The following is a 72089-nucleotide window of genomic DNA, read 5'->3' as shown; positions in this document are numbered from 1 at the left end:
TCTATTGCACCATTTTCAGACGTGCAAATGGAGAACATCAGGGTTATGCTGTCGAAATTTTGCTTGAACTTATGCCTTGTCATAAATACAGACTCTATTGATCACTCCTATGTGGGTTTAGTACATATCCTTTCCTATAAATGTAGGGGCATGATTTCTTCTTCATATCTGATGGTCCGTGCGTTGCTTAACTAAGTTAACGTTTCATATCTATTATGACAGAGGATCGTCGATGGATATTGTCGGTACCCTAAAACTAGGGTAGCCCTTACTGCTATATAAAAGCACAGTACCCACGCGACTAGTAAAAGAGCTGTATGTGGGACCAGGCCATGACTCGCCCCAGCCTCGGGCGACTACTCTGGGCCAGCAACAGCGCCTGACCCCACCACATGGGCGGGTCCGGTGCCGCCATGTGTCCAGAAAGAGTGACATACTCTGAGGCATCAACAGTGAGTCTGGACCCCATGGGAAAGTGTCGGACCCCTGTATATACGGTCCAGGCCTCCAAGTTTGGACCAGGACCCCCCACGTGTACGAACCGGACCCCTAGAATGGGATCCGGACCCCCGTATGGGGTCTAGGCCGCCCAAAGTGGGGTCCCAGGGTTATAGGATAGAACATACCCGGGCCTTAATCAGGACCCAGGCGGGGGTCCGGAGCCGACACGTGTCCAGACCCGATCTGGTGGGATCCGCACCTTGTCACATATACTCCTGCTCCCCGCCCAGGCGGAGACCCGATGCTGCCATGTGGCCTACTACGCGCGGCGTAAGCCAACGGGCGGAGCCTGGCATAAAGCCTCTGGGCTACGCGCATCTTTGCATTTATTACGGATAAGACGTGCGTCTGTCCATTCCAGTGACAGGCGACGCGCCCAGTCCATGTTGCGTGGGCCGTGCAGTTACTCACACGTTACCATAGCGAGGGCAATGACTCACCATTACTCGTGCGTTTCCAAGAAAAGGGTTACTGCCTATCAATGCTGCATGGACTGCAGTCATCATGACTCCCGCTGATTACTCATGCGTTACTAAGACAGAGGAAGCAGCACAGCGTCCAGTAAAGATCTTGGTGCGTTGTCAGCATTAATTATTCACATAATGTATTCCTTCTATTATGCTCCTGGGCCCGCATGTCGGAGCTCAGCATCCTTGTATGTGACTCCCTTAAACTATAAAAGGGAAGGAACGCAGCGTTACAAGGGACACGTTCAACACAACTTACAGACAGTGGAGGTTGGGTATTACGCCCCGGCGGCCTGAACCACTATAAACCCTCGAGTGTTATTGTGTTCTTCTAGAATTCTCAAAACAGGCAACCACTTAGGCCCCCTCCTCATCTTAGGATTAGGACGGGTGCATTCCACCACCCGGCCGCAGGATTTCCCACCGACATTTGGCGCGCCAGGTAGGGGACGGCTTTAGGTTTTTTGCCTATTTTCTTGCTCGACATCATGGTTCAGATCGTCGAGCACCGTGACTTGTCTCCTGAGGACTTCCTGATGGAAGAAGGAGCAGTATCTTCCATGCCATGAGGCTCCAACCACCCTACACCTGGTGTTGCTGCTATGCACGCTGCGCAGCAGCACACGCCCGCGCAGACCTCCAGGACTCCGTTGAGGGCTGCTCATGGTGGGGCGTTGTCTGCAGCCAGGGAGTTGCTGCGTAACCCACCAAGTTCCATGGCCTCGCCAGGGGCCATGAGGTAGTGGCGCGAAGATGTCGACCGTCTCCTCGGCATGGCCCATCCTGGCTCGGCCAGGTCCAGGCCACGATCATTCCGGCGTCAACGCGAGGCATCGGTGTCTGTGCGCTCACCCTCAGTGAGGGGTGCATAGACTGATGACCTGCGGACAGAACTCAACCGCAGGCGTGTGGGCGAGGATGCTCGAGTCTCTCTGGAGAGGGCGCGTGAGCGCCAACAAAACTTTGAGGGTCACAACCTCGACCAAGACTTCACTGCAAGGGACACCCGAATCCAAGCGGGTGTCCCATTGGTCGGTGTGGGCTGTGCCGCACTAGCGGATCATCTCCGTGCAGCGACTTGGCCACCCAAGTTCTGGCCACACCTACCGGAGAAGTACGACGGTACGTCAAACCCGTCAGAATTTTGCAGGTCTATGTCACCGCCATTACGGCAGCTGGTGGGAACACTGCCGTAATGGCAAGCTACTTCCATGTAGCCTTGACTGGGCCGGCCCGAACCTGGCCCATGAACCTTACCCTGGGGTCGATCTACTCCTGGGAAGAACTCTATGCACGGTTCACAGCAAACTTCGCCAGTGCTTATCAGTAGCATGGCGTGGAGGCTCATCTCCATGAAGTGAGGCAGGAACCCGGGAGACTCTCCGGGCTTTCATCTCTCGCTTCACCAAGGTACAGGGGACTATACCTCGCATCTTCGATGCCTCCATTATCACTGCTTTCCGATAGGGGGTGCGTGATAAGAAGATGTTGGAGAAGTTGGCGACACATGACGTAGAAACCGTCACTACGCTCTTTGCTCTGGCCGACAAATGTGCTAGAGTTGCCGAGGGCCGTGCATGGCACTCGTCACTGCAGACCGGAGTTACCCAGACGGGCGGCTCAGGTGTCGCCACCTAGGGCGGTGGCAAGAAGAAGAACTGCGGCTACAATAAGCTGCAGTCTGCTGCTCTGGTCGCCGCAGCTGTGGCTGGGGGCCGGGACGAGCGTGGCAAGCGCCCACGGCAACAGGGAAGCGATAGTGGGTCATGCCCTGTCCACCCCAACAGTTGCCACAGCGCCTCGGAGTGCCGAGAGATCCTCAAGCTCGTGAAGCGCATCAGCGAGCGGCGCGAGCAGGCCTCCAAGGATGGCTCGCCGCCTTGTCATCGACCTGGCAAGGAGAAGGTCGACGAAGCTGACACAGCCGCGGGAGAACGGGACCTCGGTATCAGTCACCCGAGCAAGTCCTTAAGGACATCCTCATTGGAGACTCCGACTCCGGTGATGACAATGACCGCTGCAAGAAGCTGTATGTGATGTATGGTGGAAGCTAGGAGCTCACCTCCCGCAGGAACGTGAAGTTCCTGCGCCGTGAGGTTCTTTCGACGAACCCGAGGGTCCTGAAGGCAGCCCCACATCAGCATTGGCGGAGCACCACTATCTCCTTCGGGGCATCTGACTGCCTCGAAAACATGACAGGGCTGGCATACTACCACTCATCACCGCCCCTGTCATCGCCAACATGAAGCTGCATCATGTCCTAATTGATGGTGGGGCTGGCCTCAACGTCATCAGTCATGCTACGTTCAAGCAGCTGCAGATCCCAGGATCCCGACTGGGACCCTCTCGCCCATTCTCCGGAGTGGGCCCTCAATCGGTGTATCCCCTTGGGAGCATCGTACTCCTAGTTACATTCGGGACTGAGGAAAACTTCCGCACTGAGAACGTCCAGTTCGACGTTGTGGAGGTAAACCTCCCTTTCAATGCCATCATTGGCAGGCCGGCCCTGTACCGGTTCATGGCCATTGCCCATTACGGGTACTTGGTCCTCAAGATGTCGTCCCCTACTGAAAGGGAAATAGGGTCAAACCTTTTCCTAAATGATTTGGTGGTTGAAATGCCCAACGCAAATAATTGGACTAACTAGTTTGCTCTAGATTACATGTTCTACAGGTGCCAAAGGTTCAACACAAACCAATAAAAAGATCTAAGTTAGGGTTCAAAAGAAAGGAGCAAAAGAAACCAAAGAGAACCCTGGTCTGGCGCACCGGACTGTCCGGTGCACCACCGGACAGTGTCCGGTGCACTAGGGATCATACAGTCTGAACTCCTCAGCTTCGGGTTTCTTCAGGCGCACTCCGCTATAATTCACCGGACTGTCCGGTGCACCAAGCGGAGTAACGACTACCAGCGCAACGGTCAACTGTATAGTGCCCTAACAGAGCTATAGTTCACGGCGGAAGTCAGAGCAGGCGCTAGAGGCGCACCGGACAGTGAACAACGCCTGTCCGGTGCGGCACCGGACTGTCCGATGCCCCAAGATGTCAGAGCTCCAATGGTCGAAACCGTCAGAACCCTAATGGTTGGATGACGTGGTTGGCGCACCGGACAGTGTCCGGTGGCGAACCGGACTGTCCGGTGCGCCCATCGACAGATAGCCTCTCCAACGGTTGGTTTTGGTGGTTGGGGCTATAAATACCCCCAACCACCACCACTTCAAGTATCCAAGCATTCACTACTCCTCATTCAATACAAGAGCAATACACAACACTCCAAGACACAAATCAAAGCCTCCGATCAAATCAAAATCCACAATTCAACTCTAGTTTTTTGGACTTGTGAGAAGATCGACTTGTGTTCTTTTGTTGCTCTTGTTGCTTGGTTGGCTTTCTTCTTTCTCTCATTCTTACTCTCAAAGCGTTGTAAGCGAAGCAAGAGACACCAATTGTGTGGTGGTCCTTGCGGGGTCTAAGTGACCCGGGAAATCAAGGAAGGAAGCTCACTCGGTCTAGGTGACCGTTTGAGAGAGAGAAAGGGTTGAAAGAGACTCGGTCTTTGTGACCACCTCAACGGGGAGTAAGTTTGCAAGAACCGAACCTCGGTAAAACAAATCACCGTGTCATCCGCTTCTTTTGCTTGTGATTTGTTTTGGCCCTCTCTTTCGGACTCGGATTTAATTCTAACGCTAACCCTGGCTTGTAGTGTGTGCTTAAGTTTGTAAATTTCAGATTCTGCCTATCCACCACCCTTCTAGGCGACTTTCAATTGGTATCAGAGCTGGTGCTTCATTAGAGTCTAACAACTCGAAGTGATGTCGGGAGGATCCGCCAAGAGGGAGATGGAAACGACCACAAGCCATGAGAAGGCTCCATCAAAGGAGTCTGGCGCCAAAGGAAGGGAGGAATCACCTCCCCGCGTCAAGTCGCATCGGAGTGGCGACAAGAAAAAGAAGATGAAGAGAGTGGTCTACTATGAGACCGATTCTTCGTCGCCCTCCACCTCTGGCTCTGACACTCCGTCCGTCACTTCTAAGCGCCATGAGCGCAAGAAGTTTAGTAAGATCCCCTTACGCTATCCTCGCATTTTCAAACGCACTCCTTTACTTTCCGTCCCATTAGGTAAACCACCGGTTTTTTATGGTGAAGATTATTGTATGTGGAGTGACAAAATGAGGCATCATCTAACCTCACTCCATGCTAGCATTTGAGACATTGTTGAGTTTGGAGCGTAGGTACCATCCGTGGGGGATGAAGGCTACGACTCGGACGAGGTCGCCCAAATCCGGCACTTCAACTCCCAAGCCACTACTATACTCCTCGCCTCTATATGTCGAGAGGAGTATAATAAAGTGAAAGGATTGAAGAGTGCCAAGGAGATTTGGGACGTACTAAAAACCACGCACGAAGGAGATGAGGTGACCAAGATCACCAAGCGGGAGACGATCGAAGGGGAGCTCAGTCGATTCATCCTCAACCAAGGAGAGGAGCCACAAGCCATGTACAACCGGCTCAAGACCTTGGTCAACCAAGTGCGCAACCTCGGGAGCACCAAATGGGATGACCATGAAATGGTCAAGGTTATTCTAAGATCACTTGTTTTTCGTAATCCTACACAAGTTCAATTAATTCGTGGTGATCCTAGATATAAGCTAATGTCTCCCAAGGAGGTTATAGGAAAGTTTGTGAGCTTTGAGTTGATGATCAAAGGCTCCAAACAAATCGTCGAGCAAGGCGGCACCTCCATACCCGAGGTGCAACCCGTCGCATTCAAAGCAACGGAAGAAAACAAAGAAGAGTCTACATCAAGTAGGCTCCCCAACGATGCCTCCAAGCTCGACAATGAGGAAATGACACTCATCATTAGGAGCTTCCGCCAAATCCTCAAGCAAAGGAGGGGAAGGATTACAAACCCCGCTCCAAGAAGGTTTGCTACAAATGTGGTAAGCCCGATCATTTTATTGCTAAATGTCCTATGTCTAGTGATAGTGACAGGGGCGACGACAAGAAGGGAAAGAGGAAGGAAAAGAAGAGATATTACAAGAAGAAGGGCGGCGATGCCTACGTGTGTCGGGAATGAGACTCCAATGAGAGCTCCACCGACTCCTCCTCCGACGAGGACGCTGCCAACATCACTGTCAATAAGGGCCTCCTCTTCCTCAACGTCGGCCACAAGTGCCTCATGGCAAGGACGACAAAAAGAAGAAGGTAAAATCTAGAGCCTCTACTAAATATACAACATCTAGTGATGAGGGTAGCTCTAGTGATGATGAAGATGATTTGCTTGCCCTTTTTGCCAACTTAAACATGCAACAAAAAGAAAAATTGAATGAATTGATAGGTGCCATTCATGAGAAAGATGAACTCTTGGATAGCCAAGAGGAATTCCTTATTAAGGAAAACAAAAAGCATGTTAAAGTTAAAAATGCTTATGCTCAGGAAGTAGAGAAAAATGAAAACTTGTCTAAAGAGTTTAGCATTTGCCATGACACTGTCTCTAACCTTAGAACTGAGAATGCCAAATTACTTGCTAAGGTTGAAAAGAGGAATGCTTGTGATGATTCAATTGTCAATCTTAAGAATGATAATGCTAGTTTAATTGTTAAGATTGATAAGTTGAATGAATCACTTTCTGGCCTTAAAATTGAGAATGATAAATTAATTGCTAAGGCTAAGGAGTTAAATGTTTGTAATGATTCTATTTCCAATCTTAGAAATGAGAACGCCATTTTGCATGCTAGGATTGATGAATTAAAATCTTGCAAACCTTCTACATCTAGTGTTGATCATGTTTCTATTTGTACTAGATGTAGAGATATTAATGTTGATGCTATCCATGATCACCTAGCTTTAATTAAAGAATAAAATGATCACATAGCTCAACTAATTGCTAAAATTAATGAGCATGAGATAGAAAATGAAAAATTTAAATTTGCTAGGAGCATGCTCTATAATGGGAGACGTCCTGGCATTAAGGATGGCATTGGCTTCCAACATGGAGACAATGTCAAGCTTAATGCCCCTAAGAGATTGTTCAATTTTGTTAAGGGCAAGGCTCCCATGGCACAGGATAATGAGGGCTATATTTTATATCCTGCTGGTTATCCTGAGCACAAGATTAGGAGAATTCATGCTAAGAAGACTCATTCTGTCACCCATCATGCTTTTGTGTATAAGAATGAGGCATCTAGCTCTAGGCATTCTACCCATGTTAAAATGCCTAAAAATAAATCTCCTATTGCATCAAATGAACCTAATGTTTCATTTAAGACTTTTGATGCTTCATATGTGCTTACTAACAAATCAGGCAAAGTAGTTGCCAAATATGTTGGGGGCAAACACAAGGGCTCCAAGACTTGTGTTTGGGTACCCAAGGTGCTTGTTTCTAATGTGAAAGGACCCAAGACCGTTTGGGTACCTAAGAACAAGGCCTAAACTTGTTTTGTAGGTTTATGCATCCGGGGGCTCAAGTTTATCATTGATAGCGGATGCACAAACCACATGTCTAGGGAGAAAAGGATGTTCTCCTCCTACGAGAAAAACGAAGACCCCCAAAGAGTTATCACATTCGGGGATGGAAATCAAGGTTTGGTCAAAGGACTTGGTAAAATTGCTATATCTCCTGACCATTCTATTTCCAATGTTTTTCTTGTAGATTCTTTAGACTATAACTTGCTTTCAGTTTCTCAATTATGCAAAATGGGTTACAACTGTCTTTTTACGGATATAGGTGTTACTGTCTTTAAAAGAAGTGATGATTTAGTAGCATTTAAGGGAGTATTAGAGGGTCGGCTATACTTAGTTGATTTTAATAGAGTTGAACTCGATACTTGTTTAATTGCTAAAACTAATATGGGTTGGCTCTGGCATCGCCGACTAGCCCATGTTGGGATGAAGAATCTTCACAAGCTTCTAAAGGGAGAGCACATTTTGGGACTAACAAATGTTCATTTTGAGAAAGGCAGGGTTTGTAGCGCATGTCAAGCAGGGAAGAAAGTTGGAATCCACCATCCACATAAAAACATCATGACGACAGACATGCCACTGGAGTTACTCCACATGGATCTATTCGGCCCGATTGCTTACATAAGCATCGGCGAGAGTAAGTACTGTCTAGTAATTGTGGATTATTATTCTTGCTTCACTTGGGTGTTCTTTTTACAGGAAATATTACAAACCCAAGAGACCTTAAAGGGATTCTTGAAACGGGCTCAAAATGAGTTCGAATTAAGGATCAAGAAAATAAGAAGCGACAATGGGACGGAGTTCAAGAACTCACAAATCGAAGGCTTTCTTGAGGATGAGGGCATCAAGCATGAGTTCTCTTCTCCCTACACACCTCAGCAAAATGGTGTCGTGGAGAGGAAGAATCGAACTCTACTGGACATGGCAAGAACCATGCTTGATGAGTACAAGACACCGGACCGGTTTTGGGCTGAGGCGATTAACACCGCCTGCTACTCCATCAACCGGCTCTACCTTCACCGAATCCTCAAGAAGACATCATATGAACTCCTAACCGGTAAAAAGTCCAATGTTTCATATTTTAGAGTCTTTGGTAGCAAATGTTTTATTCTTGTTAAAAGAGGTAGAAAATCTAAATTTGCTCCTAAGGCAGTAGAAGGCTTTTTACTTGGTTATGACTCAAACACAAGGGCATATAGAGTCTTCAACAAATCCACTAGATTGGTTGAGGTTTCTTGTGACATTGTGTTTGATCAGACTAATGGCTCTCAAGTAGAGCAAGTTGATCTTGATGAGCTAGATGATGAAGAGGCTCCGTGCGTCGCGCTAAGGAACATGTCCATTGGAGATGTGTGTCCTAAGAAATCTGAAGAGCCTCCACAAGCACAAGATCAACCGTCATCTTCCATGCAAGCATCTCCACCAACCCAAGATGAGGATCAAGCTCAAGATGATGAAAATGAAGATCAAGACGATGAGCCACCTCAAGAGGAGGACAATGATTAAGGGGGAGATGATAAAGAGCAAGACAAGGAAGATGATCAGGAAGTACAGGGTCAAAGACCACCACACCCAAGAGTCCACCAAGTGATACAACAAGATCACCCCATGAACGCCATCCTCGGCGATATTCATAAGGGGGTAACCACTCGATCTCGTGTCGCACATTTTTGTGAACATTACTCTTTTGTGTCTTCTATTGAGCCATACAGGGTGGAAGATGCATTAAGAGATTCGGATTGGGTGTTGGCAATGCAAGAGGAACTCAACAACTTCACGAGGAATGAGGTATGGCATTTAGTTCCACGTCCTAATCAAAATGTTGTAGGAACCAAGTGGGTATTCCGCAACAAGCAAGCTGAGCATGGTGTGGAGACAAGGGACAAAGCCCGACTTGTGGCAAAGGGATATTCACAAGTCGAAGGTTTGGATTTCGGTGAAACCTATGCACCTGTAGCTAGGCTTGAGTCAATTCGCATATTACTTGCCTATGCTACTTACCATGGCTTTAAGCTTTACCAAATGGGCGTGAAAAGTGCCTTCCTCAATGGACCAATCAAGAAAGAGGTCTATGATGAGCAACCTCCCGGCTTTGAAGATAGTGAGTACCCTAATCATCTCTATAAATTCTCTAAGGCGCTTTATGGGCTCAAGCAAGCCCCAAGAGCATGGTATGAATGCCTTATCACTAATGGCTTCAAAGTCGGTAAAGCCGATCCTACACTCATTACTAAACCCATTGCAAATGATTTGTTTGTATGACAAATTTATGTTGATGATATCATATTTGGGTCTACTAACAAATCTACATGTGAAGAGTTTAGTAGGATTATGATTCAAAAATTTGAGATGTCAATGATGGGGGAGTTGAAGTATTTCCTAGGATTTCAAGTCAAGCAACTCTAAGAGGGCACCTTCATCAGCCAAACCAAGTACATTCAAGATATACTTACCAAGTTTGGAATGAAGGATGCCAAGCCCATCAAGACACCCATGGGAACCAATGGGCATCTCGACCTCGACATGGGAGGTAAATCCGTAGATCAAAAGGTATACCGGTCGATGATAGGATCTCTACTCTATTTATGTGCATCTCGACCGGATATTATGCTTTCCGTATGCATGTGTGCAAGGTTCCAAGCCGATCCTAAGGAATTTCACCTTAGGGCCGTGAAAAGAATCTTGAGATATTTAGTTCATACACCTAAGTTTGGTTCTGGTACCCCAAGGGATCCACTTTTGATTTAATAGGTTATTCAGATGCTGATTGGGCAGGGTGTAAAATTGATAGGAGGAGCACATCAGGGACTTGTCAGTTCTTAGGAAGATCCCTGGTATCTTGGGCTTCAAAGAAACAAAATTATGTAGCTCTTTCTACCACCGAAGCCGAGTATATTGCCGCAGGCCATTGTTGTGCGCAATTACTTTGGATGAGGCAAACCCTTAGGGACTATGGCTACAAATTGAGCAAAGTCCCTCTCCTATGTGACAATGAGAGTGCAATCCGCATGGCGGATAATCCCGTTGAACACGGCCGCACTAAGCACATAGTCATTCGGTGTCACTTTTTGAGGGATCACCAACAAAGGGGGGATATCGAGATTGCTTATGTTAGCACCAAAGAACAATTAGCCGATATCTTCACTAAGCCATTAGATGAGAAAACCTTTACCAAACTTAGGAATGAGCTAAACATTCTTGATTCTTGAAACTTTGATTGACACTTTGCACACATAGCTCACTTATATACCTTTGATCATATCTCTTTAATGCCTATGACTAATGTGTTTTCAAGAAAATTTATACTAAGTAAAAGATTGAAAGGGAAATGGAGTCTTCGGCGAAGACAAGGCTTCCACTCCACTCTATCGGTATTATTTACCCTTCGCCGTCACTCTGCACCGCTCTCCACTTTGGTATAATCTTCACTCATGTTTATATGTACCATTTGGGGAGAAAGTAAAAGGGCTCACAAAAGACTCTGTTTTTGGGGATTCATGCCAAAGGGGGAGAAAGTATGAGCCCAAAGCAAAAGGACCGCACCACCACCAATTTCAAAAACGTTTTTAAAGAAGTTTTCAATTGGTATCTTATTTTTGACATATTTCAAATTGGTATGACCACTTTGAAAAATTGGTATCTAAAACCCTCTTGAACACTAAGAGGAGAATTTCATTGAGGGGGAGTTTTGTTTAAGTCAAAGGAAAAGCATTTAAAACAGGGGGAGAAAATTTCAAATCAGAAAATGCTTCTCGCAATCTTATTCATATACCTTTGACTATTTGCAAAAAGGACTTTGAAAAGATTTTTGATAGTCGCCTAGAGGGGGGGTGAATAGGGCGAAACTGAAATTTACACATATAAACACAACTACAAGCCGGGGTTAGCGTTAGTAATAAGAAACGAGTCCGCAAGAGAGGGCGCAAAACAAATCCCAAGCAAATAAGCAAGTGAGACACTGAGATTTGTTTTACCGAGGTTCGGTTCTTGCAAACCTACTCCCCGTTGAGGAGGCCACAAAGGCCGGGTCTCTTTCAACCCTTCCCTCTCTCAAACGATCCACGGATCGAGTGAGCTTTCTCTTCTCAATCACTTGGAACACAAAGTTCCCACAAGGACCACCACAAGTTTGGTGTCTCTTGCCTCAAATTACAAGTGAGTTTGATTACAAAGAAAGGATCAAGAAAGAAGAATGCAATCCAAGCGCAAGAGCTCGAAAGAACACAAGCAAATCACTCTCTCTAATCACTATGGCGTTGTGTGGAGTTTGGAGAGGATTTGATCTCTTTGGTGTGTCTAGAATTGAATGCTAGAGCTCTTGTAGTAGTTGGGAAGTGGGAAACTTGGATACAATGAATGGTGGGGTGGTTGGGGTATTTATAGCCCCAACCACCAAATTTGACCGTTGGCTGGGCTGTCTGTTCGATGGCGCACCGGACAGTCCGGTGCACACCGGACAGTCCGGTGCCCCTGCCACGTCATCACTGCCGTTGGATTCTGACCGTTGGAGCTTCTGACTTGTGGGTCCGCCTGGGTGTCCGGTGCACACCGGACATCTACTGTTCCTTGTCCGGTGTGCCGGAATGGGCGCGCCTGACAACTGCGCGCGCAGAGCGCGCATTAAATGCGCAGCAGAGAGCCGTTGGCGCGAAGGTAGCCGTTGCTCCGGAGTCGCACCGGACAGTCCGGTGAATTATAGCGGACTAGCCGTTGGAGTTTCCCGAAGCTGGCGAGTTCCTGAGCCCGACCTCCCTTGGTGCACCGGACACTGTCCGGTGTACACCGGACAGTCCGGTGAATTATAGCGGAGTCGCCTCTGGAAATTCCCGAAGGTGGTGAGTTGGCGTTGGAGTCCTCTGGTGCACCGGACACTGTCCGGTGGTGCACCGGACACTGTCCGGTGTACACCGGACAGTCCGGTGCTCCCAGACCAGAGGGCCTTCGGCTCCCACTTTGCTCCTTTGTTGAATCCAAAACTTGGTCCTTTTATTGGCTGAGTGTGAACCTTTTACACCTGTGTAATCTATACACTTGGGCAAACTAGTTAGTCCAATTGTTTGTGTTGGGCAATTCAACCACCAAAATTATATAGGAACTAGGTGTAAGCCTAATTCCCTTTCAATCTCCCCCTTTTTGGTGATTGATGCCAACACAAACCAAAGCAAATATAGAAGTGCATAATTGAACTAGTTTGTATAATGTAAGTGTAAAGGTTGCTTGGAATTGAGCCAATATAACTACTTACGAGATATGCATGGAATGTTTCTTTCTTATAACATTTTGGACCACACTTGCACCACATGTTTTGTTTTTGCAAACTATTTTGTAAATTCATTTCAAAGTTCTTTTGCAAATAGTCAAAGGTAGTGAATAAGAATTTTGCAAAGCATTTTCAAGATTTGAAATTTTCTCCCCCTGTTTCAAATGCTTTTCCTTTGACTAAAACAAAACTCCCCCTAAAAGAGATTCTCCTCTTAGTGTTCAAGAGGGTTTTGATATGACTTTTGGAAATGCTACTTTCTTCCCCTTTTGAACACAATAGGATATCAATTGAAAATAATCAACACTAAGTTTTTGAATTTGGTGGTGGTGCGGTCCTTTTGCTTTGGGCTCATTTCTCCCCCTTTTTGGCATGAATCGCCAAAAACGGAATCATTAGAGCCCTTTAAGTGCTATCTTCCCCTTTGGTTATAAATAAATGAGTTAAGATTATACCAAAGACGAAGTCCGGTCCTTTTGCCTTGGGCTCATTTCTCCCCCAAAGACGAAGTCCGGTCCTTTTGCTTGATGCTCATGCTTGAAGTGACGGCGAAGTATGAGTTACGTAGTGGAAGCCTTTGTCTTCGCCGAAGACTCCAATTCCATTTCAATATGCCTATGACTTGGTTTGAAATAGACTTGAAAACACATTAGTCATAGCACATGAAGGAGATATGATCAAAGGTATATAAGTGAGCTATGTGTGCAATCTAACAAAAGAAATTGCGCGAATCAAGAATATTGAGCTCATGCCTAAGTTTGTTAAAAGATTGTTCATCAAGAGGCTTGGTAAAAATATCGGCTAATTGATCTTTGGTGTTAATATAAGAAATCTCGATATCTCCCTTTTGTTGGTGATCCCTAAGAAAATGATACCGAATGGCTATGTGCTTAGTGCGGCTATGCTCGACGGGATTGTCGGCCATTTTGATTGCACTCTCATTATCACATAGCAAAGGGACTTTGGTTAATTTGTAACCGTAGTCCCGCAGGGTTTGCCTCATCCAAAGTAATTGCGCGCAACAATGGCCTGCGGCAATGTACTCGGCTTCGGCGGTGGAAAGAGCGACCGAATTTTGCTTCTTTGAAGCCCAAGACACCAAGGATCTTCCCAAGAACTGGCAAGTCCCCGATGTGCTCTTTCTATTAATTTTACACCCCGCCCAATCGGCATCGGAATAACCAATTAAATCAAAAGTGGATCCTCTAGGATACCAAAGCCCAAACTTAGGAGTATGAGCCAAATATCTCAAGATTCGTTTTACGGCCGTAAGGTGAGCTTCCTTAGGGTCGGCTTGGAATCTTGCACACATGCATACGGAAAGCATAATATCCGGTCGAGATGCACATAAATAGAGTAATGATCCTATCATCGACCGGTATACCTTTTGATCCACGGACTTACCTCCCGTGTCGAGGTCGAGATGCCCATTAGTTCCCATGGGTGTCTTGATGGGTTTGGCATCCTTCATCCCAAACTTGGTTAGAATGTCTTGAGTGTACTTCGTTTGGCTGATGAAGGTGCCCTCTTGGAGTTGCTTCACTTGGAATCCTAAGAAATACTTCAACTCCCCCATCATAGACATCTCGAATTTCTGTGTCATGATCCTACTAAATTCCTCACAAGTAGATTCGTTAGTAGATCCAAATATGATATCATCAACATAAATTTGGCATACAAACAAATAATTTTCAAGAGTTTTAGTGAATAGAGTAGGATCGACTTTTCCGACTTTGAAGCCATTAGCAATAAGGAAATCTCTAAGGCATTCATACCATGCTCTTGGGGCTTGCTTGAGCCCATAAAGCGCCTTAGAGAGCTTATAGACATGGTTAGGATACTCACTGTCTTCAAAGCCGGGAGGTTGCTCAACATAGACCTCTTCCTTGATTGGTCCATTTAGGAAGGCACTTTTCATGTCCATTTGATAAAGCTTAAAGCCATGGTAAGTAGCATAGGCTAATAATATGTGAATTGACTCAAGCCTAGCTACGGGTGCATAGGTTTCACCGAAATCCAAACCTTCGACTTGGGAGTATCCCTTGGCCACAAGTCGAGCTTTGTTCCTTGTCACCACACCATGCTCGTCTTGCTTGTTGCGGAAGACCCATTTGGTTCCTACAACATTTTGGTTAGGACGTGGAACTAAATGCCATACCTTATTCCTAGTGAAGTTGTTGAGCTCCTCTTGCATCGCCACCACCCAATCCGAATCTTGAAGTGCTTCCTCCACCTTGTGTGGCTCAATAGAGGAAACAAACGAGTAATGTTCACAAAAATGTGCAACACGGGATCGAGTAGTTACCCCCTTATGAATATCGCCGAGGATGGTGTCGACGGGGTGATCTCGTTGAATTGCTTGGTGGACTCTTGGGTGTGGCGGCCTTTGCTCTTCATCCTCCTTGTCTTCCTCATTTGCATCTCCCCCTTGATCAATGTCGTCATCTTGAGGTGGCTCATTTGATTGATCTTCTTCTTCATCAACTTGAGCTTCATCCTCATTTTGAGTCGGTGGAGATGCTTGCATGGAGGAGGATGGTTGATCTTGTGCATTTGGAGGCACTTCGGATTCCTTAGGACACACATCCCCAATGGACATGTTCCTTAGCGCGATGCACGGAGCCTCTTCATCACCTATCTCATCAAGATCAACTTGCTCTACTTGAGAGCCGTTAGTTTCATCAAACACAACGTCACATGAGACTTCAACTAGTCCAGTGGACTTGTTAAAGACCCTATATGCCCTTGTGTTTGAGTCATAACCAAGTAAAAAGCCTTCTACAGTTTTAGGAGCAAATTTAGATTTTCTACCTCTTTTAACAAGAATAAAGCATTTGCTACCAAAAACTCTAAATTATGAAATGTTGGGCTTTTTACCGGTTAGGAGTTCGTATGATGTCTTCTTGAGGATTCGGTGTAGATATAACCGGTTGATGGCGTAGCAGGCGGTGTTGACCGCCTCGGCCCAAAACCGATCCGAAGTCTTGTACTCATCAAGCATGGTCCTTGCCATGTCCAATAGAGTTCTATTCTTCCTCTCCACTACACCATTTTGCTGTGGCGTGTAGGGAGAAGAGAACTCATGCTTGATGCCCTCCTCCTCAAGGAAGCCTTCGATTTGAGAGTTCTTGAACTCCGTCCCGTTTTCGCTTCTTATTTTCTTGATCCTTAAGCCAAACTCATTTTGGGCCCGTCTCAAGAATCCCTTTAAGGTCTCTTGGGTTTGAGATTTTTCCTGTAAAAAGATTACCCAAGTGAAGCGAGAATAATCATCCACAATAACTAGACAGTACTTACTCCCGCCGATGCTTATGTAAGCGATCGGGCCGAAAAGGTCCATGTGTAGGAGCTCCAGTGGCCTGTCGGTCGTCATTATGTTCTTATGCGGATGATGAGAGCCAACTTGCTTCCCTGCTTGGCATGCGCTACAAATCCTGTCTTTCTCAAAATGAACATTTGTTAGTCCTAAAATGTGTTCTCCCTTTAGAAGCTTATGAAGATTCTTCATCCCAACATGAGCTAGTCGGCGGTGCCAGAGCCAACCCATGTTAGTCTTAGCAATTAAGCAAGTGTCGAGTTCAGCTCTTTCAAAATCTACTAAGTATAGCTGACCCTCTAACACTCCCTTAAATGCTATTGAATCATCACTTCTTCTAAAGACAGTGACACCTATATCAGTGAATAGACAGTTGTAGCCCATTTGACATAATTGGGAAACGGAAAGCAAATTGTAATCTAAAGAGTCTACAAGAAAAACATTAGAAATGGAATGGTCAGGAGAAATAGCAATTTTACCAAGACCTTTGACCAAACCTTGATTTCCATCCCCGAATGTGATAGCTCGTTGGGGATCCTTGTTTTTCTCATATGAGGAGAACATCTTTTTCTCCCCTGTCATGTGGTTTGTGCACCCGCTGTCGAGTATCCAACTTGAGCCCCCGGATGCATAAACCTACAAAACAGTTTTAGTTCTTGACTTTAGGTACCCAAATGGTTTTGGGTCCTTTGGCATTAGACACAAGAACTTTGGGTACCCAAACACAAGTCTTTGACCCCTTGTGTTTGCCCCCAACATATTTGGCAACTACCTTGCCGGATTTGTTAGTCAAAACATAGGATGCATCAAAAGTTTTAAATGAAATATTATGATCATTTGATGCACTAGGAGTTTTCTTTCTAGGCAACTTAGCATGGGTTGGTTGCCTAGAGCTAGATGTCTCACCCTTATACATGAAAGCATGATTAGGGCCAGAGTGAGACTTCCTAGAATGAATTCTCCTAATTTTGCTCTCGGGATAGCCGGCAGGGTATAAAATGTAACCCTCGTTATCCTGAGGCATGGGAGCCTTGCCCTTAACAAAGTTGGACAATCTTTTAGGAGGGGCATTAAGTTTAACATTGTCTCCCATTTGGAAGCCAATGCCATCCTTGATGCCGGGGCGTCTCCCATTATAAAGCATGCTACGAGCAAATTTAAATTTCTCATTTTCTAAGTTATGCTCGGCAATTTTAGCATCTAGTTTTGCTATATGATCATTTTGTTGTTTAATTAAAGCCATATGATCATGAATAGCATCAACATCAATATCTCTACATCTAGTACAAATAGATACATGCTCAACAATAGATGTAGAGGGTTTGCATGAATTAAGTTCAACAATCTTAGCATGAAGAATATCATTTTTATCTCTAAGATTGGAAATGGTAGCATTGCAAACATCTAGTTCTTTAGCCTTAGCAATTACATTTTCATTTTCTACTCTAAGGCTAGCAAGAGAAATGTTTAATTCTTCAATCCTAGCAAGCAAATCATCATTATTATCTCTAGGATTAGGAATTGAAACATTACAAACATGTGAATCAACCTTAGCATTTAAACTAGCATTTTCATTCCTAAGGTTGTCAATCATCTCACGGCAAGTGCTTAGCTCACTAGATAATTTTTCACATTTCTCAATTTCTAGTGCATAAGCCTTTTTAACCTTAACATGTTTCTTGTTTTCTTTAATTAGACAATCCTCTTGGGAATCCAAAAGGTCATCCTTTTCATGAATAGCACTGACTAATTCATTTAATTTTTCCTTTTGAGCTATGTTAAGGTTGGCAAAAAGGGAACGCAAACTATCCTCCTCATCACTAGCATTATCATCACTAGAAGACTCATATTTAGTGGAGGAGTTAGATTTAACCTTCTTCCGCTTGCCGTCCTTTGCCATGAGGCACTTGTGGCCGACGTTGGGGAAGAGAAGTCCCTTGGTGACGGCGATGTTGGCGGCGTCCTCGTCGTCGGAGGAGTCGCTTGAGCTTTCATCGGAATCCCACTCCCGACAAACATGGGCATCGCCGCCCTTCTTCTTGTAGTACCTCTTCTCCTTTCTTCTCCCCTTCTTGTCGTCGCCCCTGTCACTGTCACTTGATAATGGACATTTAGCAATAAAGTGACCGGGCTTACCACACTTGTAGCAAACTTTCTTGGAGCGGGACTTGTAGTCTTTCCCTCTCCTTTGCTTGAGGATTTGGCGGAAGCTCTTGATGACGAGCGCCATTTCCTCATTGTCAAGCTTGGAGGCGTCTATTGGTTGACGACTTGATGTAGCCTCCTCCTTCTTTTCTTCTGTCGCCTTGAATGCGACGGGTTGAGCCTCGGATGTAGATGGATCATCAAGCTCGTTGATCTTCCTCGAGCCTTCGATCATGCACTCAAAACTTACAAAATGCCCGATAACTTCCTCGGGGGTCATTTTAGTATATCTAGGATTACCACGAATTAATTGAACTTGAGTAGGGTTAAGGAAAATAAGTGATCTTAGAATAACCTTAACCATCTCGTGGTCGTCCCACTTTACGCTCCCGAGGTTGCGCACTTGGTTCACCAAGGTCTTGAGCCGGTTGTACATGTGTTGTGGCTCCTCCCCTTTGCGAAGCCGGAACCGACCGAGCTCCCCCTCGATCGTTTCCCGCTTGGTGATCTTTGTGAGCTCGTCTCCCTCGTGCGCGGTTTTGAGCACATCCCAAACCTCTTTGGCGCTCTTCAACCCTTGAACTTTGTTATACTCCTCTCTACTTAAAGAGGCGAGGAGTATTGTTGTCACTTGAGAGTTGAAGTGCTCGATTTGGGCCACCTCATCCTCATCATAGTCCTTATCCCCTGCCGACGGTACCTGTGCACCAAACTCAACAACATCCCATATACTTTTGTGGAGTGAGGTTAGATGAAACCGCATTAAATCACTCCACCTAGCATAATCTTCACCATCAAAAGTTGGTGGTTTGCCTAATGGGACGGAAAGTAGAGGTGCATGTTTAGAAATGCGAGAGTAGTGTAGGGGAATCTTACTAAACTTCTTACGCTCTTGGCGTTTAGAAGTTACGGAGGGTGCGTCAGAGTCGGAGGTCGATGTTGATGAAGTGTCGGTCTCATAGTAGACCACTTTCCTCATCCTCTTTTGCTTGTCCTTACTCCGATGCGGCTTGTGGGAAGAAGATTTTTCCTTCTTCTCTTTGTGGTGAGAAGAAGATTTCTTCTCCTTCCCTTTGTTGGAGGAGATCTTCTTCTTCTCCCTCCTCTTGGTGCGGGACTCTTCCGATGAAGTACTCCCTTGGCTTGTAGTGGGCTTTTCGCCGGTCTCCATCTCCTTCTTGGCGTGATCTCCCGACATCACTTCGAGCGGTTAGGCTCTAATGAAGCACTAGCCTCTGATACCAATTGATAGTCGCCTAGAGGGGGGGTGAATAGGGCGAAACTGAAATTTACAAATATAAACACAACTACAAGCCGGGGTTAGCGTTAGTAATAAGAAACGAGTCCGCAAGAGAGGGCGCAAAACAAATCCCAAGCAAATAAGCAAGTGAGACACTGAGATTTGTTTTACCGAGGTTCGGTTCTTGCAAACCTACTCCCCGTTGAGGAGGCCACAAAGGCCGGGTCTCTTTCAACCCTTCCCTCTCTCAAACGATCCACGGATCGAGTGAGCTTTCTCTTCTCAATCACTTGGAACACAAAGTTCCCACAAGGACCACCACAAGTTTGGTGTCTCTTGCCTCAAATTACAAGTGAGTTTGATTGCAAAGAAAGGATCAAGAAAGAAGAAAGCAATCCAAGCGCAAGAGCTCGAAAGAACACAAGCAAATCACTCTCTCTAATCACTATGGCGTTGTGTGGAGTTTGGAGAGGATTTGATCTCTTTGGTGTGTCTAGAATTGAATGCTAGAGCTCTTGTAGTAGTTGGGAAGTGGGAAACTTGGATACAATGAATGGTGGGGTGGTTGGGGTATTTATAGCCCCAACCACCAAATTTGACCGTTGGCTGGGCTGTCTGTTCGATGGCGCACCGGACAGTCCGGTGCACACCGGACAGTCCGGTGCCCCTGCCACGTCATCACTGCCGTTGGATTCTGACCGTTGGAGCTTCTGACTTGTGGGTCCGCCTGGGTGTCCGGTGCACACCGGACATCGACTGTTCCTTGTCCGGTGTGCCGGAATGGGCGCGCCTGACAACTGTGCGCGCAGAGCGCGCATTAAATGCGCGGCAGAGAGCCGTTGGCGCGAAGGTAGCCGTTGCTCCGGAGTCGCACCGGACAGTCCGGTGCACACCGGACAGTCCGGTGAATTATAGCGGACTAGCCGTTGGAGTTTCCCGAAGCTGGCGAGTTCCTGAGCCCGACCTCCCTTGGTGCACCGGACACTGTCCGGTGTACACCGGACAGTCCGGTGAATTATAGCGGAGTCGCCTCTGGAAATTCCCGAAGGTGGCGAGTTGGCGTTGGAGTCCTCTAGTGCACCGGACACTGTCCGGTGGTGCACCGGACACTGTCCGGTGTACACCGGACAGTCCGGTGCTCCCAGACCAGAGGGCCTTCGGCTCCCACTTTGCTCCTTTGTTGAATCCAAAACTTGGTCCTTTTATTGGCTGAGTGTGAACCTTTTACACCTGTGTAATCTATACACTTGGGCAAACTAGTTAGTCCAATTGTTTGTGTTGGGCAATTCAACCACCAAAATTATATAGGAACTAGGTGTAAGCCTAATTCCCTTTCAATTTTCCAAAAGAATTTGCAAAAACAAAACAAGTGGTGCAAGCGTGGTCCAAAATATTAAAAGAAAGAAAGCAATCCATGCATATCTAGTAAAAGTATAAATTAGTTTAATTCCAAGCAACCTTTGCACCTACCTTATGCAAGCTAGTTCAATTCTGCACTTATATATTTGCTTTGGTTTGTGTTAGCATCAATCATCAAAAAGGGGGAGATTGAAAGGGAAATAGGGTCAAACATTTTCCTAAATGATTTTGGTGGTTGAAATTCCCAACACAAATAATTGGACTAACTAGTTTTCTCTAGATTACATGTTCTACAGGTGCCAAAGGTTCAACAGAAACCAATAAAAAGATCTAAGTTAGGGTTCAAAAGAAAGGAGCAAAAGAAACCGAAGAGAACCCTGGTCTGGCGCACCGGACAGTGTCCGGTGCACCAGGGACCGTACAGTCTGAACTCCTCAGCTTCGGGTTTCTTCAGGCGCACTCCACTATAATTCACCGGACTGTCCGGTGTGTCACCGGACTGTCCGGTGCACCAAGCAGAGCAACAGCTACCAGCGCAACGGTCGACTGTACAGTGCCTTGATAGAACTATAGTTCGCGGCAGAAGTCAGAGTAGGCGCCAGAGGCGCACTGGACAGTGAACAGTGCATGTCCGGTGCGGCACCGGACCGTCCGGTGCCCCAAGATGTCAGAGCTCTAACAGTCGAAACTGTCAGAACCCTAATGGTTGGGCGATGTGGCTGGCGTACCGGATAGTGTCCGGTGGCGCACCGGACTGTCCGGTGCGCCCATCGACAGACAGCCTCCCCAACGGTTGGTTTGGTGGTTGGGGCTATAAATACCCCCAACCACCACCACTTCAAGTATCCAAGCATTCACTACTCCTCATTCAATACAAGAGCAATACACAACACTCCAAGACACAAATCAAAGCCTCCGATCAAATCAAAGTCCACAATTCAACTCTAGTTTTTTTGGACTTGTGAGAAGATCGACTTGTGTTCTTTTGTTGCTCTTGTTGCTTGGTTGGCTTTCTTCTTTCTCTCATTCTTACTCTCAAAGCCTTGTAAGCGAATCAAGAGACACCAATTGTGTGGTGGTCCTTGCGGGGTCTAAGTGACTTGGGAAATCAAGGAAGGAAGCTCACTCGGTCTAGGTGACCGTTTGAGAGAGGGAAAGGGTTGAAAGAGACCCGGTCTTTGTGACCACCTCAACGGGGAGTAGGTTTGCAAGAACCGAACCTCGGTAAAACAAATCACCATATCATCTGCTTCTTTTGCTTGTGATTTGTTTTGGCCCTCTCTTTCGGACTCGGATTTAATTCTAACGCTAACCCCGGTTTGTAGTGTGTGCTTAAGTTTGTAAATTTCAGATTCCGCCTATCCACCCCCCCCCCCTCTAGGCGGCTTTCACCTGCTGGGGTCCTCACTGTGCGGGGCGACCGCCCCGCTGCGCTTGCAGCTGTCGAGAAGTTGCACGCCCTGGCAGCAGAAACCGCTCGCCCGGATGACGGGGGGAAGGACCCCTCGACTTCTTGTACCAAGGCACGAACCAAGGTGCCTAAGGTGCAACCATCTGGAGCAAATGGCAGTCCTGTCAAGACCATCCAGGTCGGCGTCGACTCCTCCTAGATCACTCGCATAGCAGGCAATCTGGAGGAGAAATAGGAAATCGCGCTTGTCGCCTTCCTCCAGGCAAACGCCGACGTATTCGCATGGGAACCGTCGTAGATGCCTGGGATCCCTAGGGAGGTGATCGAGCACCATTTGAAGATCTACCCTGATGCCAAACCAGTGAGTCAGAAACCTCGAAGACAGTCCATTGAGCGGCAGAATTTCATCCGTGAGGAGGTCCGGAAGCTGCTGCATGCTGGCTTCATCGAAGAGGTTCATCACCCAGTATGGCTGGCCAATCTAGTCATTGTTCCCAAGGCTAACAGGAAGCTTCAAATGTGCATCGACTACACCAACCTTAATAAGGCCTGTCCCAAGGACCCATATCCACTTCCACGAATAGATCAAATCGTGGATTCTACCTCTAGGTGCGACCTCCTGTCCTTCCTAGATGCTTACTCTGGTTTCCATCAGATCCAGATGTCTAGGCAAGATAGGGAGCATACCGCTTTTGTAACTATGGATGGGCTTTACTGTTATATTGTAATGCCTTACAATCTGAAAAATGCCTTGTCGACATTTGTACGGGCAATGAGTAAGACCTTTGGGGACCTGATTAGGGACAAGATAGAGGTATACGTTGATGACATCGTGGTCAAGACTAAGAGAGGGTCGACCCTAGTGGAAGACTTAACCCTGGTCTTTGACAAGCTACGGGCAACGCGCACGAAGCTGAACCCGGAAAAGTGTGTCTTTGGTGTCTATGCAGGGAAGTTGCTGGGATTCCTGGTTTCACACCGGGGCGTTGAAGCAAACCCAGAGAAGATCAAAGCAATTGAGACAATGAGGCCTCCGACCTAAATCAAGGACGTCGAGAAGCTTACGGGGTCACTGGCCGCCCTTAGCCGCTTCATCTCAAGACTGGCCGAGAGGGCGCTGCCCTTCTTCAAGCTATTACGGAAGTCCGGCCCATTCTCTTGGACCGACGAGGCAGTCAAGCCTTTTAAGAGTTGAAGCAGCACCTTGCGTCCCTACCAATACTGGTAGCTCCAGAGCCAGGGGAGCCGTTGTACTTATACATTGCAGCAGCTACAGAGGTGGTGAGCATGGTGCTAGTCTTCAAAAGGACAACACAACATCCCTAGGGGAGTCAAAAAGTTCCCCTAGGAGAAGGTGGTGGTTCGGCCACCACGATGATGATGGAAGGTCAAGAGTTTGAGGGCTCGGGTCCAACCACAGGGGTCCGAACCATCCAGAAGCCGGTCTACTACGTCAGTGAAGTCCTCCATGAGGCAAAGGCCAAGTACCTTGAGACACACAAGCTTATCTATGCTATACTTGTTGCATTCAGGAAGTTGCGCCACTATTTTCAGGCACACAGAGTTGTGGTGGTGACATCCTTCCCGTTAAGGGCCATCCTCCACAACTCTAACGCCACGGGCAACATCGCCAAGTGGGTCGTGGAGCTCGCTGAGTTCCAACTGGACTTCCAGCCTCACCTCGCTGTCAATAGCCAAGTTCTGGCTGACTTCATCGTGGAATGGACCCTTCCCCCATGCGCTCCTTGGGGTCCAGATCCCGGTTTGGACCCCACACCCGCGGAGCCCAGGGCTCCAGTATTCACGGATCCCCACTGGATGCTCTTCTTCGACGGATCTGCCCGCCAGCAGGGTGGCTGTGCTGGAGTGGTCCTCCTCGACCCAAGCGGAGATCAAGTGAAGTACATGGTGTACCTTGAGTTCAAGGCCACCAACAACATGGCAGAGTATGAAGCACTTATTTTCGGCTTGTCTGCGACCCTATCCCTAGGGATCTGCCAGCTCCTTGTGAAGGGGGACTCCCAGTTGATTATCAAGCAGGTTCGCGGAGAATGTAGCTACAACGAACCCAAGCTCGTAGCCTACCTTCTCCACGTAAGGAAGCTGGAGAAGGATTTCATTGCCCTGGAACTGCAACATGTTCCTCGGGCTAACAACTCAACAACAGATGAACTCTCCACGAGGGCATCAACTTGGGCACCAATGCTCGAGGGCGTCTTCGAAAGACGGCTGCTGAGACCTATCGCCCAGCTTGTCGAACCGGGCGAAGGGGCGAGACTAGCACCTCGAAGCTAGCAGTCCCGGTGGCGTTCCAACTGCATAACCCACCAAGGATTGTGTGTGCTATAGAGGGTCCTGCCAACCTCTTAGCGCCACAGCCAGTAGCTCAGAGTGGTCCCGATGCATGGATCTCAGAGATCCGAGACTACCTGAAAGAAAATATCCTTCCTGAAGATCATGTGTCCGCAGAGCGCATAGTGTAGTTGGCTAAACGATACACGGTGGTAGAAGGGGATCTATACCGCCGTGGCGCCAACGACATTCTCTTGCGGTGCATCACCCAGGAGGAGGGCCATGAGCTGCTCGCGGAAATCCATGGAGGTGAGTTTGGAAGCCATTCGTCATCCCGCACACTGGTTGGTAAGGCCTTCCAGCATGGCTTCTATTGGCCAACCGCTCTCCAGGATGCAGCTGAGTTGGTAAAGTCCTGCAAAGCATGTCAGTTCCATGCAAAGCAGATACACACACCGGCTCAGGCTCTGCAAATGATTCCACCCTCCCAGCCATTTGTTGTATGGGGGTGGATATCCTGGGACCATTTCCCAGGGCTGTCGGTGGGTACCGTTTCCTCTTCGTCGCTATCGACAAATTCACAAAGTGGCCAGAGGCCACCCCGGTGGTCAGTATCACCTAGGCTGCTGTCGTTGCCTTCCTCAAGTCGATTATCTGTAGATTTGGGGTCCCAAGCCGTATCATTACGGACAACGGGACCTAGTTCAAAAGTCGGCTCTTCCAAGAGTATTGTGAGGGCATCAGCACCCAGATCTGCTTTGCGTCTGTGGCACATCCCATGAGCAACGGCCAGGCTAAGAGGGCAAATGCAAAAATCCTCAAGGGACTCAAGACACACACCTATGACTGCTTAAAAAAGCACGGTGCAAATTGGGTCAACGAGCTGCCATGCGTACTATGGGGGAACCGGACCACACCCAGCCGAGCTACCGGGGAGACCCTGTTCTTCCTGGTCTACGGGGCTGAAGCCTATCTTCCCCTAGAAATCATTATGGGCTCCCTGTGGATCCAGTCTTTCGATGAATCTATGCAGGAACAACTACGGCGTGAGGACGTGGACTTCATCGATGAACGTAGATGGCGAGCGGCGATCCGAAATGCACCGTACAACCAAGCGCTCAGGCGCTACCACCAGCGGTTTGTGCATAGTAGGGAGCTCAAGGTCGGGGACCTGGTCCTAAGGCGAGTACTGAACCGAGAAGGGCTCCACAAACTCTCCCCCAGTTGGGAAGGACCCTTCAAGGTGAAGGAAATATGCCGACCCGGGTGTGTCCGCCTTGCCACAACAGAAGGAGTACCTCTTCCCAATCCCTGGAATATAGAGCATCTCCACAAGTTCTACCCATAGAAGCAAAACTGGGGGTTGAGTTTTCTTCCTTTGTAACTAGGTTGGGCATATGTGTGCGTCAATCTAGTGAGGCCCACCCTCGTAAGCCCGGCCTGTTGGTCTACACCCATGTATATCAAGTTATAAGGAAAAGGTTCACCCCCAGATGTGCTTTTGTGATGGTTATATTCTACTTCAGTTTACAAGCATTATTTTTATCTAACCCACCCATACAGTTTCCCACCCTCGCTGGTATGATGACATCCGAATTGAGTAGCCAGGCTTGCAGTTCAGGACCCCTCTACTGCTGCAGGGGGTCTGGCAACCTAGGGGGCCAGTTCTAGAGAATGGGCGCTCATCTCTTGGAGTGGTCCGGAGCCATGTAGCTGCTTAGCATGGTTCCATACCCTAAGCCTGCATGCTCCATCACTCTACAACGGGTACCCTAGTATTTGGAACTGTGATCCTCTAGTCCGGGCATACGTCTTGGCTTCCCAGGCAAGATCCTACAGGTCCTATTGCATGAATCAAAGGATGAAAGATACGAGATGGTTGGTCCTATGGGTGTGCTCCTAAAACTTCAAAGCCGGAGCTGTGTGCAGGTCCAGGTCCCAGTCCAGAGATAGGTAGTCTCAAACTATAGAAAATACCTCCTAGGGACCGGGCCACCAGTTTTTTTCCTTTGGTATACTAGTATCCAGCCTCAACACGTTGAGCCTACCTCCCAGGAGGGCCAAGTACCAGAGAGAAGATAACAAGGGCAAATAACATACAGATAAGTTCCTGTTCTACTTGATTAACGGTTCCTAAAATATGTTACAAGACCAAAAGTTATTACAAGCCGCCTCCCAGCGGAACCCTCACCTTGTCTCTACAAATTTAGCTATTCGGCGTCGATAGGATCACACTGGAAGCGAGCGGCCACCATCTCCACTGTATCTTGTACGCTCTCCCGGGCGACATCTTCTGTGGCGGCTACCGGACCATCGATCACCGACGCCAAGGATATGGTGGGGTCATGACTCCAGAAGCACGTTAGGATGTAGTCCACCATCGCCCGACAGAGTTTGCTACCCTCAGCCTCCAGGCGGGCACCGAGGATCTGATCCAGGCGTCGAAGGTGATCGGCGGCAGAGTCCAGCACCGGGAGCGCATCGGAGATCGACGCAGGCAGCTCCGACACTGGGATGGGGCTCATCCCTAGCGACACTAGTGTCGTGCTTGCCTCACCGCCCCATGCGGCAATGCGCTGGACCCTGGCACGGTGCTCTTCTTGGAGATCTTCAAGGGCCTTTCTGGTGGCCTCCAACGTCTGGGGACCCGGCACCGCCTATGCCGCATTATACTGGTGGATCTGCTCCTCTAGCTTCCTCTCCCTTTCTTCTGCTTCAAGCTTGTGCTCGGCCAGCATCTCGCCTCCCAGGTGAGCATTTCTTCCTTGAAGGCGAGATCCGTCTCTCGCCTGGCGAGGTCCGTCTCCCGCCTGTCCAAGGACTGCTCCTTCGCCTTAAGGTTTTCCTCGACGAGGGCGGCATCGCTGGCCTTGCCCTCGAGCTCTTGCTGCCACTTTTGCAGCCTCTCCACAGCCTTGACCTGCTGGGCCCACTGGGCTTCCAGAGTCTGGTCCAGGGCGCTCAGCTTGGCCTAGTACTCTATCGTGAGGGCCTCCCGCTGGGTCACGGCTTCCTCCCTCCTGGTCACCTTCTTTTCCCTCCGGGCAGCCTCCAGCTCCCTGGCACACACCTTCTAGATGTCTTTCTTGTACTTCTTATGGTCCCGCTCGAGTTGGGACCGCTCGAAGGCGAACTGTCGGGACGCCGTCTTGGTGCGCTCCTCCAGTTGGGTGCGCCAGTCACTGAGGCACTGGTGCTCAGCTTCAAGCGCCTCCCACTCCCGCAAGATTGCTGCCTCAGTTTCACTAAGGACCTGGTGGGCACGAGACAGCATGCGGGGGAGTGGGACTGGCGCCGCTTCTTGCTCGGCGCCCGACCGGAGTTGCCGCCCAAATACCACCTCCATCTCCTTCGATGCAGGCAGGGGGTTGGAGCTAGATGCGCCTCCGGTGTCACCCCCAGTGTCGGGAGTGGACGCGGATCCCCCAGCTGGGACCTCCTCCGCCACTGCGACACCGCTCGACGCTGGGGCCACTGCCGCTGGATCCCCGGCTGGGGCATGGGAAGCCACTGGCGCTGTCTTGGTAGCAGCCGGGGGCAGACCGCCGGCACCACCCTCAGCAGATTCCTGCTGCTAAGAGCCAGACCCGTTGGTGGGCCTGTTATCTGGTGGAGGAGGCATGACCTTGGGAGCAGCGGGGGAAGAAGCCCTGGCAAACAGATGATGGGTTAAGACTTGTCGGCATGATGATTAGGCTCAAAGAAAAAGGGACTACACTTACTTGGGGCCCTGGACTTTCCAGTGACCTTGGAAGCGAGGCAATCACCGCTCCCACTGCTGCTTCTGTTGCTGTTGTTGCTGCTGGCGCTCCTGGGGGTGATCACCCCCAGATGGTGGTTGTGGCGGCGGGACTGGAGGACTGACGCGCCTCTGCGCACCGTGGACCTGGGAGCTAGCCTCCTTGGCCCCACCTGCAGTCCTCTGGCACTTCTGGGGGGCTCCGAAATGAGCGACCCGTCAGCGCGACGCAGCCTGCGTCGCCTCTCCTCCTCTGACCCCCCAGAGCTACCTGGGGCGGAGGCACTGCTTGCAGCCCCTTTGCCCTTGTCCAAGGGGCTGGGGCCATGATAGGATTGGTGCTGGGAGCCACAACGGCGGGCTGGGGACCTCCAGCTGGTGCATCGGAGATCCGAATCCCACGAAGGGGGTCCCAACCGTTGGTCTGGCGAACCACCACGCCGTTGTCGTCGAGGGTCGGCAGCGTGGCCAAGATCGCTGTCCTCAGGCCTGGGTCATCGCAGAGCGCAGAGATGTCCTGGGGGAGTATCAGGGATTCAGGGACAAAAGTCTCCCCAGTAATCCCCCACCAGGAGTTCCAGCTCGTCCCAGGACAGATCGGTACCCGGCCCGCGCTGGATCCTACCGATGTCGTTCGGGCCGGTGAACCAGCAGGTCAGGCGCGACCTCCTCTGCAGCGGCGCAATCCGGTGGTTCAGGAGATCACCGACCACGTGCATTGATGTCAGGCCGCCTGTAGGCAAGACCTTGATCCTTTCCACTACGGGTAGGAACTCTAGCAAGAGGGATGGCTTGGTCCTCCATTGCTTGCGGTCGAGCGGTGGCCCATCGCTCGGCAGGATGAGGCGGTCGTTGGCCTCGGTGCTGGCAATCACCCAGTCGCTGCACCATTTTCCCACCTCGCACCACCAAAGGTGGGGATGTAGACTACGACCCTATCTGGCCTCATCTAGAAGTAGTAGGCACCGATGTGGTCCCTAGTCTTCCCGGACTTGACCAACACGAAGAAGTAGTGGAAGAGGGAAGTGCAGGGGGCCACACCTACGAACATCTCGCAGAGGTGGACGAAGATTGCTGCTTGGAGGATGGAGTGGGGCGTGAGGTGTTGAAGCTGAAGCCTGAACTCCTCCAGCAGCAGCAGGAAGAAGGGCGAAATCGGCAGTGCCAACCCGCAAGAAATGTAGGAGGTGAACAGCACGAACTCCCCTGCGGCGAGATCGCCAAGAAGGCAGCGCCGACATAGATTCTTCTGGCAAGCCTTGGCGCGCTCCACCCGAGCAGGCCACACACTAGATTAAGCGCTTCCTCAGACTGAAAGTGTCACACCCGGCTTTAAGGAACAAAGCCAGGTGCATCTCATACATGCGCCAAGAAGACAACATATATAATAACAGAGTGTACAGAGATAAATGTCACAATAATCAGATTACTTATTACATAGCGGAAGTCTTACAAGATAAAAGATAAATATAACAGGATCTACAATCCATCCTTGGCGCCAGAAAGTCAACTAGGAGACGACGACCTAGGCCTCTCACGAACCCAGCGCAACATCCACCATGCGCCAACCAGTGATACCTATTATTGACCTGTGGGGAGGTGTGAGACAGCAAGGGTGAGCTCACACATGTTCATCGCTCAACAAGTTGTGGGGAATAATGTGCATGAACTCACCAAAGATGGGGAGTTCATGAAGTGTAAGGCTGATCAACAATAGAGGTTAAAGCTGAGCATTGCTTTTATAAGTTGGTCAAAATTTTATTAGCAATTACTAAGTGTAAGTGAATACCAAACCATAATAAAATAATAGAACAAAATTAATAATAAACCCATGCTAATGCAAATGACAAATTGAGTTTAGGTTCCATAATTTAATCATCGGAGAGTCCTGAGCTGCTCATGACCGTGAGCTCGGCTAGTATACCAGTTTTACACTCTGCAGAGGTTGTACCCTTTACCCACAAGTCTTGTTTCCCATGTCGCCAGGGTTAGCTAGGCCCTTAGACACTACCAAGGTGAATGGCTAGGGATCCACTACGAGGCTTTTACGAAGTTCCACTAGCTTCTGAAAACCCGCTACAGTTTATGGGAAGAGCACTTGCAAGAATCCCCCGTCTGACCGCCATCGCAGCAAAATCAACCCGAGAACCTCCTTGCATGCAACTCCCCTACTGCCCTTGCCCCTTTCGGGTAAGGTAGTCTTCCACTAGCTTTCCTAATTAGTCGGCCAAGGGGTCCCATTCCTCCCTTGTGGTGGCACGTGTTTCTCAAGTTAAGCTCCATGTTCCAATTAACAATAATATAATGATCTTGTCATGAACATAAATAAAATAACATAATAACTGGAACATGGATATAATAAATGATTATCCCAAAACCATATAAAGCAATAGCAAACTACCCAAGTGATTCAGGGGTAAACAAGGTAATGAGATAAACAATCTTGTGTGACCTATTGGGTACCATCAAAATTAAACCTATGCATGGTAAATGATTACAAAGAACATTATTGGGTAACAGAAGTGAATCAAGGGCACAACTTGTCTGGCACTTGAGATTCCAGGTACCAACTTGCTTTTCAGATGACACGTGTCCTCGCGCTAGTCATAGCAATACAAACAAACATGGTATAGACAAAATTAACATCACACTAAACATAAGTACAAACTAAATAATAATGATTTACGCGAAGCTACGAGATCGTGGGTTCGGAAACCACTAAAATCGGAGTTAGGGTTATTAAGTTATGATTTTCTGAAGTTATTTAATGCCTAGAATAGAGTTATTCATGTGGATAATTTTTAAATTAAGTTTCATGGTTAGACAAAGATACCAGGTGATAAACAATATTTTAAACAAGATAAATGCCACTGGAATGAATCAATTTGGAGTTATATATTTTGAGTTATGAATTTCTGAAGGTTTTATGTGTTTTGCACAAGATTAAATAAGATATAAATTTTATTGTGGCTTTCATGTCAAAACAGAGGTACTATGTGATAAACAATAATATTACAAAATTATAGAGACTGGAATGGATTAAATTGGACTTCATATGAATTTTATATGAATTAAACCAATTCCAGCATTTCTTTCTTCATTAAAAATCTATTTCTAAATTTATTTCCTGATTTTTCTAATCTTCTGGACTGGCACATTAAACCCGAAGAATCCAGGGTCTAGGATGCAAAAACTCTAAGACTCAGTGAATAGGCTCTGCTGACTGCGGGTTTATTATGTCTATTCCCGGGGTTTCTTTTGTAAAACGGCTTCAGCGAAGGGATATGGGGCGATTCAGGCCGTTGGATCCTAGTTCAAGCGCTTAGATTAGATCTGAGCCACATCAAACCGGTACGCTCTGTCCACCGTAGGATCCGAGATCCACGGATGGCAACTTCCCATGCCCAGGTCCCATCAGATTTGTCCGCGGTTGAATCAATGGTCAGGATTGAATGCTCTGAACCGTTACCTAGGATCTAATCCTAGTCGTCTGCTGAAGATCTAACGACTAATAATACGTCTTCCTCCCCACAGCTACACACGGCGGCGCACCAGTGAACGACGGCGGAGCTATCGCCGGAGTGCGGCGATCCAGGGCTCTGGTGCACTACTCCCCGACCCGCAACGCTCTACACGAATCACATGCCAAAGCTAACCGTAGGGAAGAGGTCTCACCGTTAATCGCGCAGCGCAGAACACTGCCCATGGCTCATGGCGGAAGTCCGCAGGTCCTCACCGTCGGTGAGCGATTACCCACGCTCAGACGGCCCTCCGATCCCAATAACACAACACTCACACCCCACACGAAGTGGCGAGGCCCCTGACCCAACTCCGAAGACGATGCGCCAACAAGGGCGGGGATCATCGGCGGCGGCTGGGCGCGGTTCGAGGATTTGGGCGCGGAGCAGACATGGAGCCGCCTAGCGACGTGGAGAAGACGATCCTGCCAGAGGAGGCCAGTGGGCTGGGGCGCTTGGTTTGGAGGATAAAGGAGAGGAGAATGCGGCCGGGTTTATAGTCAAGGAAAAATCCGAGAGGGGATTGATTGATGTCCAGCCAAAACGGAATCCGGAGAACTCCGGCGGCGGCTTGCAACAAACCCCCATCTGACCGAAGTTCGTGCAATCCTGGAGGATCCGGTCAGCGCGATCCGGTTCTCGCGGGAAAGAAAACTCTGGCGCGCGGGATTAACGGCGTCTGCATCGACCCGCCCGAGAACATCCGGCGGCGGGATCCCCTGTCTGCGTTCGCGAGCCCAGCGGAGAAAACAGAGCTCGATCGAGGCCCACACGTCATGGACCAAGCGTGCGACGCAGTGGGTGGGGAAGAGTGGCTGACAAAAGGACCCACACGGCAGGACGCCCGATCAGCAGTTGGGCCACGCGGGTGTAAAGGAGCTGTTGGGCTGAGTTAAGTGTGCGTATGTGAGGTTGACTGGTGGGACCAGATGGCAGTGAGGGCGCGGTGGGAAGTAGTGAGGCTGGCGGCTAGGGTTTGTAGGTGCGCTGGGGGCTTTCGGCTGTGTAGTGTGGGCCGCACGATTAGTTGGGCCGAGGGGAGAAAATTGGCCCAGGTAGGGTGATAGGTTTATGTTTTCTATTTTTTTTTGTTTATTTTCTTTTGATTTCTTTCCAAATTCAAATTTCAGTGTTTGAATTTCCCATTTGAGTTGTGGATCCATCCTAGAGGTTAAGTGCATAATTAAAATAAACAAATTACCAGTATGACATGGTATATTTATTTATAAAATTTGCTTTGCATTTTATATAGAGCTTTCCTATTTATTTTAAATATGCAAATTCAAATACTGATATAAAATATTTATTTTCTCTATATGTTATAGTATTTTCCTTCTCTTCTCAAATTATAGAATTTCCTTTAGAATTCAATTCCAATTTGGATTTTTAACATATATCTTTTTACATTATTTTATGTTGTCACATAATGCACACAAAATAAAATCCCAACATGATTTATTTTTGGGTGTCCTTTGTTATTTATTTATTTGTTTTCATGTGATGTTCTCATGAAATGATAAATATGGATAACACACATATATACAATGGAATATCATTTCTCTTTTTAGGTTATCCTCCACAAATTACAAGTTGGGTATTACAAATCCTACCCCCTTAAAAATAATCTCGTCCTCGAGATTTAGGAAGGACTAGGGAAAAGATGGGGAAAATCTATGTGAAGCTCTTTTTTTCTCTTTCCCAATTAGCTTCATCTTCTCCATGATGGCTCCATTGTACTTGGCACATCTTTATCACCTTATTCCTTGTAACTCGAGTCAAAGTGTCAAGAATCTTGATAGGATACTCCGTGTAAGTCAAATCACCCTGAACACTGAGCTCTTCCATTGGTAACTGTTTCTTAGGGACACGGAGACACTTCTTAAGTTGAGACACATGGAATACATTATGCACATCAGATAGATTATCAGATAGCTCGAGTTGATAGGCTATCTCTCCAACTCACCTAAAAACTCTGAATGGTCCAATAAAGCGAGGGGACAATTCGTCCTTAACTTTAAATCTCCTCATTTCACGATGTGGTGACACCTTGAGGTACACATAATCTCCTTCCTCAAATTCCAGTGGTCTTCTTCTATTATCTGCGTAGCTCTTTTGTCTGGTTTGAGCTACCCTCAAATTTTATCGAATCATACGGACTTGTTCTTCTGCTTCTTGAATCAGTTTAGGCCCAAAGAACTGTCTTTCTCCAGTCTGATCCCAATATAGAGGAGTCATGCACTTTCTCTCATATAAAGCTTCAAAAGGTGACATCTTCAGACTGGCCTGGTAACTATTATTATATGAGAACTCAGCATAAGGTAGCGTATTGTCCCAACTACTACCATGCTAAAGGGCACAAGCTCTCAACACGTCCTCCAATACTTGGTTAGTCCTTTTAGTCTGTCCATCAGTATGAGGTAGGCCGAACTAAAATTCAACTTCGCATCCGTATTCTCATGAAAACTTTTCCAAAATCTAGGGGTAAACTATGATCCTCTATCCAAAATGATCTTCTTCGGTACATCGTGTAGAGACACAATTCGAGCCATATATAACTCTGCCAATTGAGATCCCTTATAAGTAGTCTTGACCAGAAGGAAATGAGCCACTTTGGTCAGTCTATCCACAATAACCCATACAGAATCATATCCTTTCGAGGTGCGAGGCAATCCAGTAATGAAATCCATACAAATCTCTTCCCGCTTCCATTCAGGTATCTTCAACGGGTATAATAGTCTAGTTGGTCTTTGGTGTTCGGCCTTAACTCTTTGACACACATCGCACATAGCCACACGTGTAGCCACATCTTTCTTCTGTCTAAATAGAACTGACGCTCCACAAGGTGAAGAATCCGAACGGATGTACCCAGCCTCTTGTAACTCTGTTAATTGCTTCTTAAATTCCTTTAGTTCTTCTACGGACATCTTGTATGGCCGTGTAGAAATAGGAGCAGTCCCAGGTAAGAGATCAATAACAAACTCAACTTCTTTATCAGGTGGCATCCCTGGTAACTCCTTTGGAAAGACATCCGGAAAATCTCTAACCACACGGATGTTGTCACCAACAAACTCCTCAGGTATAAAGAACATTGCACGTTTGGATGAGGTGGTTACTGCAATATTAACTTGAAATCTTTCTCCTTTAGGGGTAGTGAGTTCTACGGTACCTCTACCACATGCTATAATGGCCTTTGCCTTTCTTATCCATGACATACCAAGGATCACGTCTATAGTGCTCTCTTCTAACACTATAGGGGTAGCCCATCTGGGTTAGAAACATAGGGTAAGAAGGGAGAATTGTAGGCAAGGCATGTAATTACGAGGCATGTTACTTTGGGGGATTTATTAGCTAAGTAAATTAGTGTGTCACCTACTAAAGCTAATACATTAACTTATGGTGGTACATGCTAAGATGCCCGTCTATACTATTTCAATCAATCAAAGAAGCAAATCAGGCATTGTCATCAGAACAATCAAACAACATTTTTAAATATAGAAAATAGTTTTGATTTTGTCTTAGGTTCCCTATCTCTTAAAGAAATCATAAGTGTAGGATTCCAAGGTGCGAAATTTATCTTGTATTAGAGTAGAAAAGGTAAGAATGATGAGAGTAGAATAGTAGAAGGTGAGACAGGTTCAAGATAAGTATAGAAAGAATCAGAGTAAGGTAAGTAGGTAAGGGTTTTGTCCATTTTTATCTAGGTTTCGTCCTACAGTCAACATTTCCTCTGATACCACTTCTGTCACACCCGGCTTTAAGGAACAAAGCCAGGTGCATCTCATACATGCGCCAAGAAGACAACATATATAATAACTGAGTGTATAGATATAAATGTCACAATAATTAGAGTACTTATTACATAGCGGAAGTCTTACAAGATAAAAGATAAATATAACAGGATCTACAATCCATCCTTGGCGCCAAAAGTCAACTAGGAGACGATGACCTAGACCTCTCACGAACCCAGCGCAACATCCACCATGCACCAACTAGTGATACCTGTTACTGACCTATGGGGGTGTGAGACAGCAAGGGTGAGCTCACACATGTTCATCGCTCAACAAGTTGTGGGGAATAATGTGCATGAACTCACCAAAGATGGGGAGTTCATGAAGTGTAAGGCTGATCAACAATAGAGGTTAAAGCTGAGCATTGCTTTTATAAGTTGGTCAAAATTTTATTAGCAATTACTAAGTGTAAGTGAATACCAAACCATAATAAAAATAATAGAACAAAATTAATAATAAACCCATGCTAATGCAAATGACAAATTGAGTATAGGTTCCATAATTTAATCATCGGAGAGTCCTGAGCTGCTCATGACCGTGAGCTCGGCTAGTATACCAGTTTTACACTCTGCAGAGGTTGTACCCTTTACCCACAAGTCGTGTTTCCCATGTCGCCAGGGTTAGCTAGGCCCTTAGACACTACCAAGGTGAATGGCTAGGGATCCACTACGAGGCCTTTACAAAGTTCCACTAGCTTCCGAAAACCCGCTACAGTTTATGGGAAGAGCACTTGCAAGAATCCCCCGTCTGACCGCCATCGTAGCAAAATCAACCCGAGAACCTCCTTACATGCAACTCCCCTACTGCCCTTGCCCCTTTCGGGTAAGGTAGTCTTCCACTAGCTTTCCTAATTAGTCAGCCAAGGGGTCCCATTCCTTCCTTGTGGTGGCACGTGTTTCTCAAGTTAAGCTCCATGTTCCAATTAACAATAATATAATGATCTTGTCATGAACATAAATAAAATAACATAATAACTGGAACATGGATATAATAAATGATTATCCCAAAACCATATAAAGCAATATCAAACTACCCAAGTGATTCAGGGGTAAACAAGGTAATGAGATAAACAATCTAGGGTGACCTATTTGGTCCCATCAAAATTAAACCTATGCATGGTAAATGATTACAAAGAACATTATTGGGTAACAGAAGTGAATCAAGGGCACAACTTGCCTGGCACTTGAGATTCCAGGTACCAACTTGCTTTTCAGATGACACGTGTCCTCGCGCTAGTCGTAGCAATACAAACAAACATGGTATAGACAAAATTAAATCACACCAAACATAAGTACAAACTAAATAATAATGATTTACGCGAAGCTACGAGATCGCGGGTTCGAAAACCACTAAAATCGGAGTTAGGGTTATTAAGTTATGATTTTCTGAAGTTATTTAATGCCTAGAATAGAGTTATTCATGTGGATAATTTTTAAATTAAGTTTCATGGTTAGACAAAGAGACCAGGTGATAAACAATATTTTAAACAAGATAAATGCCACTGGAATGAATCAATTTGGAGTTATATATTTTGAGTTATGAATTTCTGAAGGTTTTATGTGTTTTGCACAAGATTAAATAAGATATAAATTTTATTGTGGCTTTCATGTCAAAACAGAGGTACTATGTGATAAACAATAATATTACAAAATTATAGAGACTGGAATGGATTAAATTGGACTTCATATGAATTTTATATGAATTAAACCAATTCCAGCATTTCTTTCTTCATTAAAAATCTATTTCTAAATTTATTTCTTGATTTTTCTAATCTTCTGGACTGGGCGCATTAAACCCGAAGAATCCAGGGTCTAGGATGCAAAAACTCTAAGACTCAGTGAATAGGCTCTGCTGACTGCGGGTTTATTATGTCTATTCCCGGGGTTTCTTTTGTAAAACGGCTTCAACGAAGGGATATGGGGCGATTTAGGTCGTTGGATCCTAGTTCAAGCGCTTAGATTAGATCTGAGCCACATCGAACCGGTACGCTCTGTCCACCGTAGGATCCGAGATCCACGGATGGCAACTTCCCATGCCCAGGTCCCATCAGATTTGTCCGCAGTTGAATCAATGGTCAGGATTGAATGCTCCGAACCGTTACCTAGGATCTAATCCTAGTCGTCTGCTGAAGATCTAACGACAAATAATACGTCTTCCTCCCCACAGCTACACACGGCGGCGCACCAGTGAACGACGGCGGAGCTATCGCCGGAGTGCGGCGATCCAGGGCTCTGGTGCACTACTCCCCGACCCGCAACGCTCTACACGAATCACATGCCAAAGCTAACCATAGGGAAGAGGTCTCACCGTTAATCGCGCAGCGCAGAACACTGCCCATGGCTCATGGCGGAAGTCCGCGGGTCCTCGCCATCGGTGAGCGATTACCCACGCTCAGACGGCCCTCCGATCCCAATAACACAGCACTCACACCCCACACGAAGTGGCGAGGCCCCAAACCCAACTCCGAAGACGATGCGCCAACAGGGGCGGGGATCATCGGCGGCGGCTGGGCGTGGTCCGAGGATTTGGGCGTGGAGCAGATATGGAGCCGCCTGGCGATGTGGAGAAGACGATCCTGCCAGAGGAGGCCAGTGCGCTGGGGCGCTTGGTTTGGAGGATAAAGGAGAAGAGAATGCGGTCGGGTTTATAGTCAAGGAAAAATCCGAGAGGCGATCAATTGATGTCTAGCCGAAACGGAATCCGGAGAACTCCGGCGGCGGCTTGCAACAAACCCCCAGCTGACCGAAGTTCGCGCAATCCTGGAGGATTCGGTCAGCGCGATCCAGATCTCCGGGGAAGAAAACTCTGGCGCGCGGGATTAACGGCGACTGCATCGACCCGCCCGAGAACATCCGGCGGCGGGATCCCCTGTCTGCGTTCGCGAGCCCAATGGAGAAGACAGAGCCCGATCGAGGCCCACACGTCATGGACCAAGCGTGCGACGCAGTGGGTGGGGAAGAGTGGCTGACAAAAGGACCCACACGGCAGGACGCCCGATCAGCAGTTGGGCCACACGGGTGTAAAGGAGTTGTTGGGCCGAGTTAAGTGCGCGTGTGTGAGGTTGACTGGTGGGACCAGATGGCAGTGAGGGCGCAGTGGGAAGTAGTGAGGCTGGCGGCTAGGGTTTGTAGGTGCGCTGGGGGCTTTCGGCTGTGTAGTGTGGGCCGCGCGATTAGTTGGGCCGAGGGGAGAAAATTGGCCCAGGTAGGCTGATAGGTTTATGTTTTCTATTTTTTTGTTTATTTTCTTTTTATTTCTTTCCAAATTCAAATTTCAATGTTTGAATTTCCCATTTGAGTTGTGGATCCATCCTAGAGGTTAAGTGCATAATTAAAATAAACGAATTACCAGTATGACATGGTATATTTATTTATAAAATTTGCTTTGCATTTTATATAGAGCTTTCCTATTTATTTTAAATATGCAAATTCAAATACTGATCTAAAATATTTATTTTCTCTATATGTTATAGTATTTTTCTTCTCTTCTCAAATTATAGAATTTCCTTTAGAATTCAATTCCAATTTGGATTTTAACATATATCTTTTTACATTATTTTATGTTGTCACATAATGCACACAAAATAAAATCCCAACATGATTTATTTTTGGGTGTCCTTTGTTATTTAATTATTTGTTTTCATGTGATGTTCTCATAAAATGATAAATATGGATAACACACATATATACAATGGAATATCATTTCTCTTTTTAGGTTATCCTCCACAAATTACAAGTTGGGTATTACAGAAAGCGGTCAGGATGACCAAGCGAAGCCATGGCGTGTGCGGCGGCGCGGGCGTGGAACAGAGGAGCACGAATGCAAAGGGGCGCAGCTGATTGGGAGAGAATGTGAAAAGGTAACTGCTGCACGCGGGGTGAATCCTTTTTCAAGGAAACCTAAGTCCTTGTTCAGGGAAACCCTTTCGCGTGCCCCTGAATCGCCGCAGGAAATCCCGCTCGACGGGCACCTAGGACCCAGGCAGCCCAGTCTATGACACGGGGGCCCGGGTCCACAAGTCATACAGTTGTGTGCCGGATTTCGGGTGCGGAAAGAGCGAACCGCCGCACGCGATAGCGCGCCTCCTTGGGGCTGCTGCAGAAGACAAAAGGTAATCTTTAAAACCAATGCAGCGGCAACGAGGCACCCCGCGAGTGGCCCGACGAAACCACCAGGCGTGGGGCCATGGGTCAGTCAGCCGTGGAGACAGATATGGCCGTTGACGTGACCAAAGGTGGATTGACAGCGGGTGCATCAGCAGACGTGCTGAAACAGCGCGCTAATCACCAATCAGGCCATGTTGAGGCAAGGTGCAAGCTTTGGCCCCACCTGCAGGCTCGCATCCTCCCCTAAGGTGGGCCCGAGGGCTACTGTCGGTACCCTAAAACTAGGGTATCCCTTACTGCTTTATAAAAGCACAGTACCCTCGTGGCTACTTTTAGTCGCATGGTAAAAGAGCTGTATGTAGGACCAGGCCATGACTCGCCCCAGCCTCAGGCGACTACTCTGGGCTAGCAATGGCGCCTGACCCCACCACATGGGTGGGTCCGGTGCCGCCACGTGTCCAGAAAGAGTGACATACTCTAAGGCATCAACAGTGAGTCCGGACCCCATGGGAAAGTGCCGAACCCCTGTATATACGGTCCAGGCCTCCAAGTTTGGACCAAGACCCCCACGTGTACGAACCGGACCCCTAGAATGGGATCCGGACCCCCGTATGGGGTCTGGGCCGCTCACAGTGGGGTCCCAGGGTTCCAGGACAGAACATACTTGGGCCTTAATCAAGACCGAGGCGAGGGTCTGGAGCTGACACGTGTCTAGACCCAATCTGGTGGGATCCGCACCTTGTCACATACACTCCTGCTCCCCGCCCAGACGGAGACCCGATGCTGCCACGTGGCCTACTACGCGCGGCGTAAGCCAACAAGCGGAGCCTGGCATAAAGCCTCTGGGCTACGCGCATCTTTGCATTTATTACGAATAAGACGTGTGTCTGTCCATTCCAGTGACAGGCGGCGCGCCCAGTCCATGTTGCGTGGGCCGTGCAGTTACTCACACGTTACCATAGCGAGGACAATGACTCACCATTACTCGTGAGTTTCCAAGAAAAGGGTTATTGCCTATCAATGCTGCATGGACTGCAGTCATCATGACTCCTGCTGATTACTCATGCGTTACTAAGACAGAGGAAGCAGCACAGCGTCCAGTAAAGATCTTGGTGTGCTGTCAGCATTAATTATTCACATAATCTATTCCTTCTATTATGCTCCTGGCCCGCATGTTGGAGCTCAGCATCCTTGTATGTGCCTCCCTTAAACTATAAAAGGGAAGGAACACAGCGTTACAAGGGACACGCTCAACACAACTTACAGACAGTGGAGGTAGGGTATTACGCTCCGGCGGCCTAAACCACTATAAACCCTCGAGTGTTCTTGTGTTCTTCTAGAATTCACAAAACAGGCAACCGCTTAGGCCCCCTCCTCATCTTAGGATTAGGGCGGGTGCATTCCGCCACCCGGCCGGAGGATTTTCCCACCGACAGATATATAAAGGTTGAAAGAAGAGAGGGACTGTATCAAGTGAGTGGGTTGCCAAGACTGCCACTTTTCTCGACGTGCTTTTGCTAGGTCGGGGACCGAACCGACGTTAGGCGCCTTTGTAGCAAGTATCGGAACATTTATTTCCTTGACAAGAGGGATATGTCGTTAGATCTTTGTAAGAACAACTATATGTTTGTCTATGAGGTTAGGGTGCACCACAGTGAGGATCCACCTCCTCATGTTGCATTGGAAGTTTAGTAAGATGAAGAGGGGTACTACGAATGATGAAAGAGATGTTTGATGATGTACGACATGAGCTTCTACCCGATGAACCCCCGATTCTGAGGATCCTCCTATGCCTGAGATTCTAATGTTTTTTGAGCTCCTTAAGGCTTTCGAAGAGCCGTTGTATGAGCACACGAAAGTGGCCATCCTTGTTTTTGTGACTCGGCTTATGGTTATTAAGTACAACTTTGCATTCTCAAACAAATGCTATACGAAGCTTGTGAATTTGATCAGTGATGTACTTCTGAAGAATCACAAGATGCCCAAGGACATGTACCAATCCAAGATGTTGCTCTTAGGTCTCATAAACATCGATTGAAAATTATGTCCATAACGACCGAGGTAGCACATAAGCAGCTTCATTATATGCCTCATAAACATCGATTGAAAACGTTTGTTTATCTCCAAGAATACAACAGGACGCATAAGATGACACAAGCATAGACCGTCGGGCATAAGTGTTATAGGTACGACAACTATCAGTGGGTCATCAGACATAATACAAAATTATGTCCGACGGCCCGCATGCAGGCATTGGACCCACTGGGCACCATTACGGCCGTCAACGGATTTAAATAACAATGGCCCCTGATGACCGTCGGACATAGATTATGTTAGACACCTACTGTCGGAAGTATGTTTATTTCAGCCGTTAGAAATAACTTATGTCCGACCATGTATGACTCTAACGTGTATAAGTTGTTGTGGTTCCGAAAGGATGTAGTAGCATCTAATAAGTACACAAGACCTTTGCCTCCACGTAGATCAGATCCCAAAAGACATCGTTGTCCGCGGCGCCACGCCACGCCACGCCGGTTCGTCTCGTGATCAGCGGTGTAAACACTTGTACAAGACTCATGGCCATGACTGATGACTCGGCAAGCTTGAGGCGGTTGAGGTATGAGCTCATGTGGATGTGGACGTTGAACGTTGAACGTACAACATTTTATCAGCTACGTTCTTTTCTTCTATGTCACTGTGTGTGTGTGTTAGCAGCTGGGACTGGGACTCAGGCTCGGGGCGACCTGACCTACCTATGTTTATTCTGTGCACAACTCGCAGAAATCCTTCTAGTACCTCTTTTCGCGCCAAATTGCCCGGTGACGTCGACGGCCCAGGCTTTGTTTTGTTTAATCCATATCCAGCTTCCAGTGGATGCCTAACTTAATTCGGAACACGTGGTCTGGTCTGGTTTCGGCGAAACTGATGGCCAAGCAACTTGCAGCTCCTCTTGCCATCTTGTGGAATTCGCCGTTAATGGCGTCCCAAAGGGGGAAAAAAACCCGGCAAGTCACCATCCACTTGGCATGGCCATGACACACCAATCACCAACCCACCTGCTGCAACCAATATCCAAGAATCATATCCATATCCAACTTGCCAATGTGCCATTGACCATCGCAATGCGTAGCACTGGTGCATCGATCCTCCTCTTGCATCGAGCGCTCCTCCGTGCCAAGCTGCCAAGCTTCTGTGCACCATCAGTCCAGCAGCTCACAGATCCTTCCTCCTTCGCGCGCGCCATGCACGGCCGCGTCACCGTCCTGCTAGTAGTAGCCGCAGCAGTGCTGCTGCTCGCGTCGTCGGCCGTCGCGCAGCCGTGGCCGAGCTGCAACGGCGCCAGCGGCAACTACCTGGCCGGCAGCGCCTACGCCAACAACACCCTGCAGCTCATCCTGGGCCTCCAGACGAACGCGTCCGACTCGCCCGCCTACTTCGCGTCCGGCTCCGTCGGAGCGGGCGCGGCCGCCGTCCACGGGCTCATGATCTGCCGCGGCGACGTCAGCAGCAACGACTGCTTCGACTGCGGCACCCGCGCGTGGCAGGACGTGCAGGCTGTGCAGCCGCTCTGCAACCGCACCAGGGACGCCGCGCTCGCCGACAACCAGTGCTACGTCCGCGTCGCCGCCACCGACTTCCTCGCCTCGCCCAACAACACCGGCCTGGTGAGCGTCGTCGGCGGCGCCAGCATCCCCAGCGGCGTCGACGTCGCGGCCTACGACGCCGCGCTCAGGCGGCTGCTCAACGCCACCGCGCGGTACGCGGTGGACAGCTCGGTCCCGTCGTCGCCGCCGAGGCTGTACTTCGCGACGGGGCAGTTCGTGGGGCTCGACCCGCGGGTCCCCAACATCTGGTCCCTGGCGCAGTGTGCGGGGGACCTGGCGCCGGCACAGTGCCGGAGGTGCCTGGATGACCTGATGACACTGTGGTGGAACGGAAGTGGGTTCAAGCCGGACGGGGAAAGCGCGATGTTCGCTGGCTCGCGGTGCAACCTCAAGTCTGACCTGGGGGACAAGTTCTACACCAGCAGCCCCATGGTGAAGCTGCAGATGAACAGCGAAGTGGTCGTTCCAGCGCAAGCGCCTTCCATGGCAGGTGAACGCTTATTCTATTTCATTTGATTAGCAGCTTAGTAGCTACGTATTGGCAACTAACGGCATCTTTGGAACCTATTTAAATAATTGTTCGCACCTAAAATTAGTTAAATTAGTTATATGAGTTCTAAACAATCTAACTAAAGCTTCTCCTAAGGGTTGATTTGGTGACAAGTAAATTAGCAAGGGATTTTTTTCGCCTAATGGCTATGGTAGATAATTTATCAATGTGTTTAAATGCACTTTGATTTTATTTGCTCCGATTAATGGGGTATTTTCTATGACTTTCGAATTAACATAGATGCTTCTTTTGTCGATTAAATGCTAAGATAATAAATATGTTGATTAACTAACTTTGTGACCAATCAACTTAGCTATGCTCTTATTTCAAACAGATAGTTGATCTGATGTTATATTAAGAAGCTAATGTGTTTGGTTAATCAGACTATCATGGTGATATTGATTAATGTGTAAATAAAGGAAGAAAAAGATTAAGTAACGGAATTTACATCCTAAAAAGAAAAAAAATGGTTTTTTAAGTTTGATTGAGGACAATTGCCTTAAATTTTGGATAATCATCTAAATATAACTACTCAAACTACATACTTGTATTAGTATATTTGATTAATATGTTTGAGGAAATATAGGTCCATCAAGAGATCGATACTCTATACAATGGAATTTTGACTTACAACTTACATAAAAAAATAATATATTAGATACAAAAAGAAATAAGTTATGATAACTTATTTTACAATGAAAGAAGTAAATATCAACGCTTGTCAATCTATAAATTCAAGATCTTTGTATACTTACTATGAAAAAATTGACTTGATTAAACTAAAACCTAGATTGACTTGAAGTAGTTCTTTTGTATTCTCATTTCAATGTCATGACAAATTTGTAGTGCTCTTGCATTTATCAAAACGTTTCGTCTTGATAAGTTTCCTTTCTGTTTTTTTTCAAATCCTAGTATTCATCTTGTAATTGATTGAATGCAAAATATGTTGATCGCTATTGTGAAAACAACTAGCATCAGATTCATTGTTCTCTCCAGATTCATCTACACTTTTGTATACAATATTGAGCTCCATTGAATTGAGAATCTTTTTGCGAAAATCATAGGTAAAAATAATTCATCGGGCAAGCTTCTTGGAATCATATTGCCAATAATGTTTGTTGTTGTAGTAACTGCCATAGTCCTCTTTGTTTGTAAAAAGAGAAGATATCGAGGAATAAAGCTGCCACACGGAAGTAAGTCCTAAGTATAGTTTGGTATGAAGCTATAAAAACTTCTATTATTTTGCACCGATAATTGAAATGATGCAAATTTATCAGCTCATATGGCCGAGGACTTTGAAAGCATCAAGTCAACTTTATTATCATTGTCATCACTACAAGTTGCAACAAGTAACTTTGATGAAAACAATAAACTTGGTGAAGGGGGATTCGGTGTAGTTTATAAGGTATGATGACACCCTTTCACTGCTAACTTATGTGCAATTTTATAGCAAACTTTTATGTAAAAGAATATGCATGAATACTGAACAACATACATTAGTTGATTTATACAAAGAATTATTAGAGTATGACTATAAAACATCAACATAGAACTCAAGTTTGTTAAAAAATAATCATACTCAACTATTGTGAATTGTAATACATGGAGCTTTTAGAAATCTTTAACATTTATATTGTATCGTTCAATCAACTTCACAGATATACTAATTTTTTGTAGGGAGATCTTTCTGGACAACAAGTGGCTGTGAAGAGGTTGTCAAAAGGTTCGGGTCAGGGGCTAGAAGAACTAAAAAATGAGTTAGTTCTGGTCGCCAAACTTCACCATAAGAACCTTGTCCGCCTAGAAGGTTTTTGCTTAGAAGAGGGAGAAAGATTGCTTGTCTATGAGTACATGCCCAACAAAAGCCTTGACACTATTCTTTTTGGTATAAGAAATGATCTTCATAAATGAATTTATGATTTTAGCATCTCTACTTCTGATGTAATATCAAAATTTTGATTTCTTTTGTAGACCCCGAGGAAAAAATACGACTAGATTGGAGGAAACGGTTCAACATAATAGGAGGAGTTGCTAGAGGATTACAATATCTCCATGAGGAATCTCAAAAGAAGATTATACATCGTGACATGAAAGCGAGCAATGTTTTGTTGGATGAAGACATGAACCCTAAGATTGGAGACTTTGGCCTAGCTAGACTCTTTGGGCAAGATCAGACTCGAGATGTCACAAAACACATTGTTGGGACATTGTAATCAATCTTTGTTATCCAACAACTGTTATTATAATCTCCTATTTAGGTGCATAATTCCCTCTATCTAACCATGTTGCTAATTCTTCTCTATGCAGTGGCTACATGTCTCCTGAGTATGTGATGCGTGGACAGTTTTCCACAAAATCAGACGTGTTCAGTTTTGGGATCCTTGTTATAGAGATCATAACAGGGCGGAGAAACATTGGGCACTACTTCTTTGATGAGCAAAATGAAGATATTATAAGCCTCGTGAGTACTTTTCAATGAACATACTATATATACGCCTCTAATAGTACTTGCATATTGCTAGATTATATTATTTCGCATTGTGAACCCATGAAACCCATTCTAGGTATGGAGACACTGGACTGAGGGAACAATTGTAGAGATGATAGATGATTCTCTTGGGAGAAATTACTCGGAGAGCGAGGTGCTAAAATGCGTTAACATTGGTTTGTTGTGCCTTCAACATAGTCCAATGGATCGACCTACGATGTCCGATGTCATGGTGATGCTTAATGGTGATGATACTAGTTCTATACCGTCTGCTGCGAGGCCCACATTTTTCTTGGATAGAAGCACTCCTTACTCCTATAATTCATGTACTATTACACATATGTCTCCTAGGTAGCACAAACAATTGTTGATAGTAGCATATTGTTACTTGTTCGCATCTTGATGTATAGTAGTTTAGATCAACTAGTTTGATTTATCACAAAGTGTGATTTGTAGTTGCCATTTGTAATTGTGGATTTGAAAGTTGCCTAGAGAGGGGTGAATATGTGAAACCTAAAATTTATCAAATAAAGAATAAAATTGATCGCAATTAAAGGTTAGACCACAATACGGTTTGATCGGAGCAAATTTATAAGTTCTACTTGCGCATGTTGCTCTCTTGAATTGTGAGAAATTAAGACTTAGAGCAACAAGTGAATGTATAATGAGGATGAATTGCAAGAGAACCGAAGGAGGAAAGGAGAAAACATATTGCAATACAAACACAATAGAAACACAAAATGAGTATGTTGTGTGACCTGTTGCGTAAGCTGCTGCTGGACATAGAGCCTGTTTGGTAGGCTGCCTCGGACGCCACACCGCGCCACACTCCGGCCGCCGCGGGTGTGGCGCCCAAATCGGCTGCCGCGGGTTAGGCGTACTGCGACGCCTGTCCAAACAGGCCCATAGTTATAGATGTCCAATAAACACGAGGCCCATTGTTTGGGCCCTGTCCGAGCCCGGCACGACCCGGTTCTATGCGGGCCCGGGCCGGCCCGGCACGAATAAGCGGGCCGGGCTCGGACAAGAAACTAGGCATAGTGGGCTAGCCCGGCACGGCCCGTTTACCTCTAAGCCCATTAAGCTCGCTTTTTTTACACTAAAACGTGCTTACCGGCCCGCATAGCACGCTTTTCGGCCCGCTTTTTTCGTGCTAAACCCGGCCCGTTTAGATCCGATGCGGGCCGGGCTCAGACAGGAAATTGAGCCCGCGTGCCTAGACGGCCCGGCCCTGTTTTATAACTGTGCATGACGGGTCGGGCTTCACCGGGCCCGGGCCGGGCCGGGCCAGGCGACCCATTTGGACATCTCTACCCATAGTCCGTTGTGTTCGCAGCATATGCTCGGGTCGCGTCGCGGGAATGTGAATGCATGCGCCCAAGCGCAAGGATCCGGTCCGCCATTGACGCCCAAGGATTGAGGGTGTGGATGTGGACCTTCACTACTGCGAAGTCCGTCCGCAACTACACTTAATTTACAAGAATGATTAGTTGCTCCGACTTGCCCACCTCTCTCTTTGTTTTGTGCTGACCTCTGTACCCGTTTTTTTATTCATGTCTTTTTTATATAATTTACAAGAATGATTAATTTACAAGAATGATTAGTTGCTCCAACTTGGCCCACCTCTCTCTTTGTTTTGTGCGACCTGCAGCAGTCTCGGCGACCGAAGAAACCACCAGCCACGCCGCTGTCTTGTCTCGGCTCCTCCGGTGGATAGGCAACCCCCACCCCCACTCAGTAGCGTGCAGCTCCTCTGGTCACTCGAGACTGGACCAAAATACCAAGTTGAGTGAAACACGTGCACCTGCTCTGGTCAGGTTTCTGCGAAACTGGCCAAGCAACTTGTTGCAGTTGCAGCTCATCTTTCCGTCAGTTTTTGGCTTTTGGCTACTATATCATATAATACCGGCTACCGATGCCATTGTCACGCATGCATAGCTGATGATGGTCGGACTCTGAGCTCCTCTCCGTGCCAAGTTTCTCTGCACCCATCGCTTCAGCTCACCGGTTCTCCCCCCTGCACTGCGCTGGCTGTATGGCTCCTCCCTTCGCGTGCGCCATGCACGGCCGCGCCCTGCTAGCAGCAGCAGCAGCAGCGCTGCTCGCGTCGGCCGTCACGCTCACGCTTCTCCCCTCCGCCGCCGCGCAGCCGTGGGTGGGCCCGTGGCCGACGTGCGACGACACCACCGGCAACTACTCGGCCGGCAGCGCCTACGCCAAAAACATCAAGCAGCTCATCCTCAGCCTCCAGGCAAACGCGTCCAACACGCCCGCCCTCTTCGCGACGGGCTCCGCCGGCGCGGGCGCCGACGCCGTGTACGGGCTCATACTCTGCCGCGGCGACCTCAGCCCCACCGACTGCTTCGACTGCGGCACCAACGCCGGCCAGGACGTGTACCGGGTCTGCAACGGCACCCGGGACGCCGCGCTCGTCTACAACCAGTGCTACGTCCGCCTCGCCCCCACGGACTTCCTCGCCACCACCAACAACACCGGCATGAGAGACCTCATCAACGGCAACAGCGTCCCCGCGGGAGTCAACGTGACGGCCTACGACGGCGCCATCACCAGGCTGCTCAACGCCACCGCGCGCTACGCGGTGGACAGCTCCGCCCCGTCCTTGTCTCCCAGGAAGTACTTCGCCACGGGCCAGATGGCGGGGGTCGACCCGCGGTTCCCGACCGGCATCTGGTCCATGGCGCAGTGCGCGGGGGACATATCGCCGGTGCAGTGCCGGAGCTGCCTGGACGACTTGCTGGCGCAGTGGTGGCAGAAGTTCGACAGCAAGGAGATCGGCGCGAGGCTCGACGGTTCGCGATGCAACCTCAGGTTCGAAACGGGGAACTTCTACACCGGCAGCCCGATGGTGAAGCTGCAGATGAACGGCGAGGAGGCCGCTCCAGCTCCGGTGCCTTCCACGGATGTTCTACCTGGCACCACAGGAGGTGAGCGCTTATCTAGATACTTCATGTCATCGTTCATCGTCATAATTAGAAACCTGTCATATTTAATTTGTTATATATACTCTACTGATCATCGTTCATCGTCATAATAATCATTGTATATATCTATTCTGTGCTATAAATCACCTCTATCATTATACAAAATATATAAATAACCTCTAATTTTACATTAATTCAAAACAACTACCTAAATTTGTAGCTAAACAGATAGTTAAAACAATCCTTCTATTTTTACAAAAGATAATTGCCGAGCCTTTGCTTACGCCACGATAAAACTATATAGGTTTTGTACCAAATATGTAGTATTAAGTGCAATAAAAATAAAATGTTGTAAACACAAAACTCTATGTATTGGTGTCGAGACTTTGGCCTTTTCTCTTTTGCGAGTTTGCTAGACTTTTATAATGATAGATATGTACAATTTATATGTAAATTTAGAGGTGACTTTATGTTCGTAGTGGCAGAGATAATATTTTTTTATTACAACAAAATAGATCCAATGACTATTGTTTATGATGATGATTCAAGTGCACAAATTAAACGCCAGTTGTTTCTAATAATGCGTGGAGGCTGTGTTGGGGGCATATAATCAGTAATAGTAAGATTCAACAACATCATTATAATGACGAGCAACATAAAAGAAAGCTGACGCATCAATTGCTAGACAAACCTAAATCCATTTTTCATTTTTTTTTTGCAAAATCACCAGGTAAGAAAAATTCAGTTGGCAAACTTCTCGGAATTATATTGCCGATAGTATTTGTTGCTGCAATAGCTGCCATAGCCCTCTGCATTTGGATTGTTCGTAAGAAGAGAACATACCAAGGAACAAATCTTCCCCAAACAGACACAAGTAAGTCTTTTGTATTGTTTGGTATCAAGCTATCATACATTTCGGTCTTTAACACTTAAAACTAAACCGGTGCAAATTTGCTAGCTTATATGGCCGAGGACATCGAAAGCATCAAGTCGATATTGTTATCGTTGCCATCACTACAAGCAGCAACAAATAATTTTGATGAAAGCAATAAACTAGGCGAAGGGGGATTTGGAACAGTTTACAAGGTATGATAACACCCTCTCTATTAACAGTTCTTTTGCAAGTTTATAGCAAGATTTATGTAAAAGAGTTTGTGTGATTGTTGTACAACATACATGGATAGTTGGTTCATATCAGGTTGTCAAAGTATGAAGTAATCATATATACAAATCATGGACTTGTACGCATGTTTTTTTTTTCAAAAAAAAAGTTTAAACTTAACTATTATGACATAATACTTTGAAGCTTCTCGAATGTTCCAACATTTTATATCCAGTTCATTTGATTAACTTATGTCGATAATAAAACCGATGTAGGGCAATCTTTCTGGACAAGAAGTGGCTGTGAAGAGGCTACCAAAGGGTTTAGATCAGGGGCTAGAGGAACTAAAAAATGAGCTAGGTTTGATGGCAAAACTTCATCACAGAAATCTTGTTCGACTGGAGGGTTTCTGCTTAGAAGAGGGAGAGAGGTTGCTCGTCTATGAGTACATGCCCAACAAAAGCCTTGACAATATTCTTTTTGGTACTGGAAATAATCTTCCTTAAGAATATGCATGTGTTGTTAACTTTTTGTAGTTGTACTAACCTTAAAAGTTGCTTATAATTTAGATCATGAGAAGAAAAGACAACTAGATTGGAGGAAACGATTCAACATAATTGAAGGAGTTGCACGTGGATTGCAATATCTTCATGAAGACTCTCAAAATAAGATAGTTCACCGTGACCTAAAAGCAAGCAATATTCTGTTGGATTCAAATATGAACCCTAAGATTGGTGACTTTGGCCTAGCCAGGCTCTTTTTGCAAGATCAGACTCGAGGCATCACAAACCACATCGTTGGGACATTGTAATCAATCACTGTCATCTAGTAGTTAATCATTCAATGTTCGATTTATATACATAATGCCCTCTAATTGACCATATTGCTAATTCTTCTTATTGCAGCGGCTACATGTCTCCCGAGTATGTGATGCGTGGACAATACTCCATAAAATCAGATGTATTTAGTTTCGGCATCCTTGTTATAGAGATTGTAACAGGACAAAAGAACAATGGGCATTACTTCGACGAGCAAAACGAGGATGTTGTGAGCATTGTGAGTATTTGACCTTAAAACACTATACTACCTATAAGACTACTTGTAAAATTATACAATATATTGTTGCCAATTGTAAACACATGAAATCAATGATAGGTATGGAAGCACTGGAGCGAGGGAACACTTGCAGAGATTATAGATGATTCTTTAGGGAGAAACTACTCAGAGACTGAGGTGCTAAAATGTGTTAACATTGGCTTGTGGTGCCTTCAACAGAATCCAATGGACCGACCTACAATGTCAGATGTCATGGTGATGCTCAATGATGATGATACTAGTTCTCTACCTGCTGCTGCAAAACCAACTTTTTTCTTGGATGCAAGCTCAGGCTACTCTTACACCTCGGGCACCATTTCACATCCTTCTGCAAGGTAGTGTAGGCTAAGGCCTAATGCACACCTTTATATGAATATCGACATATTGTTGCTTGTTTGTTTCTTATTGTGTATTGGTTGAAATAAACATGGAATTCATCCTGAATTGTAATAGCTTGTGCTCATTATTAGTTTCTTACCAAATCCTCAAATATAAATTTTCTCTTACTATATGTCCTACAAGCTTTCAGAAAGTATGGAAATGCTTACACACTTTAAAAGGTTGTGCTCACTATATATGTGCTTCTCTCGAACTATTCCATTGGTTTCTTGAGTGATTCTTTGAGAACTAAGCTATATAGTGAATGGAAGGTTGTGAGCAAGATTCCCAACATTGAGCACATGTTACTTCGTCAAGATGCCACATTTGTGTTTATTACTGATAGTCGCCTAGAGGGGGGGGTGAATAGGGCGAAACTGAAATTTACAAATATAAACACAACTACAAGTCGGGTTAGCGTTAGAAATAAAAACGAGTCCGCGAGAGAGGGCGTGAAAACAAATCGCAAGCGAATAATCAAGTGAGACACGCGGATTTGTTTTACCGAGGTTCGGTTCTCTCAAACCTACTCCCCGTTGAGGAGGCCACAAAGGCCGGGTCTCTTTCAACCCTTCCCTCTCTCAAACGGTCCTTCCGACCGAGTGAGCTTCTCTTCTCAAATCAAAGCCGGGAACAAAACTTCCCCGCAAGGGCCACCACACAATTGGTGCCTCTTGCCTTGATTACAATGGAGTTTTGATCACAAGAACAAGTGAGAAATAAAAGAAGCAATCCAAGCGCAAGAGCTCAAAAGAACACGGCAAATCACTCTCACTAGTCACTAGGGCTTTGTGTGGAATTGGAGAGGATTTGATCTCTTTAGTGTGTCTAGAATTGAATGCTAGAGCTCTTGTAGTAGTTGAGAAGTGGAAAACTTGGATGCAATGAATGGTGGGGTGGTTGGGGTATTTATAGCCCCAACCACCAAATGTGGCCGTTGGGAGGCTGTCTGTTCGATGGCGCACCGGACAGTCCGGTGCACACCGGACAGTCCGGTGCCCCTGCCACGTCATCACTGCCGTTGGATTCTGACCGTTGGAGCTTCTGACTTGTGGGCCCGCCTGGGTGTCCGGTGCACACCGGACAGGTACTGTTTGCTGTCCGGTGTGCCAGCATGGTGAGAGCACCTAGAGGGGGGGGTGAATAGGTGATCCTGTAAAAACTTAAACTTATAGCCACAAAACTTGATTAGGTGTTAGCACAGTTTATGCCAAGTGGCTAGAGAGGAGTCAAAACACAATAACCACAAGAATCCAATCACAGAGATGACACTGTGGTTATCCCGTGGTTCGGCCAAGTACAAAACTTGCCTACTCCACGTTGTGGCGTCCCAACGGACGAGAGTTGCACTCAACTCCTCTCAAGTGATCCAATGATCAACTTGAATACCACGGTGTTCTTGCTTTTCTTTTCTCAATCCCGTTTGCGAGGAATCTCCACAACTTGGAGCCTCTCGCCCTTACAAAAGATGTTCACAGAGAATCACAGAGCAAAGGAGGGATTAGCAACTCACACACGACACAAAGATCACAGCGAATACGCACACACAAGACCCAGACTTGAGCTCAAAAGACTAGCACACTAGAACGGAGCTCAAATCACTAGAATGTCGAACAAGTGCGCGAGATTGATGTGTGAGTGATCAAGAGTGCTCAAGGAATGCTTGGTGTGCTCCTCCATGCGCCAAGGGGTCCCTTTTATAGCCCCAAGGCAGCTAGGAGCCGTTGGGAACAAATCTGGAAGGCCATCTTTGCCTTCTGTCTCGTGGCGCACCGGACAGTCCGGTGCACACCGGACACTGTCCGGTGCCCGATTTGTTTCCATAGAAAGCGAAGCCGACCGTTGCCGACCGTTGCAGATCTGGCGCACCGGACAGTCCGGTGCACACCGGACAGTCCGGTGCTCCCTTCCGACCGTTGGCTCGGCCACGTGTCGCGCGCCGATCGCGCGGCCGACCGTTGGCTCACCGGACAGTCCGGTGCACACCGGACAGTCCGGTGAATTTTAGCCGAAGTCGCCGGAGAAAAACCCGAGAGCGGCTGGTTTGCGCTGCGCTGATCTGGCGCACCGGACACTGTCCGGTGCACACCGGACAGTCCGGTGCCCCAGCCCGAAGCAGCCTTTGGCTGTACACAGCCACTCTCCACTTCTTTTCTTTTCTTCTTTCTCCTGTTTCTAACACTTAGACAAGATGTTAGTACACAAAACTAATGTACTAAGGCTTAGAAACATACCTTTACTTGTGATTTACACTTTGTTCATCCATGAGCATATTTTCACATTTAGGCCCTTGTGTTTGCACTCAATCACCAAAATACTTAGAAATGGCCCAAGGGCACATTTCCCTTTCAATCTCCCCCTTTTTGGTGATTTATGCCAACACAATATAAAGCAACTAGAACAAGTGCAAAATCACTTTAAATAAAAACTCAAATTGGTTTTATTCAATTTTGGCATATATGGATCATCCTTTGCCACCACTTGGTTTGTTTTTGCAAATCAAACTCAAATCTCTATCTCTAAGTCAAACACACATGTTGAAGTATAAAGAGAGTCATTCCAAAAGAGATTGATCAAAGATTTCAAAAACTCCCCCTTTTTCCCATAATCAACACTTCTCCCCACAAGAAGCCAACTTTTGAAAATAGAGACAATAAGAGACAATAAAAGCTTTTGACAAAACAAAAACTCTATTCTACTATTTTCAAAATCTCTCAAGTGGTAGCTGATCCATTTATCACTTTGGCCTTTATTTTCTCCCCCTTTGGCATCAAGCACCAAAACGGGATCAATCTTGGCCCGTTAACCCCATTGCCTCACCAAAGTCTTCAATTAAGAGCAAATGGCAATAAGATTTCATGAGATGAACTTGGAATTAGTTACCCTCTCATCGGAGTGCAGTGGAAGTCTTTCATGGTCCAAGTCCACCTTTTCCCTTTCAATCCTCCTTCGAGACTAAATTATCAAACTCAAGCACATGGTTAGTCTCAAAGGGTCAAGTTGTAACACATCTCCCCCTACACATGTGCATCACTTTGCAACGGACTTGTGAGGTCCAGAGTGTTTGTACAACTTGAGCACCATAATAAGCAACATAATGCAAAAAGGAACATGATCAAAAGCATAACTACATGTATGCTACAATTCAATCCAGGTTCCGCGAATCTAAGACATTTAGCTCACTACGCAACCTGCAAAAGGTCTTCTCATCTAGAGGCTTAGTGAAGATATCGGCTAGCTGGTTCTCGGTGCTAACATGAAACACTTCGATATCTCCCTTTTGCTGGTGGTCTCTCAAAAAGTGATGCCGGATGTCTATGTGCTTTGTGCGGCTGTGTTCAACAGGATTTTCCGCCATGCGGATAGCACTCTCATTATCACATAGGAGTGGGACTTTGCTCAGATTGTAGCCAAAGTCCCTGAGGGTTTGCCTCATCCAAAGTAGTTGCGCGCAACACTGTCCTGCGGCAACATACTCGGCCTCAGCGGTGGATAGGGCAACGGAAGTTTGTTTCTTAGAGTTCCATGACACCAGGGACCTTCCTAAGAATTGGCACGTCCCCGATGTACTCTTCCTATCGACCTTACATCCAGCATAGTCGGAGTCTGAGTATCCAACTAAGTCAAAGGTAGACCCCTTTGGATACCAGAGCCCGAAGCAAGGCGTAGCAACCAAATATCTAAGAATTCGCTTCACCGCCACTAAGTGACACTCCTTAGGATCGGATTGAAATCTAGCACACATGCATACGCTAAGCATAATATCCGGTCTACTAGCACATAAATAAAGCAAAGAACCTATCATTGACCGGTATGCTTTTTGATCAACGGACTTACCTCCTTTGTTGAGGTCGGTGTGTCCGTCGGTCCCCATCGGAGTCTTTGCGGGCTTGGCGTCCTTCATCCCAAACCGCTTTAGCAGATCTTGCGTGTACTTCGTTTGGGAGATGAAGGTGCCGTCCTTGAGTTGCTTCACTTGGAACCCAAGGAAGTAGTTCAACTCGCCCATCATCGACATCTCGAATTTCTGCGTCATCACCCTGCTAAACTCTTCACAAGACTTTTGGTTAGTAGAACCAAATATTATGTCATCGACATAAATTTGGCACACAAACAAATCACCATTACAAGTCTTAGTAAAAAGAGTTGGATCGGCTTTCCCAACCTTGAAAGCATTAGCAATTAAGAAATCTCTAAGGCATTCATACCATGCTCTTGGGGCTTGCTTAAGTCCATAGAGCGCCTTAGAGAGCTTACACACATGGTCGGGGTACCGTTCATCCTCGAAGCCAGGGGGTTGCTCCACGTACACCTCCTCCTTGATTGGCCCGTTGAGGAAGGCGCTCTTCACATCCATTTGAAACAACCTGAAAGAATGGTGAGCGGCATATGCTAGCAAGATACGAATTGATTCTAGCCTAGCCACAGGAGCAAAAGTCTCCTCGAAATCCAAACCTGCGACTTGGGCATAACCTTTTGCCACAAGTCGAGCCTTGTTCCTCGTCACCACCCCGTGCTCGTCCTGTTTGTTGCGGAACACCCACTTGGTTCCCACAACATTTTGCTTCGGACGAGGCACCAGTGTCCAAACTTCATTGCGCTTGAAGTTGTTTAACTCCTCTTGCATGGCCAACACCCAGTCCGGATCTAGCAAGGCCTCTTCTACCCTGAAAGGCTCAATAGAAGAGACAAAGGAGTAATGCTCACAAAAATTAACTAATCGAGATCGAGTAGTTACTCCCTTGCTAATGTCACCCAGAATTTGGTCGACGGGATGATCCCTTTGAATCATCGCTCGAACTTGAGTTGGAGGTGCCGGTTGCGCTTCTTCCTCTATCACTTGATCATCTTGTGCTCCCCCTTGATCAAGCGCCTCCACTTGAGGTACCTGTTCGTCATCTTTGGTTGGGGGTTGCACCATAGTTGAGGAAGAAGGTTGATCTCGTTCATCTTGTTCCTGTGGCCGTACTTCTCCAATCGCCATGGTCCGTATAGCGGCCGTCGGAACATCTTCTTCATCTACATCATCACAATCAACAACTTGCTCTCTTGGAGAGCCATTAGTCTCATCAAATACAACGTCGCTAGAGACTTCAACCAAACCCGATGATTTGTTGAAGACTCTATACGCCTTTGTATTTGAGTCATAACATAATAAAAACCCTTCTACAGCTTTGGGAGCAAACTTAGAATTTCTACCCTTCTTTACTAGAATGTAGCATTTACTCCCAAATACACGAAAGTACGATACATTGGGTTTGTTACCGGTTAGTAGCTCATACGACGTCTTCTTGAGGAGGCGATGAAGGTAGACCCTGTTGATGGCGTGGCACGCCGTGTTCACGGCTTCCGTCCAAAAGCACTCGGGGGTCTTGAACTCTCCTAGCATCGTCCTCGCCATGTCGATGAGCGTCCTGTTCTTCCTCTCTACCACACCATTTTGCTGTGGTGTGTAGGGAGCGGAGAACTCGTGCTTGATCCCTTCCTCTTCAAGGAACTCCTCCACTTGAAGGTTCTTGAACTCGGACCCGTTGTCGCTTCTTATCTTTTTCACTTTGAGCTCAAACTCATTTTGAGCTCTCCTGAGGAAGCGTTTGAGGGTCCCTTGGGTTTCAGACTTATCCTGCAAAAAGAACACCCAAGTGAAGCGGGAAAAATCATCAACAATAACTAAACCATACTTACTTCCCCCTATGCTTAGATAGGCGACGGGTCCGAAGAGGTCCATATGCAGCAGCTCCAGGGGTCTTGAAGTGGTCATCACATTCTTGCTGTGATGCGCTCCTCCCACCTGTTTCCCTGCTTGACAAGCTGCACAAGGTCTATCTTTTTCGAATTGAACATTGGTTAGACCTATCACGTGTTCTCCCTTTAGAAGCTTGTGAAGGTTCTTCATCCCCACATGTGCTAAGCGGCGATGCCACAGCCAGCCCATGCAAGTCTTAGCCATTAAGCATGCATCTAGACCGGCCTCTTCTTTTGCAAAATCAACTAAATAAAGTTTGTCGTCTAATACACCCTTAAAAGCTAGTGAACCATCACTTCTTCTAAAGACAGACACATCTATATTTGTAAACAGACAGTTATATCCCATATTGCACAATTGACTAACAGATAGTAAATTATATCCTAGTGACTCTACTAAAAACACATTAGAGATAGAGTGCTCATTAGAAATTGCAATTTTACCTAACCCTTTTACCTTGCCTTGATTCCCATCACCGAATATGATTGAATCTTGGGAATCCTTATTCTTGACGTAGGAGGTGAACATCTTCTTCTCCCCCGTCATATGGTTTGTGCATCCGCTATCAATAATCCAGCTTGAACCCCCGGATGCATAAACCTGCAAGGCAAATTTAGGCTTGGGTCTTAGGTACCCAACTCATGTTGGGTCCTACAAGGTTAGTGCAAATATCCTTAGGGACCCAAATGCAAGTTTTGTCTCCCTTGCATTTTGCCCCTAACTTCCTAGCAACAATTTTCTTATCCTTTCTACAAATAGCAAAGGAAGCATTTAAAGCATAATAAATTGTGGAAGGTTCATTTGCTATTTTCCTAGGAGCATGAATAACATTCCTTCTAGGCACATGATGAATAGCATTTCTTTTAGGAACAACATTTCTCCTAGTAACATTTCTATCATACACATAAGAGGAACTAGGAGCAAACATGGTATGAGAATCATAAACATATGAATCATAAGCATCATGACTTACATTTCTAGTTTGTCTTCTATCATGATACAAAAATGCATGGTTCCTTTTAGCACTAGTAGCCATAGGGGCCTTCCCTTTCTCCTTGGCGGGAATGGGAGCCTTATGGCTTGTTAAGTTCTTAGCTTCTCTCTTGAAGCCAAGTCCATCCTTAATTGAGGGGTGTCTACCAATTGTGTAGGCATCCCTTGCAAATTTTAGCTTATCGAAATCATTCTTGCTAGTCTTAAGTTGAGCATTAAGACTAGCCAGTTCATCATTAAGCTTGGAAATTGAAACTAGGTGTTCACTACAAGCATTAATGTCAAAGTCTTTACACCTAGTACAAATTTCAACATGTTCTACACAAGAATTGGATTTGTTTGCTACTTCTAATTTAGCATTTAAATCATTGTTGACACCTTTCAAAGTAGAAATGGTTTCATGACAAGTAGATAGTTCAAAAGAAAGCATTTCATTTCTCTTAACTTCTAAAGCATAGGATTTTTGTGCCTCAACAAATTTATCATGCTCTTCATACAACAAATCCTCTTGCTTTTCTAAAAGTATATTCTTTTCATTCAAGGCATCAATTAATTCATTAATTTTGTCTATCTTAGATCTATCTAAGCCCTTGAACAAACATGAATAATCTACTTCATCCTCATCACTAGATTCGTCCTCACTTGAAGAAGCATAGGTAGAGTTGCGAGTACATACCTTCTTCTCTCTTGCCATAAGGCATGTGTGACGCTCGTTGGGGAAGAGGGTTGATTTGTTGAAGGCGGTGGCGGCGAGTCCTTCATTGTCGGAGTCGGACGAGGAGCAATCCGAGTCCCACTCCTTGCCTAGATGCGCCTCGCCCTTTGCCTTCTTGTAATGCTTCTTCTTTTCCCTCTTGTTCCCCTTTTCCTGGTCACTATCATTATCAGGACAGTTAGCAATAAAATGACCAAGCTTACCGCATTTGAAGCATGATCGCTTCCCCTTGGTCTTAGTCTTGCTCGGCTGTCCATTGCGACCCTTTAGCACCGTCTTGAATCTCTTGATAATGAGGGCCATTTCTTCTTCATTAAGACCGGCCGCCTCAATTTGCGCCACCTTGCTGGGTAGCGCCTCCTTGTTCCCTGTGGCTTTGAGAGCAAAAGGTTGCGGCTCGTTGATCGGTCCATTCAAGGCGTCGTCCACATACCTTGCCTCCTTGATCATCATTCGCCCGCTGACGAATTTTCCTAGTACTTCTTCGGGCGACATTTTGGTGTACCTGGGATTCTCACGAATATTATTCACCAAATGAGGATCAAGAACGGTAAAGGACCTGAGCATTAGTCGGACGACGTCGTGGTCCGTCCATCGCGTGCTTCCGTAGCTCCTTATTTTGTTGACAAGGGTCTTGAGCCGGTTGTATGTTTGAGTTGGCTCCTCGCCCCTTATCATCGCGAACCGTCCAAGCTCGCCCTCCACCAACTCCATTTTGGTGAGCAAGGTAGCGTCATTTCCCTCATGAGAGATCTTGAGGGTATCCCAGATTTGCTTGGCGTTATCCAAGCCACTCACTTTATTATATTCATCCCTGCACAATGAGGCTAGAAGAACAGTAGTAGCTTGTGCATTCTTATGGATTTGCTCATTAATGAATATAGGACTATCCGAACTATTAAAGTGCATTCCACTATCTACAATCTCCCATATGCTAGGATGGAGAGAGAATAGGTGACTACGCATTTTGTGGCTCCAAAATCCGTAGTCCTCCCCATCAAAGTGTGGGGGCTTGCCGAGTGGAATGGAAAGCAAATGTGAATTTGAACTATGCGGAATACGAGAGTAGTCAAAAGAAAAGTTAGAATTAACCGGTTTCCTTTGTTTGTCGTAGTCGTCGTCCTTTTGGGAAGAAGAGGACTCATCGCTGTCGTAGTAGACGATCTCCTTGATGCGTCTTGTCTTCTTCTTCTTCCCATCTCTTCGCTTGTGGCCCGAGCCCGAGTCATTGGACTTGTCATCCCTTGGCTCGTTGACGAAGGACTCCTTCTCCTTGTCGTTGATCACAATTCCCTTCCCCTTAGGATCCATCTCTTCGGGCGGTTAGTCCCTTTCTTGAAGAGAACGGCTCCGATACCAATTGAGAGCACCTAGAGGGGGGGGGGTGAATAGGTGATCCTGTAAAAACTTAAACTTATAGCCACAAAACTTGATTAGGTGTTAGCACAGTTTATGCCAAGTGGCTAGAGAGGAGTCAAAACACAATAACCACAAGAATCCAATCACAGAGATGACACAGTGGTTATCCCGTGGTTCGGCCAAGTACAAAACTTGCCTACTCCACGTTGTGGCGTCCCAACGGACGAGAGTTGCACTCAACTCCTCTCAAGTGATCCAATGATCAACTTGAATACCACGGTGTTCTTGCTTTTCTTTTCTCAATCCCGTTTGCGAGGAATCTCCACAACTTGGAGCCTCTCGCCCTTACAAAAGATGTTCACAGAGAATCACAGAGCAAAGGAGGGATTAGCAACTCACACACGACACAAAGATCACAGCGAATACGCACACACAAGACCCAGACTTGAGCTCAAAAGACTAGCACACTAGAACGGAGCTCAAATCACTAGAATGTCGAACAAGTGCGCGAGATTGATGTGTGAGTGATCAAGAGTGCTCAAGGAATGCTTAGTGTGCTCCTCCATGCGCCAAGGGGTCCCTTTTATAGCCCCAAGGCAGCTAGGAGCCGTTGGGAACAAATCTGGAAGGCCATCTTTGCCTTCTGTCTCGTGGCGCACCGGACAGTCCGGTGCACACCGGACACTGTCCGGTGCCCGATTTGTTTCCATAGAAAGCGAAGCCGACCGTTGCCGACCGTTGCAGATCTGGCGCACCGGACAGTCCGGTGCACACCGGACAGTCCGGTGCTCCCTTCCGACCGTTGGCTCGGCCACGTGTCGCGCGCCGATCGCGCGGCCGACCGTTGGCTCACCGGACAGTCCGGTGCACACCGGACAGTCCGGTGAATTTTAGCCGAAGTCGCCGGAGAAAAACCCGAGAGCGGCTGGTTTGCGCTGCGCTGATCTGGCGCACCGGACACTGTCCGGTGCACACCGGACAGTCCGGTGCCCCAGCCCGAAGCAGCCTTTGGCTGTACACAGCCACTCTCCACTTCTTTTCTTTTCTTCTTTCTCCTGTTTCTAACACTTAGACAAGATGTTAGTACACAAAACTAATGTACTAAGGCTTAGAAACATACCTTTACTTGTGATTTACACTTTGTTCATCCATGAGCATATTTTCACATTTAGGCCCTTGTGTTTGCACTCAATCACCAAAATACTTAGAAATGGCCCAAGGGCACATTTCCCTTTCACATGGGCGAGCCTGCCCTCTGCGCGCGCAGAGCGCGCATTAAATGCGCGGCAGAGAGCCGTTGGCGCGGAGATAGCCGTTGCTCCGGAGTCGCACCGGACAGTCCGGTGCACACCGGACAGTCCAGTGAATTATAGTGGACTAGCCGTTGGAGTTTTCCGAAGCTGGCGAGTTCCTGAGGCCGACCTCCCTTGGCGCACCGGACATTGTCCGGTGTACACCGGACAGTCCGGTGAATTATAGCCGAGTCGCCCCTGGAAATTCCCGAAGGTGACGAGTTTGAGTCTGAGTCCCCCTGGTGCACCGGACATGTCCGGTGGCACACCGGACAGTCCGGTGCGCCAGACCAGGGGTGCCTTCGGTTGCCCCTTTGCTCCTTTGTTGAATCCAAAACTTGGTCTTTTTATTGGCTGAGTGTGAACCTTTTACACCTGTATAATCTATACACTTGGGCAAACTAGTTAGTCCAAAGATTTGTGTTGGGCAATTCAATCACCAAAATTATTTAGGACTAGGTGTAAGCCTAAATCCCTTTCAATCTCCCCCTTTTTGGTGATTGATGCCAACACAAACCAAAGCAAATATAGAAGTGCATAATTGAACTAGTTTGCATAATGTAAGTGTAAAGGTTGCTTGGAATTTAGCCAATATAACTACTTACAAGATATGCATGGAATGTTTCTTTCTTATGTAACATTTTGGACCACGTTTGCACCACGAGTTTTGTTTTTGCAAATTCTTTTGTAAATCCTTTTCAAAGTTCTTTTGCAAATAGTCAAAGGTACATTAATAAGATTTGCAAAGCATTCTCAAGATTTGAAATTTTCTCCCCCTGTTTCAAATGCTTTTCTTTTGACTTAACAAAACTCCCCCTAAAAGAGATCCACCTCTTAGTGTTCAAGAGGGTTTTGATATACCATTTTTGAAATACTACTTTCTCCCCCTTTTGAACACAATAGGATACCAATTGATAAATACTTTTGGAAAGCACTAAGTTTTTGAATTTGGTGGTGGTGCGGTCCTTTTGCTTTGGGCTCATTTCTCCCCCTTTTTGGCATGAATCGCCAAAAACGGAATCACTAGAGCCCTCGAAGTAATTTCTTCCCCTTTGGTCATAAGTAAATGAGTTAAGATTATACCAATGACGAAATCCGGTCCTTTTGCTTTGGGCTTTTACTTTCTCCCCCAAAGACAAGGTCCTTTTCTTGGAGCGATGACGAAGGATGAGTTACGGAGTGGAAGCCTTTGTCTTCGCCGAAGACTCCAATTCCCTTTCAATATACCTGTGACTTGGTTTGAAATAGACTTGAAAACACATTAGTCATAGCATATAAAAGAGATATGATCAAAGGTATTCAAATGAGCTATGTGTGCAAGCTAGCAAAAGAAATTTCTAGAATCAAGAATATTGAGCTCATGCCTAAGTTTGGTAAAAGATTGTTCATCAAGAGGCTTGGTAAAGATATCGGCTAATTGATCTTTAGTATTAATGTAAGAAATCTCGATATCCCCCTTTTGTTGGTGATCCCTAAGAAAATGATACCGAATGGCTATGTGCTTAGTGCGGCTATGCTCGACGGGATTGTCGGCCATTTTGATTGTACTCTCATTATCACATAGCAAAGGGACTTTGGTTAATTTGTAACCGTAGTCCCGCAGGGTTTGCCTCATCCAAAGCAATTGCGCGCAACAATGACCTGCGGCAATGTACTCGGCTTCGGCGGTGGAAAGAGCGACCGAATTTTGCTTCTTTGAAGCCCAAGACACCAAGGATCTTCCCAAGAACTGACAAGTCCCCGATGTGCTCTTCCTATTAATTTTGCACCCCGCCCAATCGGCATCCGAATAACCAATCAAATCAAACGTGGATCCCCGAGGGTACCAAAGCCCAAACTTAGGTGTATAAGCCAAGTATCTCAAGATTCGTTTTACGGCCGTAAGGTGGGATTCCTTAGGGTCGGATTGGAATCTTGCACACATGCAAACGGAAAGCATAATGTCCGGTCGAGATGCACATAAATAAAGCAATGAACCAATCATCGACCGGTATACCTTTTGATCCACGGACTTACCTCCCGTGTCGAGGTCGAGATGCCCATTTGTTCCCATGGGTGTCTTGATGGGTTTGGCATCCTTCATCCCAAACTTGGTTAGAATGTCTTGAGTGTACTTCGTTTGGCTAATGAAGGTGCCCTCTTGGAGTTGCTTGACTTGGAATCCTAGAAAATACTTCAACTCCCCCATCATAGACATCTCGAATTTCTGTGTCATGATCCTACTAAACTCTTCACATGTAGATTCGTTAGTAGACCCAAATATAATATCATCAATATAAATTTGGCATACGAACAAATCATTTTCAAGTGTTTTGGTAAAGAGTGTAGGATCGGCCTTTCCGACTTTGAATCCATTTGCAATAAGAAAATCTCTAAGGCATTCATACCATGCTCTTGGGGCTTGCTTGAGCCCATAAAGCGCCTTAGAGAGCTTATAGACATGGTTAGGATACTCACTGTCTTCAAAGCCGGGAGGTTGCTCAACATAGACCTCTTCCTTGATTGGTCCGTTGAGGAAGGCACTTTTCACGTCCATTTGATAAAGCTTAAAGCCATGGTAAGTAGCATAGGCCAATAATATGCGAATTGACTCAAGCCTAGCTACGGGTGCATAGGTTTCACCGAAATCCAAACCTTCGACTTGTGAATATCCTTTGGCCACGAGTCGAGCTTTGTTTCTTGTCACCACACCATGCTCATCTTGCTTGTTGCGGAAGACCCATTTGGTTCCTACAACATTTTGGTTAGGACGTGGAACTAAATGCCATACCTCATTTCTAGTGAAGTTGTTGAGCTCCTCTTGCATCGCCACCACCCAATCCGAATCTTGTAGTGCTTCCTATACCCTGTGTGGCTCAATAGAGGAAACAAACGAGTAATGTTCACAAAAATGTGCAATACGAGATCTAGTGGTTACCCCTTTTTGAATGTCGCCGAGGATGGTGTCGACGGGGTGATCTCGTTGTATTGCTTGGTGGACTCTTGGGTGTGGCGGCCTTTGCTCTTCATCCTCCTTGTCTTGATCATTTGCATCTCCCCCTTGATCATTGCCGTCATCTTGAGGTGGCTCATTTGCTTGATCTTCTACTTCATCAACTTGAGCTTCATCCTCATTTTGAGTCGGTGGAGATGCTAGCGTTGAGGAGGATGGTTGATCTTGTGCATTTGGAGGCTCTTCGAATTCCTTAGGACACACATTCCCAATGGACATGTTCCTTAGCGCGATGCATGGAGCCTCTTCATTACCTATCTCATCAAGATCAACTTGCTCTACTTGAGAGCCGTTAGTTTCATCAAACACAACGTCACATGAGACTTCAACTAGTCCAGTGGACTTGTTAAAGACCCTATATGCCCTTGTGTTTGAGTCATAACCAAGTAAAAAGCCTTCTACAGTTTTAGGAGCAAATTTAGATTTTCTACCTCTTTTAACAAGAATAAAGCATTTGCTACCAAAAACTCTAAAATATGAAATGTTGGGCTTTTTACTGGTTAGGAGTTCATATGATGTCTTCTTGAGGATTCGGTGAAGATATAACCGATTGATGGCGTAGCAGGCGGTGTTGACCGCTTCGGCCCAAAACCGGTCCGGTGTCTTGTACTCATCAAGCATGGTTCTTGCCATGTCCAATAGAGTTCGATTCTTCCTCTCTACTACACCATTTTGTTGAGGGGTGTAGGGAGAGGAGAACTCATGCTTGATGCCCTCTTCCTCAAGAAAGCTTTCAATTTGAGAGTTCTTGAACTCCGTCCCGTTGTCGCTTCTTATTTTCTTGATTCTTAAGCCGAACTCATTTTGAGCCCGTCTCAAGAATCCTTTTAAGGTCTCTTGGGTTTGGGATTTTTCCTGTAAAAAGAATACCCAAGTGAAGCGAGAATAATCATCCACTATTACAAGACAATACTTACTCTCGCCGATGCTTATGTAAGCAATCGGGCCGAATAGATCCATGTGGAGTAGCTCAAGCGGCCTGTCGGTCGTCATGATGTTCTTGTGTGGATGATGGACTCCAACTTGCTTCCCCGCCTGGCATGCGCTACAAATCCTGTCTTTCTCAAAATGAACATTTGTTAATCCTAAAATGTGCTCTCCCTTTAGAAGCTTATGAAGATTCTTCATCCCAACATGGGCTAGTCGGCGGTGCCAGAGCCAACCCATGTTAGTCTTAGCAATTAAGCATGTGTCGAGCTCAGCTCTATCAAAATCTACTAAGTATAGCTGACCCTCTAACACACCCTTAAATGCTATTGAATCATCACTTCTTCTTCTCCTTTCTTCTTCCCTTCTTGTCGTCGCCCCTGTCACTATCACTTGATAATGGACATTTAGCAATAAAGTGACCGGGCTTACCACACTTGTAGCAAACCTTCTTGGAGCGGGACTTGTAGTCTTTCCCTCTCTTTTGTTTGAGGATTTGGCGGAAGCTCTTGATGACGAGCGCCATTTCCTCATTGTCGAGCTTGGAGGCGTCGATTGGTTGTCGACTTGGTGTAGCCTCCTCCTTCTTTTCCTCCGTCGCCTTGAATGCGACGGGTTGAGCTTCGGATGTGGTGGAATCATCAAGCTCGTTGATCTTCCTTGAGCCTTCGATCATGCACTCAAAACTTACAAAATTCCCGATAACTTCCTCGGGGGTCATTTTAGTATATCTAGGATTACCACGAATTAATTGAACTTGAGTGGGGTTAAGGAAAATGAGAGATCTTAGAATAACCTTAACCATTTCGTGGTCGTCCCACTTGACGCTCCCGAGGTTGCGCACTTGGTTCACCAAAGTCTTGAGCCGGTTGTACATGTGTTGTGGCTCTTCCCCTTTGCGAAGCCGGAACCGACCGAGCTCCCCCTCGATCGTTTCCCGCTTGGTGATCTTGGTGAGTTCATCTCCTTCGTGCGCGGTTTTGAGCACATCCCAAACCTCCTTGGCGCTCTTCAACCCTTGAACTTTGTTATACTCTTCTCTACTTAAAGAGGCGAGGAGTATTGTTGTCGCTTGAGAGTTGAAGTGCTCGATTTGGGCCACCTCATCCTCATCATAGTCTTTATCCCCTATGGATGGTACCTGTGCACCAAACTCAACAACATCCCATATACTTTTGTGGAGTGAGGTTAGATGAAATCGCATTAAATCACTCCACCTAGCATAATCTTCACCATCGAAAGTTGGTGGTTTGCCTAATGGGACGGAAAGTAAAGGTGCATTTTTAGAAATGCGAGGGTAATGTAGGGGGATCTTACTAAACTTCTTACGCTCTTGGCGTTTAGAAGTTACGGAGGGCGCATCGGAGTCGGAGGTCGATGTTGATGAAGTGTCGGTCTCATAGTAGACCACTTTCCTCATCCTTTTGTGCTTGTCTCCTCTCCGATGCGGCTTGTGAGAAGAAGACTTTTCCTTCTTCTCTTTGTGGTGAGAGGAGGAAGACTTTTTCTCCTTCCGTTTGGAGGAGTCCTTCTTCTTCTCCTTCCTCTTGGTGCGGGACTCTTCCGATGAAGTGCTCCCATGGCTTGTAGTGGGCTTTTCGCCGGTCTCCATCTCCTTTTTGGCGTGATCTCCCGACATCACTTCGAGCGGTTAGGCTCTAATGAAGCACCGGGCTCTGATACCAATTGATAGTCGCCTAGAGGGGGGGGGTGAATAGGGCGAAACTGAAATTTACAAATATAAACACAACTACAAGCCGGGTTAGCGTTAGAAATAAAAACGAGTCCGCGAGAGAGGGCGTGAAAACAAATCGCAAGCGAATAATCAAGTGAGACATGCGGATTTGTTTTACCGAGGTTCGGTTCTCTCAAACCTACTCCCCGTTGAGGAGGCCACAAAGGCCGGGTCTCTTTCAACCCTTCCCTCTCTCAAACGGTCCTTCCGACCGAGTGAGCTTCTCTTCTCAAATCAAAGCCGGGAACAAAACTTCCCCGCAAGGGCCACCACACAATTGGTGCCTCTTGCCTTGATTACAATGGAGTTTTGATCACAAGAACAAGTGAGAAATAAAAGAAGCAATCCAAGCGCAAGAGCTCAAAAGAACACGACAAATCACTCTCACTAGTCACTAGGGCTTTGTGTGGAATTGGAGAGGATTTGATCTCTTTAGTGTGTCTAGAATTGAATGCTAGAGCTCTTGTAGTAGTTGAGAAGTGGAAAACTTGGATGCAATGAATGGTGGGGTGGTTGGGGTATTTATAGCCCCAACCACCAAATGTGGCCGTTGGGAGGCTGTCTGTTCGATGGCGCACCGGACAGTCCGGTGCACACCGGACAGTCCGGTGCCCCTGCCACGTCATCACTGCCGTTGGATTCTGACCGTTGGAGCTTCTGACTTGTGGGCCCGCCTGGGTGTCCGGTGCACACCGGACAGGTACTGTTTGCTGTCCGGTGTGCCAGCATGGGCGAGCCTGCCCTCTGCGCGCGCAGAGCGCGCATTAAATGCGCGGCAGAGAGCCGTTGGCGCGGAGATAGCCGTTGCTCCGGAGTCGCACCGGACAGTCCGGTGCACACCGGACAGTCCGGTGAATTATAGTGGACTAGCCGTTGGAGTTTTCCGAAGCTGGCGAGTTCCTGAGGCCGACCTCCCTTGGCGCACCGGACACTGTCCGGTGTACACCGGACAGTCCGGTGAATTATAGCCGAGTCGCCCCTGGAAATTCCCGAAGGTGACGAGTTTGAGTCTGAGTCCCCCTGGTGCACCGGACATGTCCGGTGGCACACCGGACAGTCCGGTGCGCCAGACCAGGGGTGCCTTCGGTTGCCCCTTTGCTCCTTTGTTGAATCCAAAACTTGGTCTTTTTATTGGCTGAGTGTGAACCTTTTACACCTGTATAATCTATACACTTGGGCAAACTAGTTAGTCCAAAGATTTGTGTTGGGCAATTCAATCACCAAAATTATTTAGGACTAGGTGTAAGCCTAAATCCCTTTCAATTACTCTTATAACTTGGCCCCTAAATGGTTAGACATCACTTAGTAAAGCACCAAAGGTCTACAGAGTGATTAGGAGATTTTTTATTGCCCTGACTTCTCTAGTAAGAACCCTTAAACCTAAGCTTTGCCTATCACTTGAAGAAGAGATAGGGATGGAAAAGACCTAAGCATTTCCATATTTCTTAATAATCAGGACATAGGTAACCTAAACCTTGGTGATGAAGTAAAACCTTAGCATCAACACTTTTGTGTCTTTCTATTTATTGTATTTGAATTGTTTCAATCTTGTGTTGTTGAATTTTAGGTCCTGGCCTGATCTATTTTGTGCGAGCTTTTGGTTGTAGTTGACTGGACAAAAGGGTTATTAAACATCCATTTGTGCCTAGTAATTTGATGGTCTAGTTAAAATATAAGCCTACTTCTTTGTTAACTTGAATTTTGTTTAAAAGCGTAGAACCTGTTCCATAATTTTGAACAAATTCGTGTAACTTTTAAAGTTTGTCGATTCACTTCTTTACAATATATCCAATTGTTCGGTAAACCAACTACCAATCTTATTTTTATTACATAATTTAAAAATTACTATAACAAATCCTTATCCTAAGAGCATCTCCTATAGTTTCTAAAAATCACTTGGTAAATTAATGAGTTTTCTAAGTGACTAAAAATTGGGAGAATATTTGTTGGCTCGCTCAAACCATTTTTAAAATCTCACTCCTAAAGAGAAGGTAGTTTTGAATCAGGAATCCTAGATTATTTTAAAATCATCCAATCTTTTTTATACCTTCTTTCTTCTACATTTGCATTGGAAAACCTATCATATTCATACTTCTCCATGTCCTTCCACCTTCTGATTAGTCGATGGATCCACACACGAATGTTCCCACAATTAGATTGACTTTTCTAAGTATAGAAAGGTTGAGAGTTTAGATAAAGAATTGTTAGAGAATGTTTTAAGTCTTATCAAGATTGTGAGTGAGCTTAAGAAACTCTTGAAAATACTTTAACTCCTAATCTATCCAAAATAGAGCTATCCATGTGAAATATACACAAACATCCTTTACTCCTATTGGTGTTGGCACATGTTTTTCCTTGATGCGCTCTAGTGTCGTCTTTGCTTTAATGTTCATAACAATTGAATCTCTTATCACTATTTTTGGATTTAAGAATACTACAAGATAGAGCGGGCAACTACGATTTTGTTCCGGTGGTTTGAAGTATGAGTATATGCTGTCGGATGGATGACTATGACCCCTTCGCCACTATCTAGAAGGTTCGCCAGAGTTAGACCTCTGACCATATTTTAAGAATAATGTTGAAGAGTAAACTCCAGTCGGGCAGAAGAATTTACATGCCTAATCATATGAACAGGGCAACCTAGGGTTTGCCAGATCTGGTGGATGAACACAAGAACACATAAGGGTTTAGAGTGGTTCGGGCCACCGGAGCATAATACCCTACTCTATTGTGAGTTGTATTGTTGTGAGTGTTGATGAACTTGGGTGGACTCGAGAGCGCTTAAGTGAGTGTGTCTGCCCGAGTCCCTGGATGTCTCGAACCCGCTCCCCCTACAACGCATGTGCCCTCCCTTTATAGCCCAAGGGGAGCACGTACAATGGAGCTTGGCCCCGACTGGTGGGCCCAGGAATACTAAAGTATGAAGCGCAGAGCATCAGATAATGGTCACCATGTGGGCCCTCTGTCTAGACTCGCCTTCGCCCCATGTTGTCGGCGTGTGGGTGAAGGCTTGGTGTAGGCTGTGGTGTAGGCTGTGGTGTAGACTGGCTTGTCGACTTGCGTAGGGGAGTAGGTGGATGGTGTTCTCATGTCCCTCTTCCTGTTGCTTTTCCTGCCTCTATAGCGGGAATACTAGAAGTCATGATGAGAATTACCCACACACGACGCAGTGGGTCAATGGTCTTTGCCTTGGTAACGCGCAAGTTATTGGCGCGACCTAGGCCTTGCGAACTGCACACGTCGCCAACATTTAATGCAGGGTGCATGTTGTCTGCCACTAGTGTGGAAAAGTGTGCATCATGCCCGCATTTAATGTGGACGGCCCACCATGGCAGATGCCTATGATAGGCAATGCTTGACAACTTTCGTGATACGCCTCAGGCCACGTGGCAGCACCGTATCTCCACCTAAGTGAAGAGCAAGGACCGGGAACGTACGCAGACGTGGTGGACCCAGACCTCCCTAGTCAGGGGTTCGGATGGCACTTGTGGAGGTCCGAGACTCATCCATGATGGTCTAGACACGTGGTGGCACCGGACCTCCCCTGGTCAGAGGTCTAGACGACACATGTAGGGGTCCGGGACTGTCCCACGAGGGTCCGACCCCAGACTGTAGATGACGAGTAATCCCAGCAACAGGGTGTGTGATGGTGCCGGTGGCTCGAAGGCGAATGACCCTACTGGACTAGCCCAAACTCTAAGTTGGAGTAGATTGCTCATCATCCCATGGCCACTGATAGGCACAGGGGTCCTGCCTAAAGCCAACAAGAGTGGGTACCCTATATTTGGGGTACCGACAGAGGCCCTCGGGCCACCTTAGGTGAGGTGGCAAACCCGCAGGTGGGGCCAAACAAGCGCCTTACTCTAGGCATGCTGGTCCTGTGCATCAGCTCTGCACCTGCGGCCTCCATGTCAACTGGTTCGCTTGGCAGCGCTTCGCTATTGCAGCAATGACAAAACTTGGGAGTAAACAATTCTTTCATAGGTTAGCATACTTGAACTATGCGACGTACGATAATAAGCCGAGTTTGTGGGTCCAGACCCCCACCGGACTGGACCTCGCGTACGTGCAACCTGGTTCAAAGGCAAGATTTTTCCTCTACTGGCCCCAGGTACCTTGGCACTCTCGGAGGTAGTCTCGACTCTCTGAGTCAATCGTTAGACCAGAGGTCAGTCCTGAATACGGCTCAGGACCAATGCTCAGCAGCGTACCCATGGGACCCTTATTTTGTTGCATTCAATCCATCGAATCATATAACTGGATCCTGTTGAGTATTGTTTCGGGAACCAACCCTTAAGTTTGGACAAGGTTCGGACTTCCAGGAATCCAATCCAAGGTACTAGGACACCTGTTCTAGGGTGGTGGAGGGCGTAGGATTACGGTACAGGACCATGCTAAGCGATTACCTAGATCCGAACCACCCTCGAGAACGTGGACATTTCCCCTAGATCGAGTTCCTAGTAACTCGATCCTCATTCATCATCAAGTGGGATCCTCCAAACTAAGTGTCAGGCTAGTTACATAACTCAGATTTCATGATAACAACAACAGTTTGGGTCCGCATGAG

General features: G+C 46.7%; 2 protein-coding genes across 2 annotated transcripts; both read left to right on the top strand.

The window, feature by feature from the left end:
• Positions 1–42049: 42049 nt before the first annotated feature.
• LOC103633265 (cysteine-rich receptor-like protein kinase 10) lies at positions 42050–46806 on the top strand. Its single transcript, XM_008654968.3, has 7 exons — positions 42050–43698; positions 44823–44951; positions 45036–45163; positions 45436–45643; positions 45730–45967; positions 46066–46219; positions 46323–46806. The coding sequence occupies exons 1-7, from the start codon at positions 42630–42632 to the stop codon at positions 46599–46601; spliced, it is 2205 nt and encodes a 734-aa protein (XP_008653190.2). The 5' UTR covers positions 42050–42629; the 3' UTR covers positions 46602–46806.
• Positions 46807–48176: 1370 nt separating this feature from the next.
• LOC100286383 (uncharacterized) lies at positions 48177–51896 on the top strand. Its single transcript, NM_001159270.1, has 7 exons — positions 48177–49191; positions 49919–50062; positions 50147–50274; positions 50566–50773; positions 50860–51097; positions 51196–51346; positions 51446–51896. Exons 1-7 carry the CDS (start codon positions 48282–48284, stop codon positions 51722–51724), a joined length of 2058 nt encoding a protein of 685 aa, NP_001152742.1. The 5' UTR covers positions 48177–48281; the 3' UTR covers positions 51725–51896.
• The last annotated feature ends 20193 nt before the right edge of the window (positions 51897–72089 follow it).

This window comes from Zea mays, chromosome 7, assembly GCF_902167145.1.
Source record: "Zea mays cultivar B73 chromosome 7, Zm-B73-REFERENCE-NAM-5.0, whole genome shotgun sequence".
Taxonomy (NCBI): Eukaryota; Viridiplantae; Streptophyta; class Magnoliopsida; order Poales; family Poaceae; genus Zea; species Zea mays.
This window is presented reverse-complemented; position numbering and strand designations above follow the sequence as displayed.

Coding starts and splice junctions, on each gene's coding strand:
- LOC103633265 (XM_008654968.3), top strand. CDS start 42,630: ATGGCCATGACACACCAATCACCAACCCACCTGCTGCAACCAATATCC. Junction 45,164..45,435: donor GATTCGGTGTAGTTTATAAG/GTATGATGACAC, acceptor AATTTTTTGTAG/GGAGATCTTTCTGGACAACA. Junction 46,220..46,322: donor ATGAAGATATTATAAGCCTC/GTGAGTACTTTT, acceptor AACCCATTCTAG/GTATGGAGACACTGGACTGA.
- LOC100286383 (NM_001159270.1), top strand. CDS start 48,282: ATGGCTCCTCCCTTCGCGTGCGCCATGCACGGCCGCGCCCTGCTAGCA. Junction 49,192..49,918: donor TCTACCTGGCACCACAGGAG/GTGAGCGCTTAT, acceptor CAAAATCACCAG/GTAAGAAAAATTCAGTTGGC. Junction 51,347..51,445: donor ACGAGGATGTTGTGAGCATT/GTGAGTATTTGA, acceptor AATCAATGATAG/GTATGGAAGCACTGGAGCGA.